The sequence below is a fragment of the Cavia porcellus genome, unplaced genomic scaffold (genome assembly GCF_034190915.1).
Source record: "Cavia porcellus strain 051 isolate PalLab524CR breed Dunkin Hartley unplaced genomic scaffold, mCavPor4.1 scaffold_6, whole genome shotgun sequence".
NCBI lineage: Eukaryota > Metazoa > Chordata > Mammalia > Rodentia > Caviidae > Cavia > Cavia porcellus.
In genome coordinates this window covers 34,084,225-34,156,313 of record NW_026947489.1, presented here as the reverse complement: position 1 = coordinate 34,156,313, position 72,089 = coordinate 34,084,225, and the positions used below count along the sequence as shown (strand labels likewise).

General features: G+C 35.8%; 1 long non-coding RNA gene across 1 annotated transcript; it reads right to left on the bottom strand.

Annotated features, from left to right (window-relative positions):
• Positions 1-29,758: 29,758 nt before the first annotated feature.
• LOC134476251 (uncharacterized) lies at positions 29,759-51,531 on the bottom strand. Its single transcript, XR_010047832.1, has 3 exons — positions 51,473-51,531; positions 47,455-47,611; positions 29,759-29,881 (listed from the first exon to the last, which is right to left on the bottom strand). It is a non-coding gene; the product is annotated as an uncharacterized LOC134476251 (long non-coding RNA).
• Positions 51,532-72,089: the final 20,558 nt, after the last annotated feature.

The window sequence follows — 72,089 nt, the reverse complement described above, 5'->3', positions numbered from 1 at the left end:
CTCTGAGATAATGGTGGACATGTCCAGTAGACAGAGAATTGCATGGGAGTTGAAGGCAGGGGCCAGAACACTGCCCACCCTAGGGACCTGTAGCAGGGCTGACCAGCAGTGGAACCAGTCTGTTTTATCCCGTATTGCCTACATCAGTGATCTCTGCTGAGTCCCTGAACCCTTGCTCCTAAGTTTGTTTTAGCACTGACTTTTTTCTTTTAGGTCTTGCCCTCTCCCATTCAAGGCAGAAAATGGAAATGTAGCATTTTTGTTTGTTTGTTTGGTTTATTAAGTAAATATTTGTCTTTAGAAGCTTGCAATTTTTTTATTCTCTGCAGTTGACTGGGTGAGAGGTCAAGATAAATTTAGATGCTCAACAGGGCTCCATTCAATCAACTGAGGTGCACAGATATTCTGACTCCCAATCATATCAGAAAGCCCTATTCTTTGAGTGTGACCTTAGGACTGCAGTACTTTACTAGCTGTGTTAGGCAGGACCTTTCTTAGTGACATTATTTTAAGCATATAATGATGTAAGTTGATCCCTGGATTATAGAGCGCGCATGTGCTATCTTGCTATCTTTTCTTCTGATACCATAATAATTATGCCCACAGTGAGGATCCTACATATGCCTTTTTTTTTTTTTTTTTTTTTTTTTTTGTCTTTTTCCTTTTTATCGGTACCGGGGATCGAACTCACGACCGCCTGCTTGCAAGGCAGGTGCTTATGCCGCTGATGTATCAGGAATTGAACTCAAGAACAGGAATTGCACTTGCCAAGCAGGCACTGTGCCCTACACTGGGAATTCTTGACCGGGACCCAGCAGTATATTTTTTCTGACTTTTCTGGTCTGTTTTCAACTAGAGGATGAATGTCCTACCTTGAGGGACACTACAGAGAGGCTTTCTATGGAAACATGAGAGTGAGTGATGTTTGGTATGTTTTCTTCATGAGATTCTGGTCCTCTTTCACATTAGGTTTGACCTTCAGGCACCCTTTCCTTGGAGAGGGTTGTCCTCAGTACTTGGAAGCATTAATGGAGAATAGCATGAATCAAATGAAACCAATCACCAGCCTATTCTCCCTGATCATTCATGGGATCTACCATAGACCATCCCATTGCATTGTGGCCCAGATGTGCAGCTGATTGATCTCTTCTTGTGTCCAATGCGCTAAGTGTTATATGCTTAACTCCTGTTCACTTTTTTAGTTTCTTTTTAGGGAAACTGAAGGAGAGCTTGGCCAAGAAGGTTTGGTCCAGCCTTGAATGAACATGAAACCTTAGAGAGGAGGCCAGACCCATAGTGAGAAAATAATGCTGGCATTAATCCACTTAGAATTGCGCAGCCTTCCCACACCCCTACCTACAATGTGGATTGGTTTAACGCCCTTTGTGGGGGTTATTTGGCCATTCCCTTCAAATGCTAATGACCAGTTTGTCTAACACCCTTTATTGGTGTTATTCTGAAAGTCCCTTCAAATGTGAATGAATAGCAGGCTTTGTTTCCATAGACAGGGGAGCCAAATAACTTCAGGCCCAGAAGCAAATTATTTCTCTGATATAGACCCACCCTGAATGATGAATTGGGCTTTGTGGTGGCTGCTTCACTGAAGACTTGGATTTCCTTACCCATCACACACCAGGCCAAAAAGGAGCTAAACCATTTTCTCCTCATTATCACCTCATTAAGCTCCCCAAGCCAGTGCAGGGCTGGGGTAGAGGCCTGCTACAGGTAGCTTAATGAGTTTCTTATTTATAGGCCCAGTGCTGTTATGCAAAAGCTTGTTATTCCCAGGCCTGCAGTATGGCATTTTCTAAAGAGTGTTGAGAAATGCAATTATCAAGGATCTTAGTATGGGCCCCACACTGCTTCTTGGCCATTTGATCGACAATAAATAAATACACTTGATAGATTTGTAGAATTTGATATTGTGCTGTGGTATTTACCTTGATTTTCTTGTTTTCTTCTTCTAACTGCACAGAACAGATGCTGCCCCAGATGTGGAAGATGGAGATGTTCTCCGACTCCAGGACAGCTCTATATTCGTAACTCTCCTGTACGCATCTCATTTGGATTCTGAAGGAAAATTGCTTCTCCCAAATGTTTACACTTTTCCCTACTTTTTGTGTGACAAGGAGATTACATGCAATTGAGAATTCCACTTTTGCTTCCCATAAGAAGATATGAAAAAGACCTGTAATTCCGATGTAAAAACACTTCTTAAGCATAGACTCTTGCTGCCATTTGGTGAAATACTAAAAGGATACAAAAAGTTAAATACACAAGTCATTCTCCTGGAGTCAAAGAAATTTCACATTTTACAAAATTCTGACAGAACATAGGCATGTGTAGAAAGATAATAGTCAAGTAATAATGTAGATAATTAGTGGTTCATGATGTCAGAAGGCAAAAAACAACAACAAAAAATGGGTGAAACTGTAAGTGGGGAAAACCTGGCTTAATTCGTAGCATTATGAATAATTTAGTTAAGCAAGTGCAGATTGTTTATATGCTAGAATATTTGTTTGGAGGTCACAAAAGTATATGTGTTACAAGCCATTTCTTATATAATCTGGCAAGGAAGATTATGTTAAGGACATGAAGCCATATAGTGCGTTAGCCTAGTGGTAAAGTTTTTTTTTTTTTTATTTAAAAGGAAAAAGAGAAAAAAAAAAAAACCCAAAAAAACAAAACAGTGTAAGGGAGTGGTAAAGTTTTAAAATGTGTTTAAATACAAACAATGAAAAGAAGAGGAATCAAGAAGAATTTTTCCACATTCAAGAAGTATGTAATGTGTCAACTACAAATGACTTAATGTTGTTTTTTGAAATTCTGTCATTGTTTGATTGTTCATTTTTTAATGCTTTGATTTTGTAACTTGAACAACTACTTCCAACATAACAATATGTATTGTTAGGTCTGAGAAGGGGAGGATGGGGAAGGAAGGAAGGAATGAGAAGGAGTGGGAAAGGAGTGGAAAGAGTGGAGTGGAGTAGAAAGAGTGGACGGCCGTGAAAGGAGTGGGCGGCGGTGGCTGCAAAGATAAGAAATATAAAATATAAGTACCCTTTATTTCGGGAATGCAGGGAGAGACCCGCCTGGGCCCCCGGGAAGCAGCATCTCCACCCCAGGGCCAGCTGTCTCTCTCTGGAACACACACACTCTCACACACACTAACACGTGGAGTGAGGCCCATAAGTAGCCTCTGTCTGGGGTGGACCCCAAGGGGCATTAGGGATGCACAGGTAGCCCATTGGCACACATTTGGTGCCAGAGGCAGGTTCTTAGGGATGGGGGTATAGGGTTACAGGTAAATCTCTAAGGGGCGGGGGAGGCAGGAGCTCCTTAATTTGGCTGAGGCTTCTCCTGGTTAAAGTGTCCCGTCTGGGCCAGCAACTCTTTCATATATTATATCAACTATAGATGAAAAAAAAAAAAAAAGAATAAAAGAAAGCTAATCGGAAGTGTTAGAGCTAGAGTTTAGTTGTAATATAAAGAGAAATCAAAAGAGTGGTTGCTTCAGTGTTTCTATGTGGGGGCAGAATGAGCTGTGATACAAAGAGAGAAATTCTCCTGAAAGATGTATTTTCAGTACCAGACCCCATTTTCTCTTGGATTTATGTATTTGGGGTTCTGATGCAGGCAACTGAATTAGTTAGACATATTATAGGCAGTGAGGCAGGGCTAGGTCCTCAATGGAGCCAGTGCAGATACCTGGGAACTTGGGAGGAGACTGATGCCTCCTGCTGCGTGCCAGGACTCAAGACAAAAGACCAAACAAATGCACCCATATCCTGAGGATCCATTCCCTAAACAGTTCCCATCCCCCTAGGGAAGAGTCACGGCTCCATAAGAATGCCTGCTTTCTATGTGTCTCACTTTCCCGTTTGTCCCTAATGTAATCAATTTTAGCTGAACTATTATCTTATTGGCTAACCATAGTTATGTCCCACCTCATGCCCACCTGCCTTGTAAGCTCCCAGTCTTTCCCAATCTTGAACCAACCATGCTTTTACTCTATAAAAGTCCCTGGAAAAGACAGAGTCCTTGGCAACCTGCTTGGGACCCCTTCTGTCTTTCTTCAGAGAGAAGCTTTCTTTCTCTCAAAAAATATATTCTGCTCTTAACTTCTGTTGTTCCTAAAATTCATTCTTTGATTTTAGAGAACAGGAACTTGTGGACATAGTAGGTTGGGAGTTTCATTCCCCTGTATCAGTTCCTTACTGACTGGCATACACATAAGAAAATTATTAAATTGCTCTCTGCTCCTTGCTGTTTCTGGCTCAAAAACTCAGCAAAGCTGCAAGATATGAAATTTCAGATTATATTCAGAATAATTTTTCATGAGAGGAAGCAGAATATAGCTATGCCTCTTTTTATTGTGCTTCAATTTATTGTGCATCACAAGTACTGTATACGTCACAAATTGAAGTTTGAGGAAACCTTGTGTTGAACAAGTTCATTGACACTGTTTTTCCAACATTACATGTTTACCTTGTGCTGTCTCATTTTGGTAATTCTAGCAATATTTCAACTTCTTTGGTTATTACATCTATTATTATATTTGTTATAGTCATCCATGATAAGTGACCTTTGCAAGTAGTATTGTTATTGTTTTGAGATGCCACAAACCACACTCATATAAAATGAATTTATAACATGTATGTATTTCATCTGCTCCACCAATTGACTGTTTTCCCATCTGTCTCCTTCTCTGGCCTCCTCTGTTCCTTACTTTTTTCATTGCTGAGACAAAATGGCTAGCCCTCAAAGTCAAGGGAGGAGAGGTTTATTTAGGTCACAGTTTGTGGAGGTTTCAGTTCATAGTTGGCTGGCTTCAAAGCAGAGTAACATGGCAGGGGAGAATTACAGTGAGGAACAGTTCATGGCAAAGCAGGACAACAGAAGGTAGCAAGCCAGGGGCAACAAGATCATAGATTCTTTTGAGCCCTTTCAATTGTATCCTGGCTACCCACCCTTAGGGCAGGTAGCCCTCCAACCAAGGATGGGATACCCTTAATCCTACCAGGAACTATGACAAATCAATCAGTGAACTCATGTAGTATAATCACACACACTTAATCCTGATCATGGCTCTAGATCAAGCCACCTCTGAAAAAGCCCCATGATCACATTAGCCTTTGAGGGGATATTTAGACACAAGCCTGTCCAGTGAGACACAATAATATTGAAATGTGGCTACTCAGTAATCCTACAACGAACCAAGAGTATTCAAGGGAAAGGGAAAGTCTCTCATCTCCTACTTCACATCAACAGCTTGAAATGACGGAAGTCAAGAAGGGGTGAAAGTCAGGCTTTTGGTACCAAAGATTTAGCCACCTTTTGCATACAAAAAAGAAGTTCTTGTCTTGATGTGTTTGATGCTATACTATACGAAGTTATATTCAAATATTTCTAGGAAAAAGACACTATGGTAACTACTATTAAGTTGGGTTATTTGGTGGTGAAGCATTAGGTGGCTGAAACTGTCATACTTTGATCTGTATTGTTATGTTGTTATGTCCTCTTTTATTTCAATCTCTCCCTTATTCATTAAAAAAATTATTTAATTATTTTTTATTTTTTAACTAAGGGGAAAAATCAAAAAAATTAGCAGGATGTATTATAGTAACTTTTTGATTTCCTATTAACTTGATTTGAAGTCCTGTAATACCCCCACTGTCTTGTTTTGACTGATTAGTCTCTGTTCCGTTCTGTATGATAGTATCAAGTTTGAGGATATAGGCAACTACTTTGAAGGCAATAAGATTTGCTATGAATCCCATTCTGGTTTGACTATTATCCTCTTTTGAAGTCCTGTAATGTCTACAATGTTTAGGTTTTATTGGTCTTGTTCTCTACTGTTTTGTTTTACTTTATAATACCTAATGAGATAGACAATTCTTCTTAAGGAAGCAAGAGGCATTATGGTAACCATTGTTGATAACCTTGTACTCTGTTTTTACATCATGTACTATGTCTATCCTTGGTTTTGACTGACAGCTTTGTTTTGCCATATTTGACTTTATTCTCTCCCCACCCCCCAAAAAAGTAATAAGAACTATGGGAGTAATAAAACCCAAAATGTGTAAATTTTGTTGTAATAAAGAGAGGGAAGAAAAAGTGCTCTAAAAGATACAACAGCAAATGTGTTTAGGTGTGTTAAATAGATGACCATATTAATGTTTTTGGTTGGATCACTGAACACAACTGTTTGCAGTCTCACTGTTTGAATGTCCACTTTGTATGCTTTGATACTGTGACTTGAACCACTATCTCTAAGATGATAATGTGTAATCAATCTATTAACTGGTGATTTCTTTCTGTTTTTTTTTTTTTTTTTTTTGTAGTTCTGTATTACTTGTACCCTTACATTGTTTTGTTTTGTTCTGTTTTTTCTCTTTTTCCTTTTAAATAAAATTTAAAAAAAGAAGAAGTTCTTAAAGGAAAATGAAACAGTCTTATTGCTGATACCTGAAAGAATGGTCTGGATGGATCAGCAGCAGGGTTTTCCTTAACCAATATGTCATCCGGAGTGACTCTTCACCTCCTTAGACGATGAGAGAGATGAGAAAATGGTTAAAGAAAAGTTTGAAGCCAGCAAAGGCTGGTCATGTTGTTTAAGGACAGAAACCTTCTCCACAGCCAAGAGCACGAGGGGACGAAGTAAGTGCTGATGTAGAAGCTCCTGCAAGTTACCGAGAAGAACAGCTGAACTAATTGATGAACATGGCTGTGCCCAACAAGAGATTGTGGTGTGTGTGGTACAATGCTGGGGAATGAATCCCAGCCCTTTGCCCTGAGCTACATTTCAGCCTTTTATCATTACTCTTGATTTTCAAACATGATCTTGATTAGGTGATATGTTGCCCAGGCTGGGCTCAAAATTGCTATCCTCTTGCTTCAGCCTCCTAAAGTACTGGAATTACAGACCTGTGACAACGTGCCAGCTTAACAACAGAATTTAAAGATAGACAAAATAATCAGATGTTGGAATATAATGTCATCTGGGTGTTTCATAGCCAAGGACGAGAGTCAAGGACTCTCAATATTCTAAGGTTCAAAGGAGATATTGACTCACAAGAGTTAATGTAACTGATAACTTCAAGTTGTAGCCAAGGCTCATTGCCATTCTGAAAATTCTAGGTCTCTAAAGGATGATAGCAAATTTACCCTCCTTGTGATCTATAAATGGAGAAACAGAGACTGGATGATAGTACATAAGTTTACAATATAATTTACTAAATATTTCAATCTATTGTGGAGGCCTACTGCTCAGAAAAAAGCATTTCTTTCAAAATATTACTGCTCACAGTGTATCTGGCATCCTAAGAGCTCTGATAAGGAGATACAATGAGATTACTGTTGCTTGTATTCCCATTACTGCAATATCCATGTGCAGCCTGTTTTAGTTATTTTGTTTTCTTCTGGGACAAAAGAGAGAGAGAGAGAGAGAGAGAGAGAGAGAGAGAGAGAGATTTATTATGCCTCACAGCTTCAATCCACAGTAGGTGGACTCCAAGACAGAAACAGTATGGCTGATAGGTATGATGGGAGAAAGCTTCCCAACCCATTCAAGCCAGGAAACAGACAGCAGGGAAGAACTGGGAGCAAAAATATACCCTTCCAGATTACAACACCAGTCACCCATCTCCTTGTGACCCACCTGCAAGCAGGTATCACCACTTCACAACACATTTAGCTGCTGAACTCATCAATGGATGAATTCACTGGTGAGCACAGCAGCCCCATAATTCAACCATCTTCAAGCATGAAATTCTGGGGGGATGTTTTATGTAACATTCTAACACAGTCCATGGATCAAGCAGTAATGTTGACTTTCAAATATTAATATTTAAATAAATATTTCATAGACAGAAATTCCTCTGATGGGAATTAGCAAAATAAATTGAGAGCCTTGGAAAGGACTCATTTTTCTAGATGTCATGAAAAACATTCATAATTAGTAGGAGATAAAAATACCAACATTAGTAGGATTTTGAAAAAAACAATTTCAATCTTTATGGGTGATTCTGAGGCACCAAGACTTCATTGTGGAAAGTAATCAGAAATATATTAGGAATACTAGGAGAACAAAAATTAGAACTAGAGTCTGAAGATGTAACTTCATTGATATAGTCATATAACAAGGAGTAGATGAGGAATTGCTTCTTACTGATGAGTCAAAGTATTTCCTCAAGAAAGTATCTCTTTCTTGAAAAATGATATGAACATTGATGAAATAAAGTGAAGGATATAGAATATTACATAGAGGCTGATAAAGCAACAATGGGATTAGAGAAGATTGACTCCAATCTGGAAATAAATTCTACTGTGGATAAAATGCTATCAATCAGTTTAACAATTTCCAAGGAAATAATTCATGAAAGAAATTCAGTCCATGAGGCAAACTTAATTATTTTAGAAAACTGTCACAACTATCTCAACCGTCAGCAATCACCATCTTAATCAGTCAGAAGCTATCAACATCAAGACCCTCTATCAATTAAAAGACTACAACTAACTGGAGTCTCAAAGGATCATTAGCAATTTTCAATAAAGCATTATCAAATTAAATTATGTGCATTGGTTTTAGATGCAGTGTTATTGCACACTTAATAAATTATAGTTTAGCACAAATATAACTTTTATATGCACAGGGGCTGGGGATTTAGCTCAGCGGCATAAGCACCTGCCTTGCAAGCAGGCGGTCGTGAGTTCGATCCCTGGTACCGATAAAAATGAAAAAGACAAAAAAAAAAAAAAAAAAAAAAAAAACCTTTTATATGCACTGGAAACAAAAGAAATTTTGTGACTCATTTTGTTGCTGTATTAGCTTTATTATAGCAGCCTAAAAGCAAATAACCAATATGTTGAAGGAATGCCTGTATATGTAAAAGGACAGAGGAGAGAGGTTAAACTGCAAGTTAAAGAAAGTTAGTGAAGAACAGAGAAACGGCGCATCATTAAAACGTGGACAGAAAGTTTAGGCTTAGTTCTCTGGGATATAAAAAGCATTTTTCTTCTTGTTTGATTTTCTTCAGCAGAATGAGGGAATGATCAATGACTGATTTAGAAGTATAGTGATGTATACATTGGTGAAGTGAAAGAATTTAAGTAAGGAGATAATTCATGGTTCCATTCAATATTCTAAGGTGAGAGAAAAAATAAATATACAGAAAAAAAAGAGAATAAAGTGAATTCAAGCAACCATTTAAAGAACCCAAAGTTAAAACATTAGAGTTTGAATAGCGAGAGGTTTTGAATACCAGAGGAATGCCATAGTTACTTTCCCAAAGCTGAGACATAATACCTGATGCTTGAAACTGGAACGAGAAAAGATTTATTTTGACTCACAGTTTTTGGATTTCTCAGACTCTATTCAACTAGCTCCAAGGCAGGGCAGCATGCCATATGAGCATTGTGGAGAAGTTCTTATGGACAAGGATCAAGAGAGAGAGAGGAGACCACTGCCTGCCAGCCCACGCCCCCGGTGACCCACCTCTTCCAACCAGGTGTCATCTTCAAAATCACTTTTTGCTACAAACTGATCAGTGGAATAAACGTGAGGTTGGATGACTGGAGGAATGATAATTCTGTCAACACAAGTAAGGAAATCTGTGGAGTTTTTATTTCTGAATTCTTGGGTAGGAAACAAAATGTAATCTTGCTTTGGAATGATAGGTTCCAAACATAGTCAACTTTTACTAGAATGTCCAGCAATCAATAGCAAGTTTGGAATTATAATTTGTAAATTATTATTGTTACTATAGAGTAAATTAGAGTATTATGAAATTGTAGAAAAAATAACAGAGGTTTACATAATACATTGTCTATATTATGTGTGAGGAAGGAAGATAAAACTGATAAAAATATAGAGAAATTGGAGTTGTAAGTTGTGTGAGAAAATTAAGTTCCTTTAGTTGCAAGGATTTTGTGTAAGATGAATAATAAATAGTGTCAAATCTTCCTGAAACTTCAAGTTCAGTGACTGAGGTGAAGTTATTGGATTTGCTGACCAGATGTGAAGAAATGAACAACTGTATGTTAATCTACAAGAAATTTTAAACTAACAGCAAAATTTGCCATTGCACCTGATCTTCACACCCATTTAAGAGATAATGACTGGTCAGATCTTCTTGCAGGCAAGAAAAATACATTGGTATCTCCTTCTATAAACTCAATTCTCTCCATGACTCTGGCTGCAAACAAAATTGGACAAGAACTGAATCAAATCTAATGCTGAGGATCAGTGTTGCCCTTGTGGGGAATCTTAGTTTTCATCCAATTCATTTTGTGAACAGAATCATGAAATTAATAGAGTTCATGAGCTGAGGTACCACTGTGCATTAATTTGATTAATTTTAAGACATCTTTTCTCTTTTCCTGATATTGATAAGATTTTAAATCTTCTCAAAGCTGAAATGGAATTTTGATATATAATTTTGTATTTAACAAATTGATATTTTGATATATTACTTGATCGCATTTTAAATAAGCTTTGTTAACATTAAAAATAAGATATTTTGACATGATTGAAATTATACCTTTTCAATTTCAAATAAATTGCATAGTCTTACTATATAAATGCCTATATTTACATTTGAGCTTCAAAGTGTTAAAATTCTTTACCTCCGGGGAATATCTAAGAGCTTGAATCTTCCCAAATGTATGGTTCTCACACATAATACCATCTTGAAAACATCTGGACTTCACAGAAACCACAGGGTAACCAATAATCCTTCCAGGCCTAAAACAACCACATTCCTATCAAAGTAAAATGAATTTCCTAGAAATGTTTGAATTTACTGCAGCTACAACTAAAACATTAAAAAATAGCCTTATTTCTAATGCATCTATTTGATGTTTGTGTACATTTGGAAGAAGGTCAAGTAATCCTTTGAATGTCTACAGATTCAAAGTTTGTTTTTACCCAGAGGCTGAATTTAGGGAGAAGTTGATAGACTGACAAAAGACACATATCATAGCATATAATTATAATTGAATATCAATGGAAATTTGGAAAGTATAACGAGATCTTTTGGCTTGTGATTAAGAACTGGCATCCTTTTATGTCCTATTTGTGCCTCTTTATAAAGCAGGAGTATGTTTGAATGTTAGCCCATAATGCGTATCAGTGTAGGGTATAAACAAAGGAGAAAAATCAATATAATTGTGAGAAGTAATATTTTAGAGCCAATTTTTAGTAAATCCCACATAAAGTGTGCAATCAGGTTGTGGGAGATTTCCTCTGTAAGGTTGCTCTGATTTTGCTTTTGCCAGCCTACAATGAAGTCACAAGCTCATACCATGAGGCAAACACATGTTCTCCATCTTCAATTTGATATGAACTTTAGTATTTCCCTATGGTGGCAGGCGAGATGTCAGGGCAAAGGGCTGATTCAGCAAATTTGTAAGAAACAAGGCTAGGAGTTCCCATTCAAATTGAATCAGAACTTGATGAAAAGGAGTTCATAAGACAAAAGCTTGAGGACAATGAGAACTGACACAGATACAGGGCAGTAGATGCCAAAAGGGCATTTCTCCTTCTGGGCCAATACTACCCATCTGCTGGCACACTCATCACTGCCAACACAGTAGGACTGTGGGATTCAGGCATGAAGCTTGCTTTACTTCTTACAGGTAAGTCTGCTTTCTGCTAAATTTTCGTTTCCTTAAATCCAAATTGGGATATATATCTAATCTTATTAATTTGGGGGATTGTCCTGAAACAACAAAGACGTGGATGTGGGACACTATCTTCATAATAAATATGATCTTTATATATGATCTTTATCTTTGTGCACATTTATTCATATCATAACACTGCTGAGAAAGGTCTTGGCATAGAGGCAGAATACAAGGGAAGACACAGAAATCTTGGATCTGAGTAATGACTGATTCAATAGCCAGTACAATGCGCCAGTTGTTTTGGGAATTACATGGGATGTAGAATTGGAAAACCACTGAGTTTTCTTTATCTTTAAGATGAAAAGGGTAGACTAGATAATAACCACTCCTACCTACAGTAACACCGTGCAAGAGTTGTTTTAAAGCCCTGCCCTATGGGATAGGAGCTAAGTCATGTGTTTTGTTTTAATCAATAAAATGTGAGTGCAGGTGATGTATGCTCCTCTGCAGAAACGCTGGGGGCTAAAGTGGAGCTACCTTCTTCTCTCTCTTTCATGCTTCTCACCCTGTGGGAGAATGTATTAATCCTCACCCCCCAGAAAAAAGCCAAAGTATGTGTGACTTGAACAAGGAATGTATTTAGTTTGTTTTTAAGGCCCTGAGGTTCTAGAATTATTGTATTTTGTACAATAATCAAGCTTATACAATAAGCAATTTTTTTTAGTAACAGTAAACTTCATCAATTTGTGACACTGGGATTAAAGTCTATATTTTTCTTTTATGTACATGGTGTGGTCAGGTATCTCTTTGCTTAACAAAACAGTTATCATTCCAAAATACTGAAATTGCACAAATACAAGAAATTACGTGATTGTCATCAGTGCATACCACATGGCTGCTACCTTTAGAGAAAACAGTTGTCTCTGTTAACTACTTAAGCATAATTTCAAAAGATTTGCCAATCTGGCCATCTTTCCTAGTAATTCAGACTTTCTATTGTAAAGACACAGGTTAAGTCTGGGGTTCCACAATGGGAGCCAAATCACGACAGCTTTAATTCAGACTTCTGAAATATTAGTACACATCTATGAATATTGCACTGATATAATTCATAGGATGGACCAAAAATGAAGTGCAGCAGACATCTGTCCCTATCACCTCAACGTGCTTGTCTCATGGCCATATTCCACTTCATTTTCTCTTCTCAATTATTTTCAGTGATGTGAACACAAGTCTGAAGGTTCTGTGTAATTAAAAAGCTTCACTTCAAACACCAAACAGTTTAGGAGTTCAGGGTATTCAAAAGGATTTTTATTTTTTGTTGTTGTTTGCTTGTTTATCATAGTTGTTGCATTTGTGAGACCTGGTCTTGCTATGTAGCTCAGACCGGCCTTGAATTCACTGTGTAGTCTAGGCTGGCCTCAAATTCACCGTGATGTTCCTTCTCAGCCTCCCAAGTGCTGTCAGTACAGGCTGCACTGCCACCCCTGGCCTGGAAGGGTTTTAGAAGACTCAGTTTTAGAAAAATGAGGTAAATTTCTAAAGTTAATATGGCAGATGTCTATGGAATGAGCAGTTTAATTTAATGAGTAGCCTGGAATGGAGAGAACGGGGTGAAGCTTATAAATTATCAAATTGGATACAAATTGGCATTCACCAATTCAAAATTATGATGGTCTCCCCAAGCCCTGCTGTGTGCTTGCACTGCTAATTCCTTATGTTTTATTTCCCTTTTAGATGCCTTGCCAGTGAAGCAAACAAAAAGCAAAACACAATAAAACAGTCTTCAACATACTATGCAGCCATCTCCAACATCAGAAAAGACCCTAAAGAGTTACCTAATCCCAAAGGAAGATCTTACTTAAGTAGAGAAGTGCTTGTAGCAGAGACCTCGGAAATTTCAGAGAGTGGAATTTTATTGTCAGAACTTTCAATAAAAGTGCAGCCACAGATCTGGGGAGCATTAAATAAAAATTACCAACAAGCTGTCTTACCTGTGTGCACTGCAGTGAAAGGAAAGGGCACACGCCAGCACGTAGCGCTTGTACATCAGTCAAAATTCCGACAGCTGCCCTGCGCCGGCTGACGAGCTGCCATTGCTAGACTACCTAAGATACTCTTAACTGAACCATAAAAAGACAAAGAAATTAGTAATTGTATCCCTCCTGTCAATGTCCTTTTTCATGAACTTCTCAAGCTGTTGGGTAACATTGTCGGGAGAGATTTATCAATATATTCTTAGTTTTCTTAGAACAGGCAGATACACTTGATTTCTTTCCAAATTGTATTTTGAATTGACTTAAGCAAATGATACAGATATTTGCCAATTTCTGGGCTCTCTTTTTTTTTTCTCCCAGGTCTGTCCCCTCCCATTAGGACATCAAACCAATAACATTAACATAATCTTTCTTAGAATTGACTGTTCTCTTTAAATAGATCCCATGATAGACATGTGTAAAAATCAATAACAGGCCCCTCATTTGTCAAAGCTAATGACTAAACTCATTTTGAAGTTCAATAGTGGTTACTGAAGAGTGGCCACACATTATATATCTAATTTTGTAAGACTTTCTATTTATTTCACAGAAGAATAGGGAGAAAAAGAGAATTCTTTGTTGCTTAACACACACTATAAAGGTTTGTGTCTCTATTTTATTCTTACATATTTGTTTTCCTCCAAACGATGTCTTTCTTGATTATCCAAGCTAAAAGGAATACAAGGAAAAATGAATCTGCTAAAATTTGCAACACATTCCTCACTTTTCCTAACCAGTTTAATTGTAAGTTACTTCAATTATATTCTCGGCTCCTTGAGGGTTGTGGAACATGTCTTACATATCTTTAATATCCCAAGAGACACTAACATGGTGATTGGATCACAGGTTAGTGTGAAATAAAGGTTTGGTTAAATTAAACAATTAAATAATCTGATATCTTGGAGCACGGCATAGCAGTTATTTTGGATCAGATATTCCTACCCAATGTAAAATATGAAAGATATAGTTTCAGGCAGACTCCTTTTTGGTAAAGTTGCTTTGTATCCTTGGTGGTATATGCATTCTTTGCATCTGAGATGTTCCTCTTCCCTTCCACAAAACCTGCCCTAAAATCCTGCAAGAAGGGTGAGAGCTGACAGGTATCATTATAAAGTTCTCCTTCCTTTTGAGCATCTTCTGATTATAAGTAAATCTCCAGCAAAGAACCATAATATCCAGGAAAAGGATGAAGATTAAATATACAAAATGAGTCTCACTGGACTCACTGAGATTCAGTTTTTAAATTATTACTAACAAAAGCATTATCTGACATTTACATAATGCTTATGTGGCACATATCTTCATGTACACCATCTCATTTTCTAACTCTAAATCAGAACACTTAATACACTTCTCTAGAAGTGCCAAATTATGGCTTGCTATTCCATATTTTCTGTTTCATCAGCGAATTGCCTTTTTCTGGGCTCCAGGTTGTATATTGTATTGCATGCCCATTGGACATGGCCATCGCTTGGAATCAATAGGTCAGATACAATTTGAAACTCCCTAGGTAATGGATTTTAAAAACTGCTTGAGGGTGGGGGAGCGAGACAGCAGAAGAGGAATCCACAGGAACAATAACTGAAGTGGAGTGATACAGTCATGACGGGAGCTGGAGAACTCCTGTTCTTTATAATAGCTTCTCAGGGGAGAAGCCGCCCTTTTCCAGCTGGAGGTGTCCTGGGAATAGAGAGCCACTTCTGCTCCACTCTTTTGATGAACAGAAACCTTATCTAAGCAATTCCCCTTGAGAGCTGAAGGGAAAGGGGAAGAGTTTAAAGACTTTTGAAAAATTTGGGCTACAAAGAGAGGAAAGCCCAGCACTCAGCTTGTTCATTCGATTGTCTCTTGTGAAGGGGAGGAAATTCTACCAAATTGAGGAACTTCTCAGAGCTCACAGACTCTAACAGCTGATCTGAGCTGGGTGCCTAAGTTTATTCTTGCCAGGGGAGGGAGCAATAAGTGAAAAGACTGTTGAATTAATTAAATACAAAGTACTAAAACAAAACTGCTTGCTTGAAACGTAAATACCACAATGTGAGCTATTTTCAGTTGGAGCTGTGCAAAGAGGATGTCAAAGCATCAGTCATTAAATAATAAGTAGCATAAATCATTTTGACTTCAGAACAAAGCATTTGCTTGACTTTTAAATGATATTTAGAAGCTCAAAGTATCTCCTGGCTTTATCTTCCTCATTGTTAAAAGAATATAAAGTTGGAAAAATCAAAGAAGCAAATGAAACTTACTCTACTACTTTATAACTATGTGGCATATTTGAAACAAAATATAATTTTTTGTTCTATTTATGGAACTTTCAGAGCTCTAGTTATCCAGTAACATATGACAAGCAATCTTTAGCCACATCATATCAAAGATTAGGCTGTTATAAGGCACAAAATTTGGGTTTATAAGGAAAAGTAGTGTCATATATCAGCACCTCTCATGGTAATTGTGCATATGATTTTTGAAAAAGTATATTGATACCTCTCCCAGTGGCTTATCCAATGCCAGATTATTTCATGCTTGTATGCTTAGTGTGAGATGGCGCTCACACAGAGGCCTCAGCTAAAAGAAGCACTTACTATCATGACAATTGAGTCATAGAAAAGAGATAAAAAGAGTTTTCCTCTGACTATTAATGATTCCATAAAGAAATGATGTGTGTTCAGTTCACTTGCCTTTTGGTTACTAAAGCATGTTTATATCTACTTCCTTAAAAAAGCTTTATAGTAGATCTGTCATTTATCTACCTTTTTTTTTTTTTGGTGTTTACAGAATTATAAACTGTCTCTTCAAACATCTCATATTCCCATTTTTTATCAAGCTCCATTTTTGTCCTACCACCAGGTAACTCCAATTTCTATGTCTGTTTTTTCTGGGCATTTACAGTAATTAGAATGATAAAAGTACTTGGAATCTTTCCTGTGGATTCTTTCTCTTAGCTTCATGGTTTGGAGGTGTATTGTGTTATGGTATCCATCTGTAGCTTTTTGTTTGTTTGTTTGTTTTTAGTTCTGCATAGTATTCTATTGTGTTACTGTTCCATATATATATATATATATATATATATATATATATATATTAAACGGGGCTGTAGATTGGCATTTGGACTAGTTCAACTTTTAAGCTATTGTGAGTATTATTATGTTTTCATACATGTTATAATGTAAAAGTAGTAATTCTGGGTGTCTGCCTGTGTGTCTGTGTGTGTATTGTGCTGAAAATCAAATCCAATGTTTTGCTATACTATTGAGACACATCTCAAGCCCAAAATATTCTCTTTTTGAAAAAATTTACTTTATAGTATGATAAGATAGAGACATTTTTATTGTTCATCAATTCCTTTTGCCACAACTTTCATGAGAGTTGTTCAAATAAGTGTTAAGGCAGAAGCCTCCACTCCCTTCATGTAGGTGTCTGTATTGATTCCAATACTTTGTGTTTGATTATTACATCTTTGGAGTTTAATCTGAAGTCAAGTCATATAATACCTAGTCATTTGTTCTTTATGTCCAAGATGGCTTTGGCTATTTAGGACTTTTTATGATTTCACGTACATTTTATGATTTTTTCTAGTTCTTTGAATAATTTCATTGATATTTTAATGAGGATTGTACCATATCTGTTGATTAGTTTTGGACATATGGACAATTTAACAATATTTGATTCTTTTAATACATAAACTCAGGATGTCTTTCAGTATTTTTTATGTGTCCTTTTCAATATCTTTCATCAATGTTTTGTAGCATCTATTATAGAGAACTTTTGTTTCTTTGGATAGATTTATTCCAAGATTTCATAGCACTATCACAAGAGCCAAGAGCTGGGAAACAACCTAGTTGTCCATCAACTGATGATTGGATAAAGAAAATGTGGTACATATACCCAGTGGAATACTGTGAAGCTGTAAGAAGAGTGAAATTCTGCCATGTGCAACATGGGTTGAAGTGGAGGTCATTATGCTAAGTGAAATAAACCAGAAACCGAAAGGACAAACCCCACGTGCTATCACTTGAATGTGGAACCTAAACCTATTAACTTCATACAAGTTCAGAGTAGAATAGGGGAAATCAGAAGGTAGCATAATGGTTGGGGTGGAGTACTGGGAAAAGTTTGATCAATGGGTAATAAGTTATGGTTAGGCAGGAGGCAGTTCTTTGTGTTAGCTCATAGTAGGATGACTAGGAATTATAGTATTGTATATTTCAAAAGGCCAAAAAAGCCAGTGTAATGATGCATAGCTGCAATCCCAGCACTCTAGGAGACTGATGCAGGAAAATTATGAGATTAAGCTCATCCTAGACAATTTAGCAATTTACCAAGACAGTCTCAAAAACATATAGAACATAAATATAAAAAGGACTGCAGATGCTGCTCATGACAAAGGTCCAGTCTCCAGTACCACAGAACTAAACCGCCAATCTTTACCATAAAGACATGATAATTGTCTGATTACATAGATGTTTTTAACCTCATTTAAACATTAGATTACATATATATATATATATGAAAACATAACATTATACCATTAGCATGAGCAATTTCTATGATTTTATGTACCAGGTAAAAATAATTTTAATCAGTTAATTAATTAATTTTAAAAATTAGAACCCACTGCACACTCACATTAGGGTCCTTTCTGACTGTTAACATTTTCTCCGAAAAGAGTCTAAGTCATGTAATACTTGATAAGGGACAATTGAAAGAAAATTGGGAAAAGGCAGAAGCCACAGGGAACATGGAATTTTCTTGTCAGATACACATTAGAATATATATACAACACAACTATCTGCGGATTGGTTAATTTTTGGTACACTTTACGTAATAGAGCTTTATGTGGACCTATGCTTTGCAAGGAACTACAGTGGGAAGCGCTTTCACATCTCAGTGGATGCAGTGGACCTTTCTCCTATGTACAAAGCATCCACCTCCCATTCTCCCTTCTTGATGGTGCCTAGTTACACTCCAATGTCCTGTCCTTCAGTCATTGCTTGCACTTAAGGAAAAACAACTCCACCCCCAGTAAATCCCACTTTCCCATCCACATGTGTTGTTTCCTATCCATATTCATGTAAATTTAGCTGGTACAATCAGGATGAAATTTAGAAATTGTGCCAAAAACTTGAAAAGGAAACTCTCTCCATGAAGACTCTTCCAATGAGGAAGAAGGTGGCCTTGCTTGTATTTTATCCTTGGGAGGGACCAAGCAGGAGATATTGGTGATGTGAGCAGCAGGTCATTAAATTAACTAATCCTTACATTTCCATTTCATCTTCCAGTTAAGAAAGTCAGTAAAACTCTTTTAATGTATCCTCTTATGGTTTGAGCTGAGCTTTATTTATTTCAACTTTTTTTTTATTGCTTAAAACAAGTATTCCAAACAAAATTTCATATTTGAAATATAACTAAAAGTTCAAGGTGGAGGAAACTCTGGGGACCCTGGAATTACAAGTTTTCAAAATTAGAAGCTATCATAGGCTGTGGATTTGTCTGGAATTAGAGCCAGTCACACCATGAAATCCAAAAGACAAGAAAATCTTCTCTGATATGTAAGTAACATTCTATTGTTTTCTATGATGTTATTGTAACTAACATGTAGTAAACAATGAGGAGCCGAAAATACTTTGGCCTATCTCTCTGATACCTGGGGAGATGTGCCCTTTGATCCTGTATATCACTGCAACTTTTTAAATTGAGAAAATCAGAGTGTATCAATTTGACAGGTTTTTGTTTTTGCATTTTTCTCATCTCTGGCTGACTAAATGAACCTCTTTTTCCTCTACTTACAGTAGACTCCTATGCACATATCAATAATGTTAGACAGAGTATACCAATTGTATGTTTGTTTTCTTGTCACCTAAATATATTGATAAATATTTGAAAACAAAGATTACTAACAATACTCATTACATATTTAGAAACAGAACTAGAAAGCAATGAGTTATGCAGTAAATTCACTTTATATGATATGAGTCTCACACTTTTATGTTCCCTTCAAAATCATAAGCTTTTATTTTGTAGTGTGGAGAAACAGTCCAAAAATCTATAATTTATAAGTCAGTTTAGTTCTGCTTTGCCTAACCACTGCTGTCTGGATAAATGAAAAAAAATAATTTATGGATAAGTTAACAATTTGAAGGACCAAAATTCTGAAGAGAAAGAGAAATTCACTGAGATAATCCCACTAGTGTGCTTGCTTTTTCTCCCCCCTCCTTGGGATAAAAGACAGTTCTTAGGAGGTCAAGGATAAAGGTTAAGTCTGAAAAAAGTAACAGCTAAGGGAAGACCAAGCAAACCGCTGGTAATGTCACAGTACTGCAGAGATGAAAATTAGAGTTCAGACCAAGATAGCCAGGGCTTGAGACACCAAGATCTAGAAAGAAGTAGAAACAGGTGAGTCTGACACTTGAAGTCAGTTTCCTTGTTTAAGAATTTGACAAACTTAAAATTTTGGGGTAAAAGAGGTGATGAGAAAACTTTTGATATTTCTATTTGTTTGTTTGTTTGTTTTTGTAGCAAGAATCTAACTCAAGACCTCACACTTGCCAAGGAGGCACTATGCTTCTGAGCTATATCTGGCCCTTAGTTCTCAATTTTTGAAGATAAAGTTGTCAATTTAGGGCCCAGAAGAGTAGACCTGGCATATAATGAATTGATACATTCAAGAACAGGTGCGAAGTAATGAGTAATTGCATCAGGTAACTATAATATAACAAAAATCCTGAAGTTACCATCTTAGTATGTGAGTTTTATGTAAGACTAAATAAAGGAAAAAGAGTATAAAATATTATACTGAAGCACTGGTGGTTTAAAAGAAAGAAGCTAAGAAAGTAGAGATATTTGGGGCACTTTTTAGAACAGTTTGATCTATAGTCATCAATATAACTACATATAAGAGAAAGGGAATGATAGAAGAAATTTTTAAGAGAAAAATAGTCAAGAAACTTCAAAATTAGCAAAAGGCAGAATTGAAGAAGGGTTATGACCCCAAGAAAGATAAAACACATGGAAATATTGTACTTAGAGGTATTAGTGCAAAACTTGTGAAAATCAAAGCAATTAAAGGAAGATGTGCAAAATGCTTTCATTAAAACAAGATGATTTCTCAATCTAACGTTGATTTCTCCGTTAAATTATGAAACTCAGAAGACAATGGATGCTGTCTGCAAAATATTGGGAAAAATAAAGATTTCAAATTTAGAATCTGAACTGACAAAAAAAGTGGAGAAGCCAGGCGTGGTGGCTCACGCCTGTAATCCCAGCTGAGGGATTGAGAGGCTGAGGCAGGAGAATCGTTGGGAGTTTGAGACCAGACTGGGCTACAAAGTGAGCTCAAGGCCAGCCTGAACTACATAGTGAGACCCTGTCTCAAAAAAAAAAAAAAAAAAAAAAAAAAAAAAAAAAAAAAAAAAGTGGAGAGACAATTTGCATAAGCATAAAATACAGAATAACAACAAAACTAAGAAAAGTTTCCTCATCAGCATGTAAAACACACATTCTTGATCAATGACAAAAGATACATTCTTTTCAAGTACACATGGATTATTTATCAAAACAAACCATATCTTGGGCCATAAAATCAATCTATATTGCAAAGAATTTGAATAATGCAGAGAATATTTCCTGTCATAGAGGCAGGTTGCTTCTAAGGGAAGCTGGTCTGTTTAGAGCTGGTCACCATACCTGTGACTGAACTCAGAAATAGGGGAAACCAAGGAAATCAAAGCAGTGCATAAAGAATGATGTGAATATTCTTTCTGTGTTACAGTATTCATAATTGTTGATGCAAATATTCAAATGTTCAGATGCCAGATAAAGGGAAAAAATTCAGAGTAGCTGAACAGTCTCAAAGCCAACCTGAAATGCATACCTGCAAAAATAGTTGGGAAGGGGCAGCTCAGAATGGGTCTACCAAGCTTCTGAATTCTGGCACTGACTCATAGACTGACCATAGGCAAGGTTTCAGTAGCTAAATTATGCTGGACTCAATTAGAACTGGTGCTGAGTATTGGCACTCACTTGAAAAATACTTTTCAAAAGATATGAAAGTATGTTACTAATTCAGAGAACAGGTGATAAGAGTTCTTATTCCAGTTATAACCAGCTAAATAAGTTTGGGTTAATTTATGAGGTTTTGGCTCTTTCCATAAAGCTCATTTAACTCTGCTCCCAAAATAACTGCTACAAAATGGGTAATTAAGATACAAATTGAGGGTTAGGAAGATAGAAATGTCTAGTATGATGAAAAATGGAGAAGTGTTGGGAATTCTTTGGAGAGAGATGGGAATCAGGGAAAACATTATTTTAACTGAGGACAAAAGAATACATGGGACTGTTATAAATGGGTCTGATATAAATGCAAAATACAGTCCCTAAGCAAGTGCACGGAGGTTTGGACATTCATAATGCATTCTGGGAATTGTGAGTTGGGGAGTTGTCCACTGTAGAAAGGATGAGGGGAAGGAAGGTATGGAAAGAAGTTTTGAATTCAGGAGAAAAGTCCTGAATAAATAAATGATAAATACTATGGTTGGATGTTATCCTGCAAGCTGCGGGAAGTCAAGAAAGTTAATTGTGAGGAAGAATCACTACTGAATCAAACAAACACTTTGAACAACAATTCTGGTCACAGTGAGGAAGCAAAAGAGAAATTAGATCTACAGTTTATGGGTATAGCTCAGAAAGAGGTAAGAATTTAAATCTGGGGAGTGAAAGTAGCAATAAACAGGGTGATACTTGGGATAAAATTTATTTTGACTATCAAAAGAACTTGGAACAATGCTACCTTGGTTCATCGCAATTCTGGAGAAGACGGCCACATTCATACTTGTGCAAGAAAGGTGGTCGTGTCTATCACCAGATGCAGAATTCATGAACAAAGTCAAAATTTTGTCAAGTGCTTCACTTTAAAAACAAAACAATTTCTGAACTGTTGCACCACTGTAGTTAGACTTCATGAGTGGGGAGGAGAGATTCAATAAGGACGCTGTTGTTTCTAGCAAGGTTTACAAAGCAGATGGAGATACTACTACATGCAAATCCAAGAGACAGTGATGTTGGAACAGGGGAGGTTGGGACTGAAGGGTTTGTCTTTAGTCAGAGCTGCATGTTTTTTGTATGCTATATCTTTTGTTTTAAGACCTACGTGATTATAAATGGAGATATTTTTAACTATATGTTTATAACTGAAACATTTTAAGAAACTAATTCTCTACTAGGTGACTTTTCTCCAAGACTTAGTCAGCAATCATTATGACTTTAATGTCAGATGAGGTTTATATTGGGATAACATTTTTAGAAGGTCTAGAAATGACAGAATGATCAGGATGGCAGAGTGGACAAGGCACTAGATTATATTCAGGAATCATAGCTTTCATTGGCTACCTAGATGACTTTGTACAGGCAATATGATATGTTTAGCTCTCCCTTTCACTATTTGTGAATAGGTATAAGAATCCTTTCCTTCCCTTTCCTTGTACTGTGTGTGAGGCTCACTGAGACAAAGCAATTTTAGGCACAGTGAAAACTACAAAGTGTCTTGTGTGTTATTTGTACTGTTTTAATATATCTGGTAGATTTAAAATTAAAAATACTTCATTGAAAATGATGTCATAAAATATTTTCAGGGAAAATATTTAAATTCCACTGTAAGTTTCATTCATAGTAGGAGGTTTAATTCCTCCCCCCTCCAGTCCCTGAATACAATAAATCTTTCCCTGTCTAAATAGGAAAATCTGTGAGGTTACCAATGTAACATAACACATGGTACACATTAAAAAAAAAAACCTAAAACATTTGTCTTGGGCAAAATAAGCTGAAAAATTGAAGATGTCAAGCATTTTTACTTAATGCAAGGTATTCCCATTATTTCTTCTCCTTTTAATAAAGTTCACACTTAGTTGCTCTCTTGAAAACCAATTCTTCCTAAAGCTTCTGCCTTCATCTTTAATATGAGTTTTCTCTGAAACTCTCATTTCTAGCCAGGCAGCATTATTACATATCTTACAAAATCGAGTATTAGAGATTAATTACATGTGAAGTAAATCTGATGGGATTTTTTCATGTAGTAGTGAATGCAACTCACTGGTGTAATAAAGTCTGTGTAAACCTAATTACAATATAGCTGTTTCACTGGATCTACTAAGCAGCTAGGGCTTCTGGTTTCTACAAAATAGAGAAAAAGAATGTTATATAAAAGCATGCAAAGTTAAAGTGAAAACCAAATTCTCTGCAGTAGATGACAGGCTGCCCAGGGCACAGGATGATAGAATCCCCGGGACACAGGATGGAGAAAGCCACCAGACAGTGGAAAGTTCCCTGATGGAGTGGTCACTCTTTTCTACTTCACTGAGCCCTTTTCCAAGCACTGTAAATGAGAACATCCAAGTGCACTTTTCTGTCCTCTCTTGTCTCTTTATTCAAAAAAGTCCAGGGGCATCTAGACAGATACCTGGTCTACAGCACGGTAATTCATTAGCATCTCATTTTCCCATTTTGCTGAATGAGTATTTCTATTTTTGTTTCTCCCTGGTACTTCCTCAATACTGAGTACATTTGAATAATGAATGTTTGACCTGGAGTCCAGCGTGGAGGTGCATACTATAAATCCAGCTATTCAAGAGCTGAAGTCAAACAATTACAAGTTCTCAGCCAGTTTGGGCAAAATAACCAGACTCTATGTCAAAATTTTAAAAACACTGAAAAAAATATGAAGGTGGTGGTGAGTCTAGGGACAAAGTGTGGTGCTCCCTGGGTTCAACACTCAGTACTGCAAACACATAACAAATGAGGACAATATAACCGGAAGAGCCATCCACAGTTTGCAAGCTTCATTGCATTCATCTTCAATGAATGGGCCGACGGGTCTTTGATTTTCTGCAGGGACATTTTTTCTGAGAGTCCTAGATAATTTTGTCCTTTTTTTTACATTTTAGGTATTAGTGGTGAGTAGCAACAGTATGATTTGAGGTTGCAAATCAAGCATTCTATAAAATGACTTCTATTTAAGTAGCACAGGACCTAGGCTAACATTCACAGAGACTGTGTGACACCACCATAATAATCACTATACAATAAAAAATAAATATTTGTTTATGGTATGTTACTATGTGCTGGGACATATGTATGTGTCTTTTTCTTAATACAATCTAGAGTCTTAGTCCTAGTCTTAATACAATCTAGAACCTCATTTTTTTAAACTGAGAAATAATTTTATTTGGCACCCTACAAGGAATTCCTAAATTCCTATGTATATAATCCTAACACCTTGCCACACAGTAGGAGTTCAACAGCAGTCACGTGTTCCATCTCAGCCAGCAGGAAGACTATACAGGTCTCATTATTATTTTTCAAAATTTCTCTAAAAATGGAGATTTTGAGACTTTCCACTGGAAGGAAATTCTACTGCTGCCTAATGGATGTGATGATACAGAATTTTGTCCTGTGCAATGTGAAAAAGTTCAGCAAGCAGAAGAAACAGCTATTCTATGCTCTGTGAATCAGAGTTTCTTTTCTCTTGGTTCACATATTTGGAGAGATTCGGGCTTCCTCTGCATGAGGACATCTATTTATTCTAGTTACCTTGGTGCATGGAAATAAAAATTAGAGGGGGTAGGAAGAAATGAGTTTTAACATTAACTGGGTCTTGTCATGAGATTGACCCATTCCTGAATTACTTTCGCCCAGAAGATTCTGTCCTTTTGTTCCTATAGTTGTCATCCTCAATCCTTGATAATTTGCCTAGACTTTGTACTTTACCCAGGCATTTGAGACATAGAAATCCTGTGGCCTCTTATTCTGTGCAAGACAAGCAACTGGCTGTACTCTCTGAACCTGCAGTGAGGTTTGAGAGTGTGGGCAGGCTTAGAATAAGGACAGTCCATAGACTCTTTCTGTTTTTACTGCAGGTATTGATACACCTGTGGAAAATGACAAAATTCCTTAATTCTGCGTAACTGTATATTTCACTTTCAACTTTTTAATAGTTTCATTTACTCTTTTGTAAGACTGGACAAGGTATTTTAGAACTTCTGAACCAACAGGAACTTTCAGGTGTTTTGAGTTGTTTTTAGGTTAGCATATTTAAACCAAAGAAAAGGTTAGAGTTAAGGCTTTCTCTAAATGAAGTTTTAAAATTTCACACTGAGAATCTTCTAGTTCAACTTAGTGCAGGTAGAAGGACACAAAAGACATAGATTTCCCCAGAGTCACGTATGGAAAAATTAGTTAAAAAGACACATGCAGAACAAACATTTTTTTTAAAAAAAGCATTTCACTAGTGATGCACTACAATTTTCCATTTCATTTAAATGAGAGTTGAGAATAAATAATTTCAAAATTTTGAAACCTATGACTTCACTTAATATAAAAGATAATGAAGGCCCAAGCAACATAGCACGGTAAACCATACTTTGTTGGAACTTCTCTGTCCAAACACATATTAATGATAGACAAAATATGAAAATTTAAGAAAAGACACATAATGCTGAATAGTAAAATAAAAACACGTAAAGTAGAAATTGAAAGAACTATTAAGCACTTAAAACTCTGAACCTACAAGCTTACTGTGCTCCAAGTTAAGTGCCAAGTACAGGTGAGCAGAATGCAATATTCTGCATCGTAAATAAGGCTACTTAAAGCCTGGGCTTTCTAGAGTGTGAAATTGGACTGAGAATTTGTCAAACAGTGCCTGAGGGCTAAAGCTTTTGGCAAGCTGCAAGCTGCTAGTGAAAAGATAGTCTTGCATAGGGAAGTGGTCAGAGTTGCCTAGCAGGGCACTGACTGGTTCAACATTAGCCCCAGTATTGTCAAGAGACAGCATCTCCCAAAGGCCATTGAAACAAGCGTTGCTGCAAGGGATGCTGCTCTCGTCTCTTTGCTCTCACTTCAACACACCTGCTCGGTTTGGCTTAGAAAGCTGCATTTCTTCCTATGGCCATGGAAGCCCACTGTACTCACTAGTCAGACATGCTAAAAATGAGTGAGAAGTGGGAGAGGCATCAGACTGACACAAGGAACAGGGAGCGTAAATATTCCCCTGATCTTCAGTTAGGAGATTCTGCAATCTCTGTTCTACAGAGGATTCTAGAGATTTGCTGGCAGACTGACTTCTAACTTCACAACGACTGCTTTCCTTTTCTGTCTTCTCATTCAACAGAATAGGAAAATACAGGGCCAACTAATCCTTGGACAGAAGACTAACATCTAGAATAAACAAAGAAATAAGAGTCCTTTCCAAATAAGAGACCCCATCAAAAAATGGGCCGCTGAAATGAATAGACCCTTCTCAGGAGAAGTACCAATGGCCAACAAATACATGAAAAATTATTCCAGACAATGCATATTAAAATAACACTACACTCAATAAATCAAAGATTAACAAATGCTCAGGAGGCAGCAAGAAAAGGAACATTTTAATACTGTTGGTGAGGATGTAAAGTAGTCTACCTACTATGGACATATATATGGAAAATTCTCAAAAATTGAAAATAAGAAATTTCATTCAAACCGGCTATTTCCTTTCCAGGTATCTTCCCCAGAGTTAGTCATTATCTATGATAAGTGCATTTGCATGTTTATAGCAGCAGAATTCAAAATAGCTTAATATTGGATGCAGCCTACATGTCTATCAATAGATGAATAGATAAAGAAAATATGATCTTTGTACACAATGGAGTACTGCTTTCTCATAAAGAAGGATAAAATTCGAGTTATTTACAGGAAAATGGAGGTTGTATGAGACTGTAATGTTAAGTAAAATAAGTCAGACACACAAACCTATATATTTCTTGATTTCTCTTGTAGAAGAAACTCAAACATAAATAATGAGTAAAATAAAAGATGGATAAAGGGAATCAGGGAGATAGATCTTTTGCAAATGGGAATGGGTCTTAGAGAAGGAAGCAAAGGGGGAAAGAGGGGGGAAAATAAAAAGAATTAAGATGTGTTTCATACATAGACTAACTCCCTGTGATGAATATAATCACTATGTACTGCAAACATGTATTAATAACAAAATTTAAAAATAAAATTTTGGGAGTAGGATTTTTAAACTTCAAATTCAAATGTGAGTAAATCCTACCCAAAAAATATTTTTAGCTGCTAAATCTAGATTTGACTCCAGAACTGCTACTTCCACAGACATTATTCACCTTTTACCCTATGAAAATAAATATTCTGAGAATTATCTTAAAGTATTACTGTTAAAATTCTGTTAAGAAAATGTTTATAACAGATGGTTTTTTCATTTTTAATATATTTTATTATGTGTACATTTAGAATGACACACTAAGAACTAAAACATAATTTTGAAGCTTTTCTTCCTGATATTTCTATCTAATATCATTAATGTTCTATATCTACCCTATCACACATGAAGTCTTCCATGTGGAAATGCATCATCCTCATGGTTACCTTCTCTTTCCTGAGAAACTACACCAGCACCCATGATCAAGGAAGAAGAAGTTTAGTTGGATCATAGTTCAGTCTAGAGTCGGCTGGCTCCAAGGCAGGATAGCACGGCACAGTTCCCTGGCAGAGGAAAGTTGCTCATGGCATGGGGCCAGGGAAGCAGAAAGCATGAAGATAGGGCCCTGGAAGGAATATAAACCTTTCCAGGCCATCCCCACAGTGTCCCACTTCTATCCAGATCCCATCTCCTAACAGCAAGTCAGCTAGGAACTCCATAATCTAATAAAGTTCCGTGAGTGTACCAGGCTTTGGGGAACGTCTAGATATAAACTGTAACAATCATGATAATTGATTTATTACAAATCATAAAATTAGTATAATAAAATCAATTAAAGTAATTCACTGCATAAAGATTAAAAGGAAAGACAATTTCCAGTTATAGCATCCTAAGCATGTGTAAAAGTTATTTTTAAAATTTAGTAGATTATTGCTTTCACTGTTAAAGGATTTCTTTTAATATTTGAAATAATAGACAAATACAAGATATCTCCTTGCCTGTTCAGTGTAATTCTTGGATTCTTAACCAATTTGAAAATAAAGAAAAATATATGAAAGATAAAAGTATTCAAAAGGAATAAAACTGACATTCTCTATAGATAATATAATTACTAACATAGACATCACAAAGAAACCCACATATGATTTTGAGAATTAAAAAGCATACAGAGTAAATTTTATAGATAACCAGTTAATTTTAATACTGCATGCAAATTGAAAATAGCTAAAAAGGAAATTCATAAAATAAAAATTATCTATAATAGCATAAAATGAAATTCTTAATAATACCTCAAAGTATGTGCACAAGCCATCTATGGAAAAATCATAAATTTTATTGAAAGGAACTTTAAAAGTATAGATAGATACCTTGTTTTGAGATGACAACACAGTATTGGGAAGATGTCAATTATTTACAAACTGATCCATAGTTTCAGTTTAATTCCAATGAAAATGCCAATAGGAAGTTTGTATGTGGGGAGGTTTTGAGTGTTTGTAAGTATGTAGGTGTGAGTGTGTGTGTGTGTGTGTGTGTACAAAAAGAGGGAGACAGAAACAGAGTTAAAATAATCAGAGAAGACACGCAAATTCTTGAAACAGAACTAAAATTTGTGAGGAAACATAAATGGACAAAAATACCACCTTACTCAGAAAGAACAAGAATGATAGAGGAATCCTGTCTTAGTGGATATCTAACCTAGAGGAATACTATAGGGTTTAAGACAATGAGATTCTTTTTCAGAGATATACCAAGGAAACAAAATAGAAAAATCAGGAAATAAGATGGAGATGTAAACATTTGCAGAATTGGTGTCCTAGACGTGGAAGATTATGGACCTTTCAGTAAATGGTATAGGTATTATTGGTTAATCACAGAGAAAAATGAAATTTGATGCTCATATAAACCCTGAAACTAAAGGATCAAATACAGGGAGATTGTATGTGAGGAGGAGCAAAGCTCTGAGGAACTGAGAGAGTAATAGAAAAAATATATAATTCTTTCATCAGGGTATGGAAATATATTTTAAACAAAATGCAAAAAAATGCTAAATCAAAGGAAAAACTATATTTTCAACAATATGAAGATTGAGAATTTCTAGGTTATCAGATGCTATCTGAGTATATTTTACACTGCTGAAATAAAATACCTGAGACTGAGTAATTCATAAGAACAGAAGATTATTTCTTGCAGTTCTGAAAACTGGAAAGTCTGAGGTCAGAGCCACATCTGGAGCAGGTCTCCACCCTCTGCCATCCTGGGGAGAAAGCAGAAGGACAAGGAAATGTGAGCATCAGAGCCAAATATGCTGGTTAATTCATCTACTCCCAGAACAGACCTCTGCTCCCCTGACCGTGTCTGCAGGACTCCATTCACAGGACAGAGCCCTGGTGACGAACTTACCTCTCAGCATTTGCCAAGGGCCACAGATGAACTTTGAGGGACACATTTGAATCATAGAAGCCAACAAAAGACTCGGAGCAAATGTTTGCAACATGACAACTAAGTGAACAGAATCCAGAACACTTAAAAGATTCTAATCAATCACTAAGAAAATGTAAACCCAACTTCCAGGAGAACATGGTGGATAGATAACAGCAGCTATGGAGGCTCTCTGAGATAGCCAGCTTAGATTCCAGGAATGGTGCAGTGTTGGGAGTCCTAAGCAGGGGGAGATATACCCTGCTAACCCAGGAATGAATTAAGCTGAGAGAAACCAACTGAAAATGCAATCCTGGTGCTATGACTGGAACAGCTAATGTCTCAGTGCCAAAGCCAGAACCCGCGCCTCTGGAAACCGCAGCTTGAATTTCCTGCCACCACTGCTGCATCTGAATTGGCACAACAGGGATAGCGACACAAAAGCTCTGAGAGCGGGAATCAGTGAACCAAGTTGAGAACAGAGCTAGTGGGGAGCCCTGCATTGACCTGTGGTGAGTGAGAGGAATGGGGACCCTTCCATAAACTAGGAGGCTCCAACAGAGGACATTCTGGGACCGGGCAGACTAGCCGGAACAGGACGCTGCAGTGACTTCAGTCACATAGTCCCCTCTCAAGTAGGATTGGTGGGGAGCACTTGACCTGGGTGATGCCATGAACTAAGACCGAGTATGCTAGCCCAAACCAGGTCCCTGCACCTGGCAGTGCATCCTAATGCAGTGAAACCTTCAGCAGGTTGACTGACCTGGAGAGGTGGGCCCAGCATAGGCTGTCCAGGTCTGTGTCTCTCTAGTACACTGCAGTGGACTGGAACACCTAGCCAGCGTGATTCAAACAAACTTTACCTGACAAAGAAACTGGGCCTCCTCTATATGCTTGTATGGAAGGAACAAAAAATATGGGAAGATGGAGCAACAAGAAAGTGTCTTCAGTTCCCAATCCTGAGAACACTGACCCAGGAAAGGTAAATGCAAAGGAAAATGAGGACAGAATATGTAATATCAGGCATGGCACCAATAGACATAAAACGGTATCTTAGGGACCTCATAGATGAGTTCAAAAGTGAAGTATTTAACCAAATGAAGTAAGATATAAGTAGAATAGTTAAAGAAATGCTAAGCCTCTGAAGAAAAAACAGATGGCGGAATGGAAGAACAGAAAAAAAGGGGAGAATTTTTTAATGGAGAATATAGAGAAAACATAGAATACATGAAGCAGGTTCAAAGATTACCAGGAAACTAAAAACTCTATTGAAAGCTGGCATAACAGCTTGAAAGAGACTAAGGATAGATTATCTGAACTGGAGGACAGATTTGTAATATGGGAGCATGAAAGGAAAAACTTGTTAAAAATAACAAGGAAGCAAGCAGTAACAATACAAAGGCTAGAAAATGATAAGAGGATCTATAGCTTAAGAATTAAGAATGTAAAGGAAGAAGTAGGGATACAAACAAATGAACTGCAAAGGCTATTCACAGAAATAATCAAGGAGAACTTCCCTAATATGGGAAAAGGTAAAGATACTCAGATCTATGAGGCATACAGGACCCCAGCCACCTACAATCCAAACAGAACTACACTCAGGCATATAATAATCAAAATTCCAGAAATCCAATAGAAGAACAGAACATTAAAATCTGTCAGAGATAAGAAACAGATCACTTAAAAGGGAACACCCATCAGAATTACAGCAGACTTCTCGGCACAAACCATCAAATCATGAAGAACTTGGGGCGAAATAATTCAAGCTTTGAAAGACAATAACCTCCAGTTAAGATTGATATATCCTGCACAACTGTCCCTAGAAATTGATGGATAAACAAGGTGCTTCCAGGATAAAGAGGGGCTAGGGGAAAAACATTCTAACAGAGAAAAATACCAAGATTCCAGAAACAGTGGCAGAGAGGCCACAATGAATGGAGCAGAAAGTGAAATTAAGAAGACAAACAGACAACAAACGACAGAAAAAGGAGCACAACAGAAATGAAGAAGAGAAGGTTGGATGGTATGAACAGCTATTTTGGAGAAAACAAGACATCATAATAGCTAGTGCTGATTTAGTATCATCTTGTTTTGAAGTCCCATCAAGCTTTTGTTCTTCTGTCTCCATCAGTCTTAAAAGGTTGTATCTTATTGGATTTTATTATATGTGATAATATAAACAAAAACTTATATAGACAAGGAGATTATACAGAAACCATTTTTCATTTTCTGTTAGTTGGCTCTAAATACCTTGTAATGCTGTCATTCTCTTGAATGGTTTCACATTATCTTGATATGTTTGATGCTACAATATACGAAGTTATACTCAAATATTTCAAGGAAAGAGACACAATGGTAATTACTTTTATGTTGGGATATCTTGTGGTGAAACACTATTTTGCTTAACTGGTTATGTTCATACCTGTGCTGTTTTGTTGTTATGTCCTCTTTTATCTCAATCTCCTTTTTTCGTTATTTAATTTTTTATTTTTATCTTTTTAATTAAGGGAAAAATAAATAAAAAATAGCATGATATATTATAGTAACCCACTTTGATTTCCTATTGACTTGATTTGAAACCCTGTATTGCTCTCATCATCTTGTTTTGACTGATTTTATTTACTCTATTATGTTTTGCTTGATAGTACCAAGTTTGAGAGTATAGGTAACAACTGTAAAGACAGTAAGACTCACTATGATGCCCATTCTGGTTTGAGTATTATCTTCTTTTGAAGTCCTGTAATGTCTCAAATGTTTTGATTTTATTGGTTTTGTTTTTTACTGTTTTGTTCAATTTTATTATAACTGACAACATAGGCAATTCTTTGTAAGATAGCAAGAGACATTATAGTAACCATTGTTGATTACCTTGTATTCTGTTTTTATACCATGTACTATGTCCGTCCTTTTGATTTGACTGACTCTGTTTTGTTATGCCACATTTGGTTTTATTCTCTTCAAAAAAAAAAGTAATAAGAACTGTGGGAGTAATAAAACCCAAAATGTGTAATTGTCATTGTAAAAAAGAGAGGAAAAGAAAGTGCTCTAAAGAATATAACTGCATATATATTTAAGTGTATAAGATAAATAACCATATTACTGAGTTTTTGTTGGATCATTGAACAGAACTGTTTTCAGTCTCACTGTTTGAATGTCCACTTTATATGCTTTAATTTTGTAACTTGAACAACTATTTCTAAGATGACAATCTGTAATCTATTAACTAGTGATTTCCTAGTGTTTCTTTTTTTAAAATTCTGTATAACTTGCACCCTTTTCTGTTTTTTTCTCCTTAAATAAAATTTAAAAAAAAAGAAAATGTAAACCCAATGAAAATGTATCAATAATCTGATGAGACTCTTCCCTAGAGCAGGAAGACAAGATGGCACCATACTTCACAAACCACTAGAAGCATATTAATTTCTAACATCTCTTCAGTCTAACAAAAATTATTTTAGCATTAGAAAAGCTTGGTTGTGACTGAAAGGAAATGTTTACCTTCTTCTGGCAGAAGCATAAATGGATACAACCATTTTTGAGAGCAATTTGACATTATATATAAGACTTTAAAATGATTCTGATTTCAGACTGTACATTTTGTTTTTCTGAATATCCATTAGCAAGACACATGTGTAAGACATGTTCATGGCAGCACCATTTGTAACAGCAAGAAAGCTGAAAAACATCCCAAATATCGTTAGATTTACAGAATGGAAAACTTTACAGAATGGAAATTTCAGTAGATAAGTGACTTGACAAAATGATATTGAATAACAGTAAATCACTGAACGTGTAATATGAGTGATATAAGTACACAAGGTACCTGTGCATGTACAATTATCTGAAGTTCAAAAATATACATAGCAAATATTATAGACAAAGTGAATGTCTATACATAGAAAAGTGCTTGAATTATTTATTTACAGTCTTTAGCAAAATACCAGGTATCTGTACAAAAATAATGAATAATCTCTACATTATTTTATGAAAAAACAAAAAATAAAAATAATATATGGAAAAGTAAGCAAAATAAGCAAATATGCCTGATGGAGTACTACTCAGCCATAAAGAAGGATAAACTAGAGACTTCTATAGGTGAATGAATACAACTCGAGACATACTCATAGATGAAATTAATGGAACCCACATAAGTAAAATCATATTGTATCACCATTGTGAAAAACTGAACTAACAGAGAATCTGAAATGTACATTAGATAATGTGAATTGGGAAGAAACTGTTCAATAGAAAAGACAAACTAGGATAGGAGAAAAAGGGAAAAGAAGAAAGATAGATAGATAGATAGATAGATAGATAGATAGATAGAAAGAAAGAAAGAAAAAGGATAGTTTAGATAATTACACAGCCAGCTTCTATTTGTTACTGTAAAGAATGTTTTGTGCTGAACTGTTTAGACAAACTATCACGCCTATATCCTGTACTCTGAATAACTACTAGGAAGACAATACATGATGTATCAACTATTGTAACTATCCTACTAGCCTGTTTTGAAACTCAGTTTCATTGCTTATCTTTTTTTCTCTTTAAAATTAAAAAAAAAAAAAGAAAGAAAACATGCCTGTATCTGCTCATAGATGCAAACAGGAAGTCTGAAGTAAAATGAACATTACAGGGTATCTGTGTGGTAGGTGGGAATGGAAAGTGTTAGCACGGGAGAAATTGAGGAGAGACGAAAAACATTTCCCTGGCTGTATTTTTTTGCATTTCTGGCTTCTAGAACTATGTTGAAAATGTAATACATGTTGGTTCATTGAACACAACTGTTTGCAGTCTCACTGTTTGAATGTCCACTTTGTGTTCTTTGATCCTGTGACTTAAGCAGCTATTTCTACGATGACAATGTGTAATCTATTAACTGGTGATTTCTTACTATTTTTTTGATAGTCCTGTATTACTTGTACCCTTACACTGTTTTGTCTTGTTTTGGTTTTTTTCTTTTTTTTTTTCCTTTTAAATAAAATTAAAAAAAAAAAAAAAAGAAATGTAATATAATGATGTGGGGTGGAATCCGTAAAATGCGATGTAGACAGAAGCCAAGGAACCAAACTCAACTTCAGTTGCATGGCTTAACCCTACTGAGGTGGGGCACGGGGCTAATATATATCTCTGACCTAAATACCCTCAAGTTAGAGACAAAAGGGATGTTAACAACTTTAAATCTGTGGTTTTCCTCTCCCACACAGAGTTATAAGTAAACAGTTTTGAAATTACTTTCATGTAATCTAGGATTTAATAAAATAAGTAAATGTATTATGAACCATGAAAGATAGAATTTATGTCAACTGAAAGAAAATTCCAAATATGGGAAAGGGAGAGATTAGAATGAACTCTGGGTAAAATTAGACTGGAATCATAGTTATGAGAAAGATCTTATGATTATATACATATGGGCATATACATGAGGCTTATATATAAAATGTAGGACTTATATATAAAACGTAGGACTATATGAAACATAGAAACACAAGATCATATATATATGTGCACGTGAATCCACCAATCTACGTCTGTTCATGCACTATATATGTAGATTGATATAGAAACAGGTACAGAAGTATGAGGGTGGGTATTCTTGCACCCATAGAATTGTATAGGTGAATACATGTTTATGTGTGTGCATATGTACACACATGTATTTTCTAGTTCTGTTTCCTGAGAGAAATAGCAGGTATTATTTGCAGTAAGCATCTCTCATGCCAAGATCTTGTTTTTTGAATATTATTTCCCAAAAAGGGACAGAGGTTTTTTTTTTTGGAAAATGGTTTATTCTAATTCTGAGTGTGTAAAAATGAGTGTAAAACCTAGTGTCAGAGAATAAGGAACTACTCCAAAATGATGGAGGCATATCAGAAAGGCACATATATGGAGTAGTTGAAGCATGTTATACTTTCAGAATCTCAGAAAATGTTTTTACATAAACTTCGTGTTTTGAAATAGGAATCCAAAATTTTCCTATGGTAACTTTTTCCATTTCTTATCAGTGGGTCATTGCCAGGAGAATCAAGTGATCAATTTGATAGAAGTTAGAACTGATGTAAAGTGACTGACCTGGTACAATTAGTTTTTTTTTTAACAATTAGTTTTATTACCAAAGTAGAAACCAGAATTATAATTATAGTCTCAGCATGGAGAACTGGAGATAACTAAAGATATCATCCTTCTTAATTATTATAAAAATCACCAGTGGTCACAGATTCAGCTGGGGAATTATTTGGTTGTTTGATTTTATTACAGACCCTAATCCTTCCAATTCCTAGCACTTTTTACTCATGGTAATTCCCATTGTCTACCTCCCTACACACCTACATATATTTTATAAGAAATGAATTTAAAGAGCTCGTATTTATTTACCACATCATTAGCTTATATGAGAGCCATAATCATCAGAGATATCTATAGAATCTGAGAAAGGATCGCCTTCCTACCTTGAAGTCACTATCATGGGGCTTAATCATCACTTATTCCCCATGAAAAAAGCCACTCATGGTGAAGCATGAGACAGAGCAGATACATAAAGGAAGTTGGACATGATTGTGTCTTGAGCACATGAATATGCCTCACACACAAACTCATAATATAAAAAAATTGAGTCACAAATTTTCAAAGAAATGCTCTTGCAGTGGTATCAAGTGATCAAGTTACTGGACTTTCTTCAATTTCATTTTCTTTCTTTGGAAAGATGTACAATAACACTCCCATTCTGGCAAAGTCACAAGGTGACTACTATTTACTAGATGCTTAATGAAAGCTAATTTTTCTTTATTGTGCCCTTATCTCATTCTCTTACAGAAATGGGAGAGTGACTTTTTTAAAAAAAAAAACTGTCTGAAACTACAGCAACAGTAACCTAGCTTAAGATTTAAAACACTGAACCTCCTCATGGGATTTCAAGAGATTCTGTTTTGTCTTTATGTCTCTTCCCATTTCCCCAAACCAGAGTCTTTTTGTCATTTGCAAGCTAACAAATATGTGAACATACCCAAAATATCATTTTTTGAAATTGTAATGTATGCTATGTCCCTTTAATATGGATGAGAAAGGAAGCTCATACATTGTATGAGTATCACAGTTTATGTTTCTCTGAAATTTCTGAAATTCTATTTTATCTGAGATTCCTTTTATTCATATAGCTCATCGCTATGTGACTGGAGGCATCAGAAAAATATCAAATCAACTAAAGCAATTTAAGTTCAGAGCCTTGAATTTGTTATTACAGAAACTTCAACAATCAGTTACACAGAGAAAATGCTATTTTGCCCTCCTTCTGATAATAAGATTATTTCTCCCAGCCAAACTAATAAGATAATACCATCAATATTTCCCTGTGTTCAACATTAGATTAATGCGTCTTTATCTTCCAATTAACCTGCAATTATGTGCCTTAATATCTGACATTTTCCTGGATTTAGGTTAATCCATACAATGCCAATATTTGAAGATAAGGTCCCCAGGTCAATCAGCTAGAAACCATTCCCAGAAGTTGATGCTAATCAAATTTGTTCATGCAATTCAGTGAGGATATTGCTGTAAGTTTTAGAGCAGATGTTTGACACAGAAGAACACTCTTTATAGTAGAATTTAAATCCTTTTTGTTCAGAAATGACAAAGGTTGTTAAAATATACTTTTTTGGGTCACATAATTAAGGCACTCAATCAAAAATAATCAAAACTGCAATCTCCTCACAGCCTTCTCAAGTATGAAGTTTCTCACTCTCTGTACAGCCCTGATGAAAACTCAGCATGAAGAATGGATGAAATTATGATCTAGGCTGAGAAATTAGCCTTAAGCAGTTGTTAATAAAGGCAAATAGAATTTTACAAACCAACATATAAACTTTGTGAGATTATGTTATTGCTTTCTGCACCAAGGTAAAGTAGCTTGATACCATTAGTTCTTGAATATTATTTCTTAATTCATCTTTAAAGTTTTAGTGGATGATATGAGATTTAAAAATTAGAACAGATTGAATCTGGCAATTGCTGTGGTTTGAAGCTGTTTAATTCTCAATTAAATAGGATTTTCTCCTGAATAATAACCAACTAACTTATATTCCTCACTCTTTTGATTTTACACACACATCCAAAAAGATATTACTTGTACCTCTTGTTTTTTTTAAGTAAGTGGTAAAGAATACACACACACACATACACACACACACACACACACACACGCGCAGTCATATTCACATCTTTTATCAATGTCCAAAATCATTACTCTATCCAAGTATTCATTTCATGTTTATAACAGCAATTGAGGGCCGGGGGTTTAGCTCAGGCACGTTAAGTGCCTGCTTGGCAAATGTGAGGTCATGAGTTCGATCCCTAGTATAAAAAAATTGCAATTTATTTTCATTTAGAAAAGATCAATAGTGTTAAATATATTTCATACAGCACTACGATGAAGTTGAAGTGTGGGTTCATTTTGTCTCTCTACCTGATCCTTTAGAATGTATTAATAAAATGAGGTCAGATTTAAATATTGTGTATATTAAACAATTAGCATTGTATTGTTGTTTTTAATATGACATAATGATACAAGGCTGGATTGGAAAACAAAACACTATAAAATCATTATTAGGCTCTTTCAAGCCCTTTACAGCATCTCCTAACACCAACCATGTTAGGGTCTTGGTCTCCCTTGTATAATAAGCCTTAGTCCACATGTGTACTAACGTTTCCCTGTGTAGCTTATCTTCTTTCAACTAGGTCTGAAGAGTTATTTTCAATGTAACTCTTTTTGGTGAAAATCAAATCCAACTATTCGCTAAAACAAAAACTCTCTAGCCTTCTTCTCTGCAGATTCTCCTCTACAGATTCTGTACCAGGACTACAGAACCAAAACTATCAGAATGCATGTGACAGAGTCCTTCCCAGTGGACATTTCATCCTAGTGGAAATTAAAATAGGCTGTATCAGTTAACGGCTCAAGTGCATGAGTCCCAGTATTTTACTTCCAGATAGAGTAAGAGCTGATCTTTCCTCTCTAAGCTATTAACAGTGCAAGTTCTTATCTTAGGCAGACACCGCTTGCTTATGTGCTAAATAAAAACCTGGGGATACGGATGACATCTGTATTACTGGTAAAAACAAATCTCATAAAATACAATCTTGTAAATGAGCTGTAGCTTTAGAAACATACCAATGCCTATTCCAAAAAAGGACCTTCCCGAGATCAGAGGCCTATTAGAAACCATAAATGTTAGACATCTGTTGCTATGTTTCATGAAGGCAAAAATGGAGCTATATTAGTACCATATGGGAAGGAATTTAACTCCAAAATCCATCTTTGTGGGTATTTCCTAAAATAAGTTGCCAAGTGGGTAGAACAAATAAAATCAAAGATAAATGGATTTTTAAAAATCAGAAAACTTATCTGAAACCTTAAGTAATCTTCTATCAGAAATAATATATTTTGATACATGTAACGTGTTATAGGATTCCTGTCAAGTGACTTCATGTAGTAGATCACCATTGTAGGCATAGAATAACCTATAATAAAAGTGACGCATGTGAGAAAACTGTGTTAGGAGAAAGTGATTTCCAGCTTATATACTTGAAGAAGCAGAAGTAGAAACCAAAGCTGAAATTGGACTTCGATTTGGTATTGCACTTGCAGTCCCCGATCCATACTACATTCAAGAATTTTCAAATTGTGTGCTTCCTAAGAGCAGAACAGGGCTACAGTGTGCATGCTGGCACCCCATTACATACCTCCAGCTGCAGAACTGCCTGCTAGCCTAGTATCAACTCTGTCTGAGACCTCTTATCTTGAGTTGCACTGAGTGGCTTAAAACAGAAGTGATCAAAGGAGAGACAAGACCTCTGTGGAATCAGGTTCATTCCTTTGTCAGAATTAGCTGTATCACCAATTCTTTCAGGAAAGAGCATGAAAAATATCAATCTCCCCATTCACAAGTGACAGAGAAATGGTATGGGGGTCCCAGTCATAAGGATTAAATTTCCTTCGAGAGAAAAAAGAAATCAAGAGATAAATTAGTCTGGCAGTGCTCAGAATGAAGAAGTAGCTAAGGCACTATCTAATTTAGAAGAACTCACTAACCTTGTAAAGCATTGATTAATCTAACTAATCTTGTGTAACCACATTGCTTCTGAAGTAATAACTAACCTGATCTTTAAGAAAGGAGAGGGTGGTTTTCTTAATCAGTTTATAGCTACAATTTCCAAACAGGAAAATAGTCTTAAGGGGCAAATATCTCATGGAGTAGATACAGTAACTAGATATAGAGTCAGTAGAAGCAAGTCTATACTCATGAAATTAAAACCAATCTATTACCAAGGGACTCTATTGGAAATGATAACCAAAGGAGAAACCTCTGTCTTCCTGGGATGGGATACATTAAGTTCCTCAGATGGAAAACAGATCTCATGATGAAGCTCTGTCCCAAGATCTTTACAAATATCCCATCTGTTCTCAGGAGAGTGGAATATTTTATCTTGTTATTAGAAAACATACTTGCAAATGTTTTCCAAAAGGAATTACAAAATCAAAGTTCAATGCTGATTCCCATGTATACCAGAGGATGACAAGCATATCTGGATTCTCTTTAATGTGAATTTATATGGATTAGAATAAAATTTCATTAGAGTTCAGTTAGGACCTAATGTGTTGCAATATTGAGATGATTCATATTTTACTAGAAATTTCCAAAGAAAAAAGCAAAAATAGCCTAAAAATGACACAACTGTCATAATTTTTATTATAGATTCATATAAATTTTCATTTACTCTGAACTAGAGATGCTACCCAAATATTTTTTAAAAAGTAATTACAAGTGTTACATCCTGAGTTTGCTTCTCACTACCAAAAAATAAAAAATAAATAAATAAATAAATAAAAAGGATTGAAAGAGAGAAAAGAAAAAAAATTTCCCCCAGTGAATGAAAAATATCACCCATATTATTTTAAATCTCATATTATTTTAAAAGATGAAATTGTGTCTCTGTTTTAGAAAACATAAAGCAATATATTTTTAAATTAATTTTAAGCATTAGTTTTAAATTGTTTTTAGAAAAATTCAACAAATTATTGTTTTGATTTTCAGTGAACCTAATTTTCTGTTTTTGAAATCTAACAAGAACAGATTACTTGCATTCATAAAGGCATGAAAGTTCATTTATCTATTTATTCATACGAGTTATTTGGCCATTCATTTTTACAAGGTTAAGAGTTGCCTAACCAGATAGCCTTAGTTTCCTTTCTATAAAAAATAGGATTATTATGTTCTTATGATAATTATATAAGTATGTAAAAACTTAAAACAGTCCCTGGAACCAAGCAAATACTCAGTGAATGCTGGTTATTTATTTATTTATTTATTTATTCTTTTTGGATACCAAGGATGGAACTTACGACCTTGCACTTGCCAGGCAGGCGCTTGTGTCACTAAATCCCCAGCCCGGTTATTGATTTATTATGCATTGTATTGTAGTTTATGCATAAAATGGAGAGAAATAGGGATAATATGATGAAGAGAAAAGTAAAAGAACTTTTTTTTTTCTTTTTCGTTTTTATCAGTACTAGGGATCGAACTCACAACTGCCTGCTTGCAAGGCAGGTGCTTATGCCGCTGAGCTAAACCCCTAGCCCCGGTAATTTCTTTTGATTCCCTTCAAAATTATCTTTTCCAAAACTTCTTCCTCAGTGTCATACCATGTGGTGCTGTCTTAATTTGGACAACTGATATTTTCTCAATATTAAGTAAAATGTAATAAATAATAAGCAAAGGAAAAATCATTAGAAAATTGCTAAATTTACATAAGCAAATACCAAGCCTATTGTGTGAATACCACTTTAAGAAAATTTCTTAACTTCTTTTAGAGTGTGCTTTTTAACTCTAATATTTCAAGAAGTGTTTATTTTTCTGCTATAAGCATGGGTATGTATGTATCACTGTGGTATGATGAATTTTCTCTTTGGGGAAGATCTCTAGAAGGAGAACAGTTGGGTCAAATGGAATATGTAGTTTTAGGTTTTTGGGAGATCATCATACTGATTTACAAAGTGGTTGTACCAATTTATACTCTTGTAACCAAGGAAGAATGATTTGTTTTTCTCTGAAACCTCTCAGAATTTGTTACTGGTTGATTTCTTGATGACAGTCATTCTTTCTGGAATGAGACTGAATCTTAGTTTTTTTTAACCTATGTTTTTTACTTACCAATGGTGTTGAGCTTGTCTTATGCATTTTCTGGCTATTTGTAATAGCCCACATGCACATCAACAGATGAATGGGATAAAGAAAACTTGGATCCCCAAATTCAGCTGTCCAGATACTCAAAGATTATTATACCCATGATCCAGTGAGGTCTGGCTATTAGTTAAACCAGGTACCTTCCATGTGGTGCTAGTTTCTTAGGCATGGAGAATGCAACGCTTTTTCGGTTATGGAGGACTCCGTTCAGGTTTCAGAAAGCCTGAAAGACCTAGAAAATATATGTATCAGGGTCACAGTCCCTACCAGAAGCCTTTGAGAGGGCAATGTATAAAACTGTGAGAGCGAAGCTGAAGGTACAGTGGAGACTCTGGGAAGTTGGAGATGCCAGGAACATTGGACCATCTGCTGAAGAGAATTCCAAGCGGCATGTTCATCTCTGATCTAAAGTTCCTGAAAGAATTTCAGAGGTCCACAGATGCTAAAGTTATGGCCTCATTCTTGAAGAGGAAAGACAAATAATGAGACATGATTCTAGGTATGAGGCATGGTATAAAGAATTGTACTGCCTTTGCACGCACTCCAGCAAGCCATTGGGGGACCCGTCCCACTGGTAACCAGATCGGGATAGGAGGGAGCAGCCATGCCTGGCCCATCAGGGAAGCTTCCCACCCCAGGTAGCCAACATGGGCTGGATAAAACAGCAGCCAACCCTGCACCAGTGCGTGAACTAGCCACCACTGGATACTGTAGCCAACACAGGAAGTGTCTGGGACCTCACGACCTGCTTGTTTGAAAGAATCCAGGAAAATGACAAGACAACGAAGCAAAAGTAGTCTCTGGACTCCAACCCAAGCAGAGGAAGTCCAGGAGATGTAAACACGGAAGGGATTGGGAATCACACACCTGAAGTTTCTGAAGTGATGGCAACTGAAGTAAAGAGACGACTCCATGAGGCTCTTGTAGATAAATGGATACAATTTGAGATCATGCTCATGGGTGAAATGGTTCAGAGCCACATGGGTGAATATTGTGTTGTCTCCCTGGTATAAAAACTAAAGAACTTAGTGGGATCCAAAATGCACAACAGATGTGAAAGTGGAAAGGGAGGAAATGTCTAAAAAGGGAAGGCAGTGGCCATTGTTGATCTATTATCTTGTTTTGAAGTCTTGCATTGTTTGCATTGTTTTATTTAGTTTGCTTTTATTCTGTTTTGTTTTGATTTTATTATATTTGATGACATGTATAGCTATTTCAAAAATATAAAATATATTATGGTAGCCATTATTGATTTCCTATTATCTTGTTTCTAAGCCCTGTACTACCTTACTTGTTTTCTTTAATTGATTTTATTCTATTTTATTTTGTTTGATTGTATTATGTCTGATAGTATAAGCAACTACTTTGAAGATAACAAGATGCATTATGGTAGCCACTGCTGTATTCCTATTGTCTTGTTTTGAAGTCATGTATTGCTTTCATTATTTTGTTTTGACTGGTTTTATTATGTTCTGTTTTGTTTGATTTTATTATGATAGACGTATTGGGGAGTTATTTTGAAGATAACAAGAGAAATTATGGAAATCATTATTGATTTCCTTTTATCTTGTTTGAAGTCTTATATCACATTCATTGTATTGTTTTAATTAACTCTATTCTATTTTATTTCTTTCAGGTTTATTCTCTTCAAAATAAATTGTAAAAAAAGAGAAAAAAGTAAAAAAATATGGTGTTTATACACAATGGAATACTATTTTGCCACAAAAAGGATAAACTTGAGACATTTTTAGGTAAATGGATGCAATAAATCAGACACACAAGTTTAAATATCATATTTCTTCCCTTATGTGAGAAACATAAACTATAAATAAGGAGCAAAATAGAAGATACATATTAGGAAGCAGAAAGAACTTTTCAGATGACAAGGGGAACAAGAGATGGGAAAGGGGAAAAAGAAGGAGAAAGAAATTTAGAGAAAAAGAACTGCAGAAATAAATGTAAATATGACTTTTATAAATGTGGACGGAAGCAGGATTGAAGGGAGAAAAGGGGAAGATAGAAAAAAAAAGAATTATGATGTGTTATATACGTATACAGATGCTCCATGATGAATGTAGTCATTCTATAATGCAAGCACATGCTATTTTGCACATTTTAAAATATAATGAAATAAAATTTAAAAGAAATGTTTATTTTTATTATGAGATAAAATTGTAAACTTACACAGTAAAGTGCAAAATTTTACGAGTACATTTTCACATCCGAAGTGACTCTTTTCTATTCTACATTCAACTGAATCTACTTTTGTCAGAGCATAACTAACAAAATTCAGGATGAATAAGGAGCCACCCCTTCTTTACAAGGCTCACAGTCTGGGCAGGAGGTTGATGGACAAGTACAAATTTCTAGAGTCGAACTCTACGCCACTTGCTATTCTCCACACTTCGCATGCTGCGATGTTGGGACTGAGAAATACACTAACAAAAATTTGAAACATCTTTAAAATTTCTGTCTTTAGGGAAGACTTTTTACACTGTTCACGGAATAACTGACCCTCCATTAAGAAAGAAGTTTAGGTACAAGATAGAAATAATGTAGTGGGAATACATGGAGCTGATTCTGAAGGCTTGAGAGAGAGAAACCTACGTTTAAATTGCTAAGTAAACAAGAACAAAGTATTAAGCAGTTAATAATATATTTAAAAATCATAAACCAGAGATAAGGGCTATATTTACTCTTCAAATATAAATAAATAATAAGCAAATAAGTCAACCAACAATGGATACAGACAGTCTATTTGGATCTTTGGTCTGTAAATCCTTTCTTTTCTCCTTCCTTCTCCCTCTTGCCTTCTTTCCTTTCTTCTTCTGATTCTTTTTTTGATGTCAACATTGAAAGAAAAACTCTTTCTTCACTACCACAGTGATAGTAAAGCCACTATTACCACATACTTCCAATATTTCTGCCAAACAATCATACATATCTTACTAGTATAAAAAACATTTAACATTAAAAGTGATATATACAAGTATCATATTTTGCATTTTAAAATACTGTGAATTAAAACTTTCTATCAGCTCTTTAAAAGCATCATATGAAACAATACATCATTATATATTAGTGATTCTAAAAGTAAGTTTGTATACAAATATTAGACTCATGCATTCAACCAAGGGTTGCAAAAGCCAGATGACATCTGTAGTAATTTTCCTGTAGCACACCATGGAATTACAGACAAACTTTCCTTGGTTTGATCATCAGGCCTCTTTTCAAAGCAAATTTACATGTTTTATTTTAAACTTTAATGGGTAAATGACTTCTGAAATATAAAAATACCAAACAAGATATGCTGTATCACAATTCTCATTGCAAAGATGCTTTCAGTGTAGAGAAAATGAATGCAAATAGGAAGTCAGTGCTCTCTCTTCCCAATTATTGTTATAACTTTTCAAATTTAGAGTTATGAAGAGCTCACAGGAAAGGGTTCATAAATAAATTTATCATATATCTCAGATGCAATGAACTCCATGATTACATAGGTTTTGGAGGTAGAGCTATACATTAACCAAAAAGATTTTAATAAGCCATGCATATCTTTATACAGGTTTCAGAATTCTGGATAAACCAAAAAATAAGCCCTTTGGTGTTTTGTGATATAATTTCTATCTGTTTATCTTTACTATCTGAATGTGAAGAAAACAAAGACCATTCAGTCATCACCTTTCCTGTGAATTCTTTATGGAACCAAGCTTGGTTCTGTATTCATATTTATAAAAATATTTTTTATCACAGGTATTATATTGTGTTCAAATGATTTTAAGACTTGTTTTCCCTCAAAATAATATGCATTGTCTTTCATCTGTGTGTATATCTACATCTTCAAAATGCAGTGGTGCACTATTAATGCTTTTTGAAATAATCCAGTGTGTGCTTACACTTAATTTTTCTGCTACACCTCCATGCCTGTGTAAAACACAACCACTTATAAAGTAGATTTACCACAACTTCTAGGGAAGAAATATTACCCATTTCATTACAAAACCACAAGTGCTCATTAGTAGACTGAAGGACACTAGAAAGTGCAACAATACAGTGTGATGTGTGGTAATAAACAGACATTATCTTAACACACAGCTTAGATGTGGAATTTTTGAAATTAACACTGGACACCTTTTATTGCATATGGATCAAATGCCAATTGTAAAGAAATAGTCCAACTTACACAATGCAATTTAAAACATAATAGTGTTAAATTGCTCTGGAAGCTAATTCTAAATAAATATAAACTTTCAGACCAAAGTAGGACTATTTTTGAAGGCCAGATATTAGTGTGAAGGCGCTCCTATGGCTGTACTTTTAATAAGAATAGATTGTGATAAAAGAATGCTTTTGAATTGGCAGTACAAAAGTGTAACTCTTCTCAATAGAGATCCTGACTATAATTCCAAAGAAGATACCCAAGTTAATTCAGTAGGAGCATACCTGGTGAAAAGATGAATAGTAAGATCAAGTGCATAAAGTTATCACCTGCTAAATGTATTCTGTGGGTTGTAGCAGGTAACAACATCACATTCCTCTTACAATTTAAGGTAGCATGACAACTTTTCTGAAGGCAACCATGTTACTCACTTGTTATAAACTTATTACTCATTCAAGAGAGGCAGAACAGAGGACAAGATCCCTTCTCTTGCGTACACCTTCTGCACAACAATTCATTTGTGCAATACATACTCATTCATTCAAAGCTTGCATTGAACTCACCATCCTTAATTATAATCATTGGCTCCAGTGAGTAATCTGTGGATGGTTTTGAGTTGCTGCCAGAGACAATATATCTTGGGGAGGGGAGATAAGCTTATGGGAAGAGAAGCTCTTTTCCCATAAATGATGAATCAATCCATTAGATTTGTGATAATCAATGCACTGGATCCTTTTCATGTCAAAGTAGGGGGAGGTAAAACCTTAGTGAAGTGGCCAATCATTATTAATTCATCCGATGGAGTAATATTAATCACGAAGAGCTAATGTGATATTAATGTGACTATAATGCAGGCTTCAAAGAGAATTTCACTGTAGAATAGAAAGATGGCGTAGGTTTTGTTTACTAATTTACTTACCTAATAGGAAATTTCTAAAGATTTTGAGGAAACAAAGGCAACTTCTTGCATGCTTTGTACTTGAGTATGGAACTACGGGAATTGCACTGAGAGCTCACCTGTAAATTTCCGGCGTGGCCCCAGGTTGTCTGAGTCAGTCAGCAATCTGGCAGGGAAATCTTCTTCCAGGAAACGTATTTTTGAGGCTGCTGGTATGAGAAGCTGGAGGACAGGATTCTGGGAACAGAATCCAGTCTCCAATGCTGCTTGTTGTTCCTTAAAAGACATTTGAAGATGAAAAAGTAGAGAGCAAAAGCCTGACTTCATTGGATTTAAGAACATTTCTGAAATTAATTTGATCCAATCTCTTCAAATGTACAATGAAGACTCATTTCTGAAGACTTTGAGGGAAACATCCAATGTTTCAACTCTGTCAGAGGGACTGGTTAATGTCTGCTCTAGATGTCTTAGTCTTAGGTTAGCATACTTTCTGGAAGATGACCCAACAGATGAGTAATCTAGGAAACTGAAACCATAGAGCCCAAGAAGTCTGTTAGGACCTGACTTTCTCTTATGCACCAATTCATCTTTTTGCTACTCATATAAAACCAACCAGTTCATCATGTGAATCACATTGTTTCTTTTCAGTCTTACTAAGGGCCACATCTCTGCCCAGAATCTCTGTCTTCCCAGATTCGGGCCAGCTTTCTCCTTCTGTTTAAAAATTCAAGTCAAGACCATTTCTCCCAGGTTCCCTTCCTATTACTGGCTAACCTTCACCCATTTATGTTTCTGAAATTCGTGGGCACGTATCTACAAGTTTACTTACAACATAATTGAAGTAGCCTTTTTACCTTTCTCCGACCAAACCATGATTCTTTTTCAACACTTGTGGTAAATGCTAATGTTCTTAGCATTTACATAAGCACCAGCCACATACAGAAGTAGTAAAATATTTTAAGGAATAAGCTGAATCCATGAACAATATGTTAGCACAATATTTAAATAGAGGCCTCTTATTTTTACTCTAAGTTCTTGTTAATCTTTCTATGTGCATCAGGAGGCAGCCACTTTATTTATTTTTCTATTATACATCTTCATTTTGTTGCCTATTTTAACAATTTATGTCTTTCTTGGTAATTGCCAGTATTGACTTTCATAATTCAATTTTCTGCCATTCGGTTTAAGGTGATATTACCATTAGTGTTATTTTTTCCAAAGGAAGTATTTCATCTGTTGGTTATATTTCCCTGTATTTGGGACATAAACCTTGTTGATGATTCTTATTGACATAAATTGAATTTTTTTCATTTTAAAACTGGTAATAGTTAACTATAAGTCTTGTGAGTATAAATGATGTAACAGATAAACAGCATTGTTATAAAATTGTACTAATAAATGTCAGGCCTCTTCCTTTTCCATGCCTCAGATAAATTTTAATAATCATTGATATAAAGTAATAAAAATTATTCTTTGTATCTATTCTTTTGTAATTTCTAAGTGTATATATATATATATATATATTACAAAATTTATTTTTGATGAACTCTCCTCAAGCTTCTGAAATGTGAAATGCCTAAAAATAAAACAAATTTGTAGATCTTCATGCATATTTTTCTTCTTCTTATGAAATCTTTCAGTATCTGTAGGCTGCACATTGCATGGTTCACTTCTTCACCCAAATTATCTCTTGAGAGTTTCCCTTCTTCACTCCTCAAACTCATCTATCCTAGATTCTTACCATCTATTGTTCAATTTAAGAGAAGGTCCTGAATTAGCCTTCTGCCTCCTACCCCCTCCCCATTGTGTCCTCTTACTCTGAAAGAGGTCTTTAATGGCATAATACTCTGCTTAAGTGCTTCAAATGACCCTTGATTCAATATAGGATTAAGTCTGCAATTCTTAGGCTGGTACACAAGACCTTTTCTAATCTATTCCCCAGACACTTCCATGTTCACTTCCGTAATTCAAAATTTGCTGTCTTTCACACACGGGGTTAAAGTGCTTTTATTCTGGGAATTATCTGTGAAGGTGAGGAAGAAATATTTGTAAAAGACCAAGGGTTATGTTAGGATTTTATATTTGTCACCTTTTATCACTTTAACAGGAGAAGGCTCTAATTAGCCCCATGTTAGAGATAAAATTGCAAAAGCAACAAAACTTGGTTAAAGATGTTTGTTTTTTTTAGTGATAGAATGACATTCATCCTGTGATCTTTCTGCCTCAAAGGTCTTCCTTCCTCAAAAGTGTTACTTTTCACACTTATGTTTCAAGAGACATTTCTTTGTGAACACTTTATACCTTCTGATTCACAATACTTATAATTTTTTATTTGGCTTTGATACTTATATTAAATATAATTTCATCAATTAAATTTGCTATACCTCCTTTTCTCCCTTAATGTTTCATATATGAGTCTGCTCTAATTGTTTACTATTTCCAATTGCAGTTGTATTTACCAAGCTATATAGATTTAAATGGCAAAAGAGTAATTTACCCATGTTTATAATTTAGTGCCTTAGTCTGACATATAGTAGAATTTCTAAACACACTTGCTTAGGAATTGGTTAAATGAATGTGTTCCTAGAATAAAGGTATTATGTGTATATTTCCTGGGAAAATTCAGATATGAATATATATTTGATCAAATTTTAATTAAATATTGTAAGACTATGCTATCAAATTTATGATAAATACAACATCATGATTTTGAGGAATTTCAAAACCAAAAACCTTACGTGGTGCCTCAAAAATGGCACCTGGAGTAAGGGCTTTAGATTTAACTCTGCCATAAACAATCTCTAATTTGCCATTGCGTGAGCTAGATGCCCTTCCAGCACAGTGGCACTGCCATTGTATCACCCCTCAACAAAAGTCTACCAAGGCCAGGAGACTGGTGCCCGAAGTCCTGTCTGTGCACACCACCAAGCCTTTGCCTTCAAGGCTGTGCCCTCTCACAGCACTTTTGGTGCTGAGGAAAACCCTCTCCCTCCTACTGCTGTTTCAGCCCCGTTCCTCACAGAGCTAGAGTTTTCCTGTCCCTTATCCTGACACAAGACGTTCACAGAGTTAAGAAAGTCAAGGCAGCAAGATAAGAAAGCAGAGGTAATGTCATTGGGATTTCTGCCTTCTTTCTGGACCACAGCTCTGAGGCGGTAAACACCGTGGCCTTAGCCCATGAGCACAATCAGACACGAAATAAAAGCCTGATCTTTCTCAATTCTTCTCAGTGAGGAAAACAAAATATAAACCGATATCTTAATAAATTATCTTGCATTATCTGTCTATATGTGTGTTTTAAATATCACCTAGTATAGCATCCTAGAGAAGAGTGGAAATACAGAACAGTCATAAAAGCACAAATTCTGGGGCCACACTGTCTTAGATTCAAACACTGTCCCCATTACCTCAGTAGTTTATCTTTGCATCTTTGTTTACCTGTGTTTAAAATGAAAATAATGCTATCTTCTTTAAAGCGTTGTGTTATTGAATTAATGTACGCAAAGCACTTATAACAATATGTGGCATGTTGTACATTCTATATATGATTTAACTGAATTATTCTATATATTGTGCTCTTTAGATACTCATTGCAATCCATTGGCTTCTTCTTTTGGTGAATGACTCAATATTTATAACAAATTTTTTGTTTCTATTGTTGTTGTTGTTTTGAGACAAGATCTCACTAAGTAGCTCAGACTGATCTTGAACTCATGGTAATCCTCCTGTCTCAGCCTTTGATTGCTGGGATTACAAGTGTACGCCACTCTGCCAGGCACTTAAAGTTTTTAACTTTGCTATTTCTTCTAAAGGCTAGTTACAAATTTACAAAGGGCCATTGAATAATGTACCTGAATACAGGCTGACAACAACATGTACATGCTAAAAGCCAAAGCTCTTATTTTAATTGGGTTTTGTTCCTTTCCCATAGACCTCATGGTGAATCGGTAGATCTTAGTAATCTCCACTTACCTTCTTTAACACTATCATCCTCAGACAAATTGATCAACCTGTTCTCGAATTAACTAAATAGCATATGAATTGCTTCAAATGAGAAACTGTGTTAAACTGAATGAAAAGGAAAATGTTATCATAATTTTAAGCAATAATGAGAAAAAAATGTATAACACAAAATACCTGAATTAAAGTGAAGAAAACTCTCAGATCAATGACATTCTCTTCTACTTTGGCAAACTAGAAAAAAGAGAGAGAAAAAAATAAGCAGACAAAAATAATAGACCAGACCATAAATAAATTTAATAAAAGTAAAACAATTTAATAAAATGTAAAGCAATGAAGAATATTAATGAAACCAAAATCTCCTCACATGGTACAATGAAATTGATAAATCTTGAGACAGACAGATGAGGACAGAGAGAAGGCACAAATTACCAACATCAAGAATGAGAATCATACTCTGAAAACCCTCCCATGAAAGTGTGAAATTGGGAGAGTGTGGTACAAGAGGAGTCTAGGGAAATGAAAATGGTCAGATTGGGTTCCAAACTGCCAAAATGAAACCTACTAATATCTGTAAGCAGTATGTGCTGGTAAAAAATGTGAAACAAAAATAATTAAAATTATCAACAACATTTTTCGTATTAAAAGATGTGAGAGAAGACATTTAAAGCATTAATGATAGTTAATCATCATTAAGTACAATATACAAAAGATGAGAGCGATGTCTTCACTAAAGATTTCACAGATCTTAAAATGGAGTAAGACATTTAGGAACAATACTTATCAGTGAATTTGGCAACTTAGAGGACATAGATAATATGTGAAAACCATAAACCACAAATCTCACACAAGAAGAAATAGATAACATGAATAACTGTATATATATTAAGGAATTGAATTTCTCTTTAAAAATCTTTCCTTGAGAAAATGCCAGGCCCGAATGGATTGACTGATGAATTCTATCAGATATTTAAGAAATACAGTACGACACTTCTATACAAAGTATCTCAAGGAACTGAAAAATGTTTTCCAATATTTTCCATGAGATGAACATTGTTCTAATATCAAAACCAGAAAAATTTGTTAGAAATCTGTAAAACAATAATACCTATTTATGGATAGACATGTTTTTTAAAAATAACATAGATGTAAGGTATATATACTATAAACATGTTTTAAACACAACTTTAGCAATTAATATCCAACAAGATACTGTATTAAAAAAGATACTGTATCATTCAAAGTTAAGATTTATTCCAGGAGTGCAAGAACAGTTTAATTCACAAAAAATCAATCTATTTAGACACACCAAACCAGATTAGCTCATTGTGGCTTCTATAGCGTAACTCCAAGCAACAGAAGTGTTTTTCAGAATTCCAAAGGACAAGCAATCCAAATTCAGATTGCTGACACAGTCAGTGCAGGTGAAGTCTTTTGTTGTGCAGAGAAGGTCTCTTCCTACCATGTCCTCACGTGGTAGGAAGAATGCTAGGTCTCTGAGATCTTTTTTGTAAGGACACTAATCCCTTTCCTAATCCCCTATCAAAGGCTCTTGCTTCTCACACCTAACTCACCTTGGAAGTTAAGATTTCAATGCATGACTTTTGTATGAACCGAAGTACTTGGACCATAGAAAAAATTAAAAAAAAAAAAAAAAGAGACGGTCATCTTAAACTTGCAAAAAGAATTTTAAAAAATCCAACAGCTATTCATAATAGAAATTCAGCAAACCAAGGATACAGGATTTTTCTTAAACTACATCTATAAAAAACCCTATAGCTAACTTCATACTGTATGGTGAAATGCTACATGATTTCCTCCTAAGATCAAGAACAAAATAGGATATCTCTTACTACTTTGAGTAAACATTTTATTTGAGATTCGAACCAATATAGTTAGTAATAGTAAGGCAATAAAAGAAAAAGTCATCTAGATTGAAGACACAAGTAAAATTGTATTATTTCACATGTAATGCAATCATTTTATTGTAATTATTCAAAAAAATTTGTAGAAAAGCTACTAGGACTAAAAATGAGCTTAGCAAACTCATTTTTAGCAGTTTTTAAGATTAGCACTCAAAATCCAATTGCATTTCTATGCATTGCAATGCTTAGGCATTTAAAGTTTTGAAGTATTATTTATAATAACATAAAAATATAAAATCTATAGAGAGATATTGGATAAAAGGTTGCATAACCTATAATCTGAAAAATGATAAAGCATTGTGGAGGGAAATTCAAGATAACATAAATAGAGAAATATACCTTTTCATCAACAGGAAGACTGAATATCAACAAAATGTCAGCTTTCTCTAAATCAGTCTATAAATTGTAGGGGTAGAATGTGATCATAGATGAAAACTTACAAAATTATACAATTTAAATATCTGAGGTTTTTCTTTCATTGCAATTGGCCCCTAATAAAAGTATTTTAAAAACTAGTAAAACCTCCTCAAAAGTTCCCCGTGGATTTCATGTGATATGGTAAGTTTCAAATGTTTAGTAGAAAAGTGGGAGCTTGAAGGTTTTTTTTTTTTTTATAACAGCTAAGTGACTTTAGGGAAAACACTTCACTTTATTGAATGCTGGTTGCTCTGTCTATCCAAGAGGAGTAATAAAACTGGCTGAAATGGTTGTTATTAGAAATAATTATAACATTTTATTTAAAGTGCCTAGGATAGCACCTGACACCAGGTATTTAAAAAGTTTTAAACTCAAGGTAAGCAATGATGAGATATTGCCTTAGAGATTAGTCACTATTTAAGAGGAAGTGAGTAGAGCATTAAAGAACTATTTCCCTTAGTTCACATTTTGCCTAGGGCTTATCCTGAGTTTATGTCACTAAATAATTTATGGAACCTTATGTCATACAATTTAAAAACTTACAGATGTTCACAATAGACACCATGATTTATTACCATTACCTGAATTTTGTTACATTTTTGCTTACAAAAATTTTTTATGTAGTTGCAACCTTAATATATATTAGGAGATATCTCTGTTGTCATTGGCTTTTCAAAAATTGATGAATTTCAACCTAAAGCAAATATTGATAAACCATATATGCCATTTGAAATGTACAATTTTCTTTTCTCTAGAGCAAATACAACAAATGTGTGCATTTATCTATGAACTTTAGTGGTGAGTGTTATTAGCTTTATGACCATGGGCAAGCCAATAACATTTCTAAGTCTATGTTTCTTAATTTTTCTAAAGTAAGGTTTAGATCTCATGACTTCCAAACCATTGCCTTCTTAAAAAGCATTTTGTTGGAGTAGGATATGGTTATTTGAATTCTTTTAACGTGCAATGAACTAAATAATCTTGGTTATTTCAAAACATATTATTGGATTTTTTACATATTTACAATTATTGTTGAAACAAGATTTTTTATGATGCCATTTTAAATATGTGAATATTTTCCTTGGACAATTTGAATCATCAAAGATCTCTAAATCCACTGATATCAAATTCATAACATCTAAAAGAAATTGATTTAAAATAAATGTCAATTAAACATGCTGAAGTGTGGCATGGGTGGGATGATTATGCTATTATCTTAAATTTTCTTATAAATGTTCAAAAAAATTTTGTTTTTCTGGCTGGGTGTACATAGAATACTTATTTCAGAATATTCAGTTTTATTCTATCTTAGAAGGTGATAGAATAAAAATGGACTCCCATGTATTTGTGTCTCTCCATAGTTTATGTTTTATTTGGAGTTGCAAAACAGGAAAAAAGAGAAAATAGGTAAGTGGGTTAATTTGTCTATACACATGTGGATGACATGGCTGAAATTTAAAAGAACAATACATGGTAGGCAATTGCATTATTCATTTACTTTTGTTGCAAAGTTTTACCATTAAACAATAAATGCTTCTGTTTTTTGCCTATTTGCTTAATTCACGTGTGTATGCTTGTAAATCCATGGGAACATACTTTGCTGAATAATGTGCTTTGTAGAATTCAAAGCAGAATTATTTAATTAATAGCACATTCGATTTTTAAGATCAAGAATAGTGGATGTATGTGTGTATTTGTATGTGTGTGTACATGTATACAAAAAACAAAGGGGGAGAAATACAAATGCATATCATACATACATATACCTAAGAATGTTTTTAAAGGAATTTGTCAAAATCACAATAGGAGTTGAAGTGGATACTCATTGAATCTACAAACCTCTAGATGATACCCACAATAATTTTTTTTAGAAATGGAAAAATAATTATAAAATATATTGTGTTAATAAATCAGGAAAGGCGCTTGAAATAATCTCATAAAATGTTATAGCTTAAATAATGCCCTTCATCAGTATTCTTTGTTTAACATTTTATGTTTATTGATAAATGAAGATGCATTTAAATAATTCAAAGAAAACATTAGCTGCAAGCAAGGAATTAATAATTGATACGACTGGAAGGACTCTTTTCACTTGGGAAATAGATAATATTAGCTTAATGTGGGGCTGTAGGAACAGAGGAAATGTAATGGGTCTGCTTGCTTTAAACTGATGATGGTTATTGTGGTCTAAAAGTTGCTACACAGGCAGAAGCAGGACAGCTCGGCAAGTGCGATAGATTTCACTCACAGGAGCTGACCGTGCAACTGTGGTCTGATGCTCCAGATTTATACATGGGAGGCATTCTAATGATTATGACATATACTGAGGAGATGAGAAAAAATGCAATTTAACCATATTGGAAAATAGAGAAAAAAACTCTTTAAATATATCAAGATGATAAAAATAAAGAGACTTTACTTTTCTCCTTCATCGTGCTTGAGGTCAGACACCAGTGAGAACATGGCTACCTTCCTTTTGACAAGAAACACCCAAAATGAGGTTTTAGTTAGAGTCACACAGTGATTGAGTCAGCACTCCAGCTGCACATGTGGCAATGCCAGCATCTTTGGGGAGTAACGGAGGATGAACACAGCCAGATACAGGAGACACATATGTTGGCGATTTTCATCTCACCTGTATTTGTCCTTCTCCAAATATTAGAGAAAATTGACTCACACACATCTGGGAGTTTCAGAGGTCATTAATTTTATCCTGTCTTCTCCTTTTTCTTCCCTTTACTCTTACAACCCAAGCAAGAGAGGAATTCTTGAAATTACCCAGAAAGTTCAAATTACTTCCTGATAAATTCATCTTTGCTATTGGGAATGACTCCTTAATTTCTCATCTTAGGTAATGTAAAATCATGTATTTAATATTTAGATTTCACCCATCCCAGTAAAAAAAAAAAACTTAAATATCAAAAATCATTTTACAAAGCATCTTTCAAATTTGTCATTTTTGCTTTAGAAGCATTACTTTCAAAAAATATGAAATTGATTTCAGAAAAATTACTTATTTAATAAAATTTCAGTTAAATAAATGTGTGAGTAAGTCACATTAAACTACTAGGAAGAAACACAAGACAGATTCAAAGATCTGAAGCCACAGATGTGAACAGATGTCTGCAATACCTCAATGGACCAAAACACACTGACCCAACCACTTCAAGATGCTAATTCCCACATGTGTACAGTGGAACTTACTCCACGTTGTATTTTAAGTGCTTTCATAGCTTTATTTTTCACTCCTTTTTACTTTATCTAGGAGAAATTATACATATATATATATATATATATATATATATATAATGAAATTATATAGATTGCCTCCAATGTATAAACTTTTAGAGCACAATAACCATCATCAGTAATCAGTAAATGTAATTCTGTGAGTTTTTCTTGCAACCTAGTAGTTTCAAAATCTAATGTCTTCATTATCTCAAACATTAAAGAACAATCAGGTCTTAAGTCTATTTATATTGTTCTGTGTATTATATATGTAGTTTATGCTTAAAGAAGCCACATTTTAGATAACACAAATACTAATGATACTTCATCCTAGACTGACTCCTTTTAATAACTCAGAATTTGTAAAATCTAGAGTGTTAAAACAGGCAGGATTGGCTGCTGATAGGACAGGCAGACACCAGCCGTTTCCTATGAGCCAGCACCACTGGTGGACTTTGGGGGAAGAGAAGTCACCAAGAAGCAAGCCCCCTTGTGAATCCATGCCATGCGTGGGCCTCTAGGGGCAGAGTCACTTGCCATCCCCTTCTGGCACATGGCTGGGAAACAAGAAGAGCAACACTCACGGCTTCCCCCACCCCAGCCCCGCTGTAAGCATCTGGCTGACGCAGAGAACACAGGCTGTGATGATGGCTATTGAGGAAGAATACAATTTAATGCTTCTAGTGTTTCACTGACTTTGCAGGTCTAAAGCTGGTGGTCTGATCATCTATTCAGAGGATGGCAGTATGCACTGTAGCATCTCTGGGGATCTCCTTCTGAGGGTGATGGCCATTGTGGATTCCCTATGGTCTTGTTTTAAGTCCTGTATCATTTTCATTGTTTTGTTGGGTTGGGTTTTGTTCTGTTTTGTTTGAATATATTGTTTTCAATGGCATGGGCAGCTATTTCAAAGATAACAAGATACTGTATGACAGCCATTTTGTTTCTGAAGTCCTTTATTGTATTCATTGTTTTGTTTCTATTGGTTCTATTATGTTCTGTTTTGTTTGAGTTTCACTATGTCTGAAGGAATCTGCAGCTATTTTGAAGACAGCAGGTGGCACGATGGTAACTGTTACTGATTTCCTTCAGTTCTGAAGTACTGAGTCACTTACCCTGGTTTGTTTTGATTGACTTTATTCTGTTTTGTTTTGGTTGGTTTTATTCTCTTTAAGAAAAAGGAAAAGAAAGAAAAGGTTAGGATCAAATGCCCAATTTGCATTGTTCATTACACATTTGACTTTTTTTGGAGTCTTTTTCCTTTTTATCAGTACCAGGGATCAAACTCACAACTGCCTGCTTGCAAGGCAGGCACTTATGCCGCTGAGCTAAATCCCCAGCCCCACATTTGGCTTTGTAACTGAGGTAAGTAAATGTCTACAGCCTATACTGAAACTCACCCTGAAATCTTATTGCTGGGCTTGGAAACTGACAGGCATTTACATGACCAAGACTGAGAGAGAACTCATCTGGTGAGAGTTAGCCAAGAGAATGGATGGTGTCTGCAGAAAGAGTCAAATCATACACAGCCTCAGACTCAGACACACTTTTGCCTGATTACTTGATACTATCACTATTATTTCTACTATCCTATTTTAGAAATTCTTGCCCCTTGCCGTACAAAGTACAATTTGGCTTCCAGCTCCAGAATTGTCTCACTATTGGTTATTCAATGAAATTCAGATACTTTGGTATCTGTGGTGTGTAGATATATTTTTAGATGCCTTGACATTTGTTGTACCTACTTATTGAAGCAGGAATAGCATTTTATACGAACTACAATCATAATATATTCTAAGAGCTCATATTAATATTCAAGTTAGAAATTGAAATAATTTATGTTTAGTATTAAGAACATTCTGTACTTGATCAAATATGGACAAAGTACTCTTAAAGTTTTAAATAAAAGATAATAAACACTGTCTCTCCCTTTCAGCTCATCAAGAAAAGCCATAAATAAGTGAAATAGTTGGAAAACAATGCAGTACAAAAAAAATCACATCAGTAAAGTCCAGGAACGTTTTCAATTCACTGAAACTTTTCTGCTACAGAAAAATTTTGTGTAGAGAAAAAAAAAGTCCAACAACTTCCAAACTATCTTTGCCATAGTAAATATCCGAGTGTAACAAAGGTGTGAAAACATTCTAACTTCAGCCCATTTTTCTAGAAGTTCTCAAATTAATTGAAAATGGCCTGTTCACCATGTAATGAAATTTCCAGTTTTGATTCTCTAGCTTGAATTTCTGGCTTTGTCTAATAGGTTAACTATTTCTACCAAACTCTCTCTCTGTCTCTCTGTCTCTCTCTTTCTCTCTCTCTCTCTCTCTCTCTCTCTCTCTCTCTCTCTTTCTCTCTCTGTCTCTGTCTCTCTCTCTCTCTCTGTGTGTATAGGACAGTCTTTGAAAACTAGAAAGCAGAATCCAAAGTGATTTCATAAATACCAGATAAGAGGAGTACAGTGAACCAATTCTTTGAGTTGAATCTCCTGCAGACAGAACGATTTCCCCATATCACACAGAGGCTGGGTGAAGATAGCTGTAGTCTCTTGGGTTTCCAACTTGTTGTCAGTCAGGCTCACCCAAGTTGCTCGTTAGCCTCCTGGATGGTATGTTTTAACTTAGAAAGGCACCTAATGTTGAACTTTAGGAACCGCACTGGTAGAGTGGTGAAAAGCAAGTTCTTCTTTCCCCCTGTCACTACAGTTTCTCTCAGCGTGATATTTTGCTAGATGAGTCAACAATGACAGCAGACACATATGCCTGGAAATGTGTTTCTGAAACTGTGTGTACTGCTTTTAATAGCATAATTACAGCTGTTCAGTAAGCGATGCCTCTAGACTAGAGACTAAAATGAGACGCAGCCCAGCCAAGAGGATTGGGGGTACCACATTGTTCTTATTATTGCCAGCTATGGGGATGAAACATATGTCAATTCACAAAGGTGAGTCTCAACAAACAAGCAGGAATTTCAGCCAAATGGTTCCTCACCTGACGTGCTTGTAAAAATCTATGCACTTTCTATTCCTCTGTCAATCATTCTTTCTTTTCTTTTTTTCCTCTTCTCTTTTTTGTTCCCTCTCTGTGTCTCTGCCTCTGTCCATCTTTCTGTCTATATCTTTGTCTGTCTTCCTCATGCTCCTTCCTTTTCTGTCTTTCCCTTTTGATTCACACCTGTGTAGACACATATGCATGCACAAATATACACACATGCACACACAAATACACACGTTACACTGTAAAATACAAACCATAATGAAGTATTCAAGTAAAGAAAAATTTAGAGTAGGAAAATAAGATGTATCTGAAAGTAAAATTAATTATAGAATGCATTCTGCAAAATTATATGCACTGGCCAAAGGGAGGCTATGAGTTATTCTGAACTATATAAAAACAAAATAAAGCAATTAGATTTTAGTGTCAAAGACTTATTCTTGCCTCTTCATTGATCAAAATTTCTAGAATTTGATTTTATATTAGAAGCACCAAAGCAAATATTGTCTTTACAACACAATACATAGTTAGTTTACAGAACTTTTGTTCATTGGTGCTATCTTTTTGAAGCATAGTTGTAAGTATGCTACATCCATTAGAATAGAGAGATTACTTTCAGGCTGCAATACTCAGATGCCTGTCACAGCCAGAAGATACCAGAGAGACTCAGCTCCAGCCAGTCTTTCTTTATAAGAATATAGGCCCAGTATGGCCAACGTTTGTCAAACTTTTCACTTATGGAATCGCTCAGATGGAGACTTTTTGTGTGTACCCGTAGTACTAAGCAGGGGTGCTGTGAGTTTGCTCACCACACGTGCTCCTCACCAAAATGTTCTCCCACACCAACAAGGTCAGCCAAGCATGTACTGAAACATCTGAAATCATAAGCCAAAATAAACCTTTCTTTGTTTAAGTGGATTTATCTCAAATGTATGGTCACAGTGATGGAAAACTATCACAGGAGAGACTTTTTGTATTTTCAAATGCATTATTTTTCAGTGCTTACCAAATTTAAATCAATAAACATTCACAAGCAATAGATAAGAATTAGTGGGTGAGTTCTGGGAGAATAAGTCAAAGTGGTTCCTCAAAAGTAAGAAAATGCATTGAAATCTATTTTATCTTAAAAGTTTATATAATGCCCAATGCACAACACTGCTAGAAATTGTGTCAGTTATTCTACGAAGTCTTGTAAAAGGGGATGCCATAGAAAGAGGGAATGTTTTTATCTGGTGGTTTCAAGGATCCTTCAACACTACTAAATACTTCCCAGGAGTCTGTGTAGTCATTGGAGGGGCAGGGAGCTACACAAATACCTCTAAATCTCATAATAGCCTTTGTGTAGAAGATGAATAAGGGATATTATTGCTCTTGTTTAGGAGATTTAGGAAATTAGGCTCAAAGAAATGAAGTACTTAACTTCCACTTCTGTTAATGATGGCCCTGGGACTAAAATCCAGGTCCTTTAATTTCATGGCTTTCTTCCAGTTGAAAACTTCAAATTCAGCTTGTCTGAATCTTCATTTCAGTCTTTGTGTGAATGCTATTTCTCAAATCTTGGCGATTAAAAATTTATCTAAAGAACTCCTGTGTGTGGGAACTCCAGGTTTTGGGTATTGATTAATTTTTAATTTTTTTTTGTTCTGATAGAGGACAGACAATATATTGTAGTTCAAGAATTTGATGCACTTGGAAGTTCTGTTTTGTTATATATTTTTTCTCTGATTATTTTGTTCTCAAACACAATTGAACACATTTTCTTGCAATGACAGAGCATAGCTGGTTGATAACAGAGAATGGGTGTTGGTTGTGCCCTTTCACATGGTTGATATGAACTGGAACGCTCTTTGAAGGGTACCAGATCTTCCAAACTAATGGTGACCTCTGAAAAGAAGCTTTTCCTAATTTGTTTGTCTTGTGAAAGTGCAGCAGTCGGGAACAACCCATAACCCTTTGCAGTGGAGAAGATGGATTAGTTTCAACTAACTGTAAAAACCTTGGTTGTGGGCCAACTGGCAAGGGCATAAAGCGAAGTCATTACTTGAAAGTAAAAGGAAAGGAAAGCAAAGAAAAAGATAAATATTGTATCTAGCATCCTCCTTGGTTATTTGGTATCCTGAATTTCCCTTGAATTTAAAACAAAACAAAACCCATCATTTTAGGTCCAAGAAAACAGTTCCTTACTCTCTTAGTGGAAAGTTCCACTTAACAATGGTTTGGGCATTAGTGATGATATTCATTTTTTTCTTTTAAAATTTATATGTATGTCAGACTAATTAGTACCAGGGACCCAGAATCTACACAGAATTATATATAATACAAAACAAAGCACTAACTATAATGAAAATACTAAACACAAATCCTTTTTGAGACAACTTCTGGGACCGTTTCCAGAATATGGATTAACATTGCATATCTCATATTGTGGCTCTAGAAATTTCTTTAGTTTCCTTAAAAAACTAAGATCTCGACATTTTTCACTACTCTTCACCCTTCTTTCCCTTCAAATAAAGACTTATCTTAGTTTTTGTCAGCAGCATATCTGTGTTATGTAGGTCAAAAATTAGTGTTCAAGTAATTTTCTTATGTTACTCCACAGTAGACTCACCTATCGAAAAGGAAAGACTTTGGAACTAAATCCAAGTTTTCCTCCATTGTATTCTGAAACTCTCTTGTAGACAATAATTTGAATGTCAAACTCAATTTGTTCTTGCTTTGACAATTTTTGACTACATTATAGTATCCTCTACCAACAAGATGAAAGAAGGGAGAAAATTTTACCAACTCTTGCTTTCTTCTTTTGCTGTATTGGAAATTGAACCCAGAGCCACAGTCATACTAGACAGATGCCCATTGAACTATGTACCTACTCCTTTCAAAAAGTTATTCTTTCGTTGTGAGACAGAGTATCCCTATGTAGCCTAGGCAGGATTTGTACTTGCAATTCTCCTGGTTTAGCCTCCCAAACTGAGCTGGAAGTATAGGTATTGGACACGATACTTGGCTTTCACCCACAGTTTGATGCCAATCTCAGGTAAGATCAGTTGCTTTGATAGATGGATTGATCCTTTTGGCAGCATGTATCTTTCTGGAAAGAGATGTAATTTGGGAACTAGCCATATTCTAGTTTCCCTGTCTGTATCTGCAGACAGTGTAAGTGACAAATGTCTTCCTCTTATGGTGATTTTATTAATGCTTTTGCTTCTATCACCTACCACAGGAGATGTTTCATAAGATAGTCTTCCAAGGTGTGAACTCGATCCATGTACCCATAACCCTGGCAGATAAAGATTAGTTTATGTGTTTATAGTTGTAATTCTGGCTCTGATGGGATTTGTACTGGCAGTAGGATTGAGGATGCTATTAAAATGATCTTTCCTCCAAGTTGGCTGGCTTGAATTGTATCGATACAAGATTTGCGTTGGCATCATCGTTGCTCTCCTCCTTCTTAAAAATATTGATATTAGAGTGCAAAGTTTTTGTTTATTATTGCAATGTTAAAAGAAAAGATTAAAATTTGCTTGATGCTTACAATCTACAAAATTAAGTATGCCAGGGAAAATTCCTTGAGCTAATTTCCCATTGAAAATACTTGTTTTAACTTTTAAAAATATATAGATTGGAAATCTAGGTTGTCGTCATTACATTTTGTTGAAAATTAAGATGTGACATACAGAGAAATTTAATCAATTCTACTAGCTCAATTTCTGAAATATAACAAGTGTAGATAACCCAGGCTTAAATTTTGTTTTGTTTGTGACTTAAAAAATAATCACTTCAAAAGCTTTTTAAATTTTTTATTAGGTATTGAACCAAGCTACATCTTTGGGCCTTTTTGGTTTCTTTGTTTTGAAACATGGTTATTAAACTGTCTATTCTGGATTTAACCTGAGATAGTTCTGGGTTCAATCTTTCGGGGTGCTGGGATTATAAGTGTGTACCACTATGCTTAACTCTAAAGTTATTTTGAGTTGCTGAAAACCTTCCAAGTTTCTTTTCAAGCTAACCATCATATTAATAAAGTTCTCTTGAACTGCATCTATCACAGGACTGTCAAGTCCTTCTCAGGATAATCGTGTATATAGACAATGGTAAAATAAGTATTTAATCGAATTTTGCATTGCTTTCAAAAGAAGATTAAATTCAGGAAGACTACAAAGAATAAACTATTTCCAACACATGCATTTCAACAAATCCATTGCCCAAATCTGATGATTTATCTTATTTTAATTTGCACTAACAACTCTCTTTTCTGTTCTTCCATTGGTTTTTCCATGAAATGCTATGATAACCTCCCAAATATTCTCCCTGACTGGGTATTTATATTCTTTGGTCTATAGAGTCAGCTAATTACAATAAATTTGCAGCTACATCACAACATGGATTCCTATCTGAAACTTTTAAATGGTTAGGTATTGGACAGTTTCTTAGTCAGAACATCAGACCCAAACTTTCCATGGTCTAGCTCTAAATAGATTTCATTTCTTTGCTGTCCCTGTTACTTGTGTGGGTCAATATTTTACCAAGCCTGACTTCTTTAGGTCCTGTGTATTAGCTGGCATATGTGGTTCTTGGGGAAATTTTCTGAAATTTCCTATTCTATAAACTCCAAGACTCAAGGAAACTTCTCTATTTCCATTCTTAAAATCCTCACTCTCTAAAATGTCTTTTTTCCTTTCCATTTCCTTTTCACACCTTTCAACCTACTCATTGAAGACCCACTTCAAAGGTTTTGTTTTCCAGAAATCTCCGATTTTGAAACCAGAATGTGTCCCCTTCCCTGAGTCATTAAAGTCCCTTTTGGAGCCTTCGTAGTATATGATGCATTCTGTATTATGTTACACCTATTTATCAGCTTGTTGCAATTATCTTAATAGATTCTAAGATCCTTTGGGAACTCAATCATTTCTGTTTTACCCACAATGTCTAATCTAATATTATTCATCAGGTAACAAGCAAACTCTGTTACATTTTGAACACTAATGGTGTAAGAGTCTTATTATATTATAGATAACCTAGAAAAATCAATCAAAAGAAAATCTTATGCACTTAGTGTCTTTTAAACTTTTATGTTCTCTAACATACAATATTTCTGGCTTCATAATGCCTTTAATTAAGCTCTTCAAAGGAATATTTAATATAAATAAATTTGCTTAGATAAATCCAAACAATAGGTTTTTCATATAAAATGTATTAAATTCAACTTAAAATATCTACAGCTAATGGATTCTTTATACTATAATCATGTTTAATTTTATCACTAATTGTTTCTTTCTATAAAATGATGTTTCATTATAGTTGTTTTTGGAGTAAGTCTAATACATTTCTTTGTAATTTTTTCCTCTTTTTCCCTTTCCTTCAATTGTGTTCTTGGCCTAGTGATTAGTGGGAAATTGCCCAATTCCCTCTGTCTGTGTTCATCATTTTGGTGTTGTATGTGGTCTTTTGTTTTTAACTGCATAGCAGGTGACTATGCACCTTTTATATGTCACAGTCTCTGGCCGCATCACTTCATAAGTGACCAACTCATGGATTACCAAATTTCCTCTTTAAAAGTTCATTTCCAGGCATCCTGTTCAGATAACTGGCCATTTTGAAGCAAAAACACTCACACTATCTTCCACTTAGTATCAAGTACATAAAGTGCTGAGTGATTGTGTAACCCACAGTCCTTATGGTTAAGAGCCCAAGTGTAGTCAGGTGGAACTGGATTCAAATACTGACTCTGTCACATCCTGGCTGCATGACTTTGAGCACATTGGTTAACTTCTCAGTGCTTTAGAAGTGGGAATAAGATCGCATGAAGTCCTCAAACACTTAGCCCTGTACCTGGCAAGAAATAAATTCAATCAGTGCTAATTATTATCACTCTGTTTGCAAAGCTGGGTTTGCAGCAAGTATGAGAGATATTACAGATCAGAAACCATAAAGTACACAGATTGAAATGACTATAATATGAATAAGGGTCTAAAGGATCTCATCAACCTAAAATAGAACCACAGGAAGTAACAAGAAAGAACCAATAGAAATCAATTGGCAATGACTCAGAGATGAAGAAGGATACAGATAAGTCAGGTAAGACATTTAGAGAATAGTGATTCCCTAAATAGCAGTTAGCAACTTGGTAAGTAAATTATTTCTGGGGTTCAGTAAATTTAGTTTTAAATACCAGACTGAGTTGTGATGAGAAGGCAGAAAGTACTGTGTAGGTCTGAAACAGAGAATCTCTAATCGGAGATGGATTTCACATCGTTCCAAAATTAAAGAGTATTGAGACATGAGTACCAGTGACTTGCTTTGATTACTTCAAAATCTAGTTCAGGTCTTTAATTTCTGAAACTTCACAAACTATAAGAAGTCATTTTCTTAAAACTCCTCTCTTAAAAGCCCTTAGTACCACTTTTACTAATTCATTAATATTCATAGCCCAAGGAACAGAGTAGTGGAGAACAACAACGATGCTTCCCATATTATTAAGAGTCACAAAGATATTTGCCCAGAAAAAAATTTTTATCCTTAGACTCAACAACTCTACAACTTTGATATAAATACATCCTCAATAGCGCAGGAGTGAAGAGATGGGGGTTCAGTTGAAGCCATTGTTCGGGGGTGGTTTTTACACCCTGGTGAGTTTTGGCCATGTCCAGAGATATCTTTTGGCTGTTAGAACTGAGGGAGAGTGCTGCTGACCTCTGTGTGTGGAAAGTAAGGATTCTTGGAAAGTGAAGTGTAGCTGCCCACAGAAGAGAATGAGCTGAGCCCAGATATCAACAAGGAGACATCTGAGAGGCCCTGGATTAGAGACACTTTCAAGAAATTTACTGCTTGGTTATTCACACTTCTTAATACACTCTAAGTATATTTCAAAGTAAAGGTTTGTTGTTGAGTCTTCATTGGTTGATTGTTATTTCAAAATAAGGTATGTGTAAGATAAACTGGTTCTCTAGGTTTTCCCATGGCAGAGATGCAAAAAGTATTGTTTATTCTCTTTCTGGTTTTGAAATAGGTAATATTGAATATAAGACCAAGTCAGGATTCCCTTTCTATCATTAAGTGCAAAACCAATATTTTCAATCCTGTTTGGTTAATGGGTTTATAGTTTAAAAAAAAGAAAGAAAAATAATCTTAAGGATCTTACAAAGAATGTTATGGCTCATACTTCAAGAAAGAGAAAGAAAGAAGAAAGAGAGAGAGAAAGATTCAGAATGTCAGTTTGCCCTTAAGTGATGTATTAGCTACAAGAAATCTCATTACAATTTGATGCCTGAATCCCTTGAAGGAAAGATTTCATATTGTGAAGGTAGCATGTGTGTCATGTGATGTAAGTACTTACTTTTATTGAATAGGTAAGTATATAATAGCTAAAAGCCCCATAAATCAGCTAAATGTTCTCTCAATTTATAGAGAATATTTGATCTGAGAACATTACTGTCTGGTGAATGACAGGGAGGAAAAAGAGACACAGAATGCAATAGAGATGGATACGGTGACTAATTCCGTTGGATGCAGAGTATCAGATTTCAAGTCACAAATGGACAACCTGCTCTGTTTGTGTACTGTCCATAGACTGCCCAGGCAATTTTAAAAATTTAAGACTTGCATATTAGACGTGGTGAATGGGGAGTTACATGCATATAACCAAATCACTCCGGAGGGACATCCAAAAATAACGGGAGTGTGTAGACACACTGTAGATATATTCGAGGAAGTCATTTTTCATTGGACTTTTTATTTAAGCAAATTGAATGGTGATGAAAGAAAAAAGCAACTGTATTTGGTCAATATCTGTCAGAAAGCCTTGTTCATCAGCAGGGCCAGGAAATGCTCTGTCTGTCAGCTAGGAATGAAGGATAGATTTAAATGGCCCGGAGTACCACGGTGACCTAGCATTTGCTTAGATGCCAGAAGCATGTCTGGAATTATTTTCCCCTTTTCTATAGACGAAAGAAGGTAGCAGTTTCTTGAAAATCATGGAAATTCTTCCACCCTTTTTTCTGCAACATTTTACTTTCTAACATGCATAGTTTCTCATGCACTGAAAATCTCATCTTTCAATCTTGCTTCCTTTCCTAATTAGCATCTTACTTCACTTCTATTTTCTGCTGCCAAATATTTGAATGAGAGGGCTAAAGCTGTTGCCTTCATTGCATCATCAGTCTCCTGAGCCCTCTGCAGTCTAGCTCTGATGCCCATGACTGATCCTACTTTCTAGGCCATGAGATTTCTCTTTAGGTACTCAGAGGCTTCCGCATTGTGGATAAGAACCTTGGACTCAACCTAAGCATTTTAGTTCAAATTGTTGCTCTCTTCCTTACCGGAGGGTGATTTAAACTTTTAACGCTTCAGTTTCCTCAACCTGAATGCAAATAAAACATAACCAATCTCGTGGACTGGTATCAAGATTGACTAACAAATTGTGTGCAAAATTTGTATCACAATCAGAGTTCTTCAGAGAAGCAGAACCAATAAAAAAGAAGGATGGAAGGAGAGAGGGAGGGAGGGAGAGAGTGTGGTGGATATAAAGAAGTGATTTGTTCAGTTGATTACAGAGGCAAGCAAGTCCCAAGATCTGCACAGTGAGTGATCAGTTAGAGAGTTAGGAAAGTTAACAGTGTGGTCTCTGCCTAAAGGCAGAGCAGATGTTTCTAAACAGAAAAAAGTCTGCAGTCAAAGACAGAAAAAAGGACCATGTCCCAAGACTATCTGACTATAAGAACTTTCTTCCTATTTGCTGTCTTCACTGTCAGCTCCTTGTAGGAACCTATCAGCATGGAGGTTTGTATCTACTCTCTTCAGTCTAGTAATTCAAATGCTCAGCCCATCCAGATACCCAGAATAACCTTTGTTAAAATATCTGTGCACTCTCTGGTCCAGACAAGATGACACAGAGCATCACATGTGCCATTTAGGACTTAGTAAATTTTTAGTTTTTCCCAGAGGTCTTAAATTGACACCATATCAGATTTTCCAGATTTCAGAAGTGTTGTCTGGGGCCGTAACATTTTGTTTATTATTGTTTCAGATTTTGAGTTAAGTACCTTTAATTTGGCATACCTTCTACAGCAAGACTCACAGGCTGGTCCTCACTGCACTGTTACATGATTTGTAAAGAGCCTGCATGTTCAGATAATGCCATCCAAACACAACTGTGTTTTCTTTTTGCATCATCTTCATAAACCACTATAAAGAACAGAACAGTATAACAATTCTGCTAGATCTGCAAATTCATTAAACATCTCATCACTTTTGTTATGTTTTGTTTTGATTCCCTGACCCAAACTATCCTTTAAAAGCTTAATTCTTTGCCATCTGCTAAATTATTCAGGCTCCAAATTCATGTTCAAAGACACTTCAAACTTGGCATTTGACTTCAAGCAATTTATGATCTAATTAGGGAAACAAACCTACTACGTGAAAGAAAAACTCAAATTAGTGTATAAAAGTCCCCAAATTTGTGGTGAACTCTAATGTTCACCTTTCACAAAACAAGAACCAGTAAAACTTGAAAGCATGAAGGATGAATGAATGAATCAGTAATTGATGAGAAATTACTGGATTAGCGCTGCAAAAATCACAAAATTATAAGAAAGCAGATAAAAACAGTTTAAACTGTGAAGTGAGTTAAGACCAGAAAGATGCCTTGAAGTGGAGGCAGAACTTCCAGGCAACAGGGACAGAGTAAAAAAAGACTTGAAAATAAAAAGAAGGTTGAGTTGTCTGACTGCTCTCCCATCTACAGTGTTCTCATCTTTTCAGCGGAGGTTATTAACAGAAATCACTTTACAAGGTGCTCAGAATTAAGTGAGAGAGGCCCCTGTAAGTTGAGTACCAGACCCAGAAAAAGCATTCAATGTTTTATTACAATTATTTTATTTGGAGGAATCAAGATCTAAGATACCTGTTTACAATGTTGTATGCCAAGCAGCTCTTTGCTCCTATTACAGTGTGCCTAGTTTTATTATTTATTGCTCTGAGGAATACTTGAGAAGTGCTGAAGCATTTTAGGAAACAAGAGAGTACTTTAAAACACCATGTTCTTACCTGTTGATGCTTGACTTCAATAATTTAAAGTATATATTATTTAAAAATGCTGCTCATGTAGTAACTTATACGATGATAAATTTAGGTATTAGCTGCTTCTGAACTTTTGAACCTGTTGTGGGATTGAATCCACAACCAATACAGAAATGTTTCTTGTCATTTTATAATTCATGAAGTTAAATACCTTCTGCTTGCAAAGGTTATTGAGGGAAACGGTATTGGGCTGGTAGGTCTGAACTCCAAATGAATCTTTCATATATCTAGACAACGTTGATTTGTGAAAGCTTTCTTGTACATCTTTTTGGGTTTATCGCGTAGTAAGACTGATATTGTAGCAAACAATGCATTGTAGTCCAGGCCTTGCCTTCTGATTCTGAAGTTTCAGCCTTTTGCTGAGAGCCTTTTTCTTTCTCTTACTTTTTTTTCTGCTATCCTGCTCTCCTCCAATTAATATAATACATTCACATCCAAATCTTCAAAAACTATATCCCTCAGTTAGATTCTGAGTCCTCAGATTGGTGATTGTGACCCAAGCAAATAGAAGTGGAATGAAGACTCATGAAAAATTGAAAATTAGTAAAGTTTTTAAGTTATAATTTAACTTTTAAAGCTTCCTGTTCAATATATATCCCCAGGTTCCCTAAGAATGAAAAAGAGGGGGAAATAAAATAGCTTTAATGGACACAGTACACTTTCATCTATAACAATAGTACACAAAACAACTCACCTGCTGTCGGTGTCACTCCCGGCCGGCAGGAAGGACACACAACAAAGTCTGGCAGTGGACAACCTTTTCTTTTATTTTCCTTCTCCGTACAGCCTGCCCCGGGAATCCTCCCGGCCGAAGCCTCTGTTGGTCCGCTCCCCGCGGCTCCTTGCGTGCTTCTCCCTACAGTCTGTCCCGAAGCCTCTACTGGTCCGCTCTCCGCGGCTCCTTGCGTGCTTCTCCCTACAGTCTGTCCCGAAGCCTCTACCGGTCCGCTCTCCGCGGCTCCTTGCGTGCTTCTTCTGCTTCTTTTTCCTCTTCTTCTTTTCTTGGCGGGAGAGGCACTCACTTTTATAGGGTTACAGTGGCCAACCAGTTCAAAGCGCGCGATGCGGGCTGATTGGCTAACATCAGTTGTTGCTAGGCAGACTATCTTACAGGGCGGGTTGTGAAGCAGGAGATCTTACAGGGCGGGTTGTTTACCAAGCAGGAAGCAGGAGATCTTACAGGGCGGGTTGTTTACCAAGCAGGAGATAAGCGCCATCTTAGCACACTCGATGGGAGGGGTAATCTAGCTCAGGCTTTGCTCTTTCCTACAGGCCTCACGTCCGCCAAGTAAGGCGACTGGGCTCGGCCGCGGCTCCCAACATCTCCCCCTTTTTTATTTTTTATGAATGTGCGCATCGTAGCCCTTCCTGGACTGGGTGCAGAGGCTTATGCCCTATGCGTAGGCCCACCGTAGGTCCTTGGCTTAGACCCTGGTCGGCCGTCCCATGGTCTGCCAAGGCCCTGAGGCCCTCGTCCTTTTTCTAGGGCCAGGCACAAACTGGACGGAACCTGGATGCACACAAGCTTGCACTCATTTCCTCTCCGTAAAGAAATCCCCTCGGAGAGAAATTTAGACCTGGGCAGCATCTAACTGTCCAGCGGCTTACGTGCAGGATGGGGTAGGGCCTGGCTTAGGTTGAGTCGCACCGGGGGAGTACGCTCTTACCCGTCATTGACTCTCCTACCCAGCTATGTCATAATTTTTTAGAGGAGGAGTGTGGGAAGCTTACCGCCCCTAGACTCGGTCGTAGGCTAGGCGAGCGAGCCATGCATATGCCTGAGGATCTTTTTGTCCATTTTGGGCTACCGCTATTTCTATTCATCTTGTTGGTTGGTCTGTGATGGATCTCCGGTAGGGCAGGTCTGATCTTCAATCGAGGGCTTTGTTGCCCGTGTCAGTCTCTCCGGTACCCACAGTGGTTCTCGTCCCGGTTCCTGTGGGAAAACACAAACTGCGCCTCGGCTCCAGCTGATTACCGGATCCGGGCCCATCCATTGTCCTGTTAGGACATCTTTCCATTTAACCCACCCTTTATGGTTGGGGGAAGGGTTGCAGTGCTCCATAGCTGGGGAGCAATTATCATTATTTAAATTTAAAAAATTGTGTGTGAATAGTGCCATGGATAATCGTGCCTTTGGGGCCAGGCCTTGGCCTACTC